The sequence below is a fragment of the Lolium perenne genome, chromosome 6 (assembly GCF_019359855.2).
Source record: "Lolium perenne isolate Kyuss_39 chromosome 6, Kyuss_2.0, whole genome shotgun sequence".
NCBI classification, from domain to species: domain Eukaryota; kingdom Viridiplantae; phylum Streptophyta; class Magnoliopsida; order Poales; family Poaceae; genus Lolium; species Lolium perenne.
Window position 1 is genome coordinate 26,703,427 of NC_067249.2, and position 71,179 is coordinate 26,774,605.

A 71,179-nucleotide genomic window follows, 5' to 3' on the forward strand; every position below is an offset into this window, starting at 1 on the left:
CCTCCGTTGTTGAGAAATGATGTGAATTGAGGTGAATTGTACGGCCAAGCCCTGTGCAGTTCCCGGGTTAACAGTTGGTTTTCACCGGGAGGCCAAGCTCATGGGGAGAGGTGCCTATACTAGGGTGTGTAAGTGAAAGGTTAACGGTTGATGATCCGCGTCGAGTTACGATTATTCGGGGTTTTATCCCTGACGGATGTAATCAAATGTTGTGGCACAAGTGTGCAACCTCTGCAGAGTGTAGAACTATTCGAATAGCCGCGTCCGCGGATATGGACAATTGGAAAGGCCATTCTGTTTCCGTCATCAGAATTTATATCTATGTGACTGGTGTTTTTGACTGGAACTTGAACGGTGACTTTGAATTTGAATCACAACCGAGTTGTGGGAATGACACTAATGTTCCCACTTGAGTTAGTTAGCACATGAGGAGTTGTTTACTAAAATGCTTATCAAATAAAATTGGCTTTATGCAAATAAACTTAGAGCTTAGAACACCATTAATAGCAATGTTAGTACTTACTTTAGTATTAGATTGCGAGTACTTAAAGTACTCACGGCTTTGTCCCTGGCTATTCAAATGGCCAGAATATGAAGCCGAGCAGCGATCTGAGGATGACGATCAGCAGGACGTCTACCACAACTAGGAGCTTCTAACGTCAAGCGTTGGCCTGTGGACTAGAGAGTCCTTGTATCTTACGCTTCCGCTATGAACTTGTGTTTGTTCGTTGATCATTAGATCAACTATTTGTGTAATATGGATCATGTGATTCCAAGTTGTAAGACATTATGGTTTGTAATGAATGATGACTGTGATACTTAACTATTATGCCTCGCAACAACAATTTCCTGGGATTGCGATGTATGACATAATAGGCATCCGGACTTAAAAATCCGGGTGTTGACACTAAGATTGCTAAGATTGTTTGTGTCCCTCGGCAGCCCCTCTCCTGGCCTTTATATAGGAGGCCAGGTCTCAAGAGATCTAACCGAGTACGACTAGATTTATAGTAGTTCTATCTCTAAACTTTCCTTGTTCGGCTCCTTCCTTGTCTTGCCCGCCAAGGGATCTTCCGCTGCGCCATCCAAGTGGCCCATCTTGTCTTCGAATACCTTCATGGGCCTCCATCTAGGTCGTATAGGGTAGGGTAATGTCGGTTACCCGAAGGGTAATGCCCACGTCAGTAGCCCCCGAGTGTCTAGCCGAAGATATTTCGGGTAGAGACTAAAGCATGCCTCCACCTAACGTTCTCCTCCTTGACTGTTTTTGTCCATCTTGAACCAGCATCATCTTCTTCTATCGGGTGCACGTCCAGCGCTCCCGATGGGAGTAGCCCCCGAGTCTAGGTACGGATACTTGCAATCCGTGCGTAGACTCAAGTTGTGCCACTCAAACGTTTTCCTCTGCCGAAGTTTTGCTGCAAGTCTTTATGGGTCATCCGATACATTTGTACCAAGGCCTGTTTTCTTCGGTAAGTTTTCCATGCGTAAAGGATAATGAGTAACGTGCCCAACTTTTGCTGGTTAACTGCCGATGGCAAAACAACGTCACTCTACACAGAATCAAGTCCCCGGGCATGATCCTGGATTGTAAAAAACTTCTGTCGGGTGCGCTTTCAGCGCTCCCGATGGGAGTAGCCCCCGAGTCTGGACACGGGTGCTTGCAACTGGGTGCAGACTCGAGCTGAGCTTTCCATCCTTTTCTCCAAATATTTCTTCAAAAACATACCTTCGAGTGCTCATTTTATCGGGTGCGCGTCCAGCGCTCCCGATGGGAGTAGCCCCCGAGTCTAGGTGCGGATGTTCACGATCCGTACATAGACTCAAGATTACCATCCGATACCTTTTACATTTCTTCGAATGCTCCGAGCGTTCCTTACGACGTCACTGATGACGTTATTGTTACTGTGATTTTGACTGACAAGACGCGACCCGCTGGGCCCATCCTTCCTCTGCCTAGCTCTGTTTTTAAGCAATATCTGCCTTCCTCGTACAGTTACCAAGGTGCCTCCTCGATTTCTGCAATTAATGATGGAGAAAAGGTCCTCTTAATGAACTGGCAGCAACGGCACGTGCCCACGCAATCCTCAAGTTTTCCCCTTCTTAAAATCTCTTGGAAAAAATCCTTAGCATTCTCTCATATTCATCGTAGCATCCTCTGTCCTTCTTCTTCCTTTCTCAACCGCTGCGCCGCCGCCACCGTTTTCAGATCTTGTCCAGATCTTGCGATGATGAAGAAGAAGAACGTCGGCGCCGCCGCCAGCTCCACGAGCGGTGCCGCCGCCGCCAAGGCTCCCTCGAACCTTCCGAAGAGAAGCGCGCCAGATGCTCCTCCCCCAGCTCCGACACCGTCGGCGCCACCAAGTTCGGTAGCCGCGGCCAGACCCGGGGACTGGCTAGCGTCCTCCATCACAAAGCGTGATAAGAAGATGGCCCGGAGCCTTGGGCTAATCTCCTCCGATGAGGAGGATGTTATTCTCCCAGGTGCGATCTCTCGGCCCAATCCTCCTGCTGGTTTTACCGTGATGTTCCTGTCATTCTTGTACCGGGATCTCTCGCTTCCTGTTCACGAGTTCCTTCATCGTCTTCTGCGCACTTATGAAATCCAACTATGGCAACTCACCCCTAACTCAATCCTCCACGTTGTTGTGTTCATCACCTTCTGTGAAGCGTTCTTGGGCATCGAGCCTCACTTTGGGTTGTGGAAAAAAAATTTCTTCGTAAAGAGATACAGTAGTAGCAATGGACCCTTTGTCATTGGGGGAGTGGGATTTGTCGCTTGTTCAGAGGTCAACTATTTCAGTTTCCCAATGAGAGAATCCGTGCAAGGATGGAGACTGAAATGGTTTTATGTTAAGGACTCCCCAACAACCGAGTCCCAGCTTCCTTGCTTTGCCGACGTCCTTGAAGCCAAGCCGAAGCATTCTTGGAAGAACATTCTTTCTCCCGACGAAAAGACAACAGCCGACGAATTATTTGCCAAATTCCTTCGGATCAGAGAAACCGACGGCCAAACCATGATTGGTACAGAGGTGGCTGCGGTGTTCTTGAAACGTCGAGTCCAGCCAATCATGGCCAGGGTCCATCCGATGTGGTTGTATTCAGGTCCAAAAGATGAAACCAGGATAAACATCGCTGAACTATCAGAAAAGGAGCTGCTTGATGAAGTTCGTCGCCTCACCCTCTTTAGCCAGGAAGACTCGATCCCGTTGATATCTTCTTATACTCCCCTTGATGCCGATCATCCGTTGACAGAGGTAAATTTTTCTTCCCATGTCCATATTACCCTGTTCCACTCTGCTGATACAACTATTGTTGTTCTCATTTACTCCTTTATTTGACAGATTCCCATAGTTTCTGAAAACTTGCATGATTTACCAAACGACGCTTCCGAAGGAAGAGGTTCCTCATCTCCTGTCGATTTTCATACTGCCGAACATGATGATCCGATAGATTCTGAAGCTGTCTTTGCCGATCCTCCTCCCCCAGTCAACGATACTTGTGACACAGCGGAATCAGTGCGTGATGACGACACTGATCATGATGCCTTTATTAATGCAGCTGTGGAGGAGGTCAGAGCTCCGCCTGTGAAGAGGTCAACCAGCGGCTTTGCCGATGAAAACGATCTCTTCGACCTGTAAATGCCTTTTTCCTAGAGCTCGTATTTTACTTTCATCATTCGTATTTCTCTCATAATTTTTGCTAACCATTTCCTTTCGCAGTGACGAAGGTCTCATCGAGCCCCCGCCTAAAAAGGCCAAATCTGACGCTGCTCTGCCAAACATCGCAGATTCCGAAGCTTCGGCTCCTACTGCAACCCCCGCGGCTCAAATATAGACTGCCTCCTCCCTTTCTAAGGGGAAGGACATTCCTTCGACTGTCGCCGCCGCAACTCCTCCTTCAGGAAAAACTGTAAGTCTTTCTCGATCGTACCGCTATCTTTCTTGAATGTGCTTTGATTAACGATTCTTCGTCAAACGTCTATTTTCCCCTTTCCTTAAGGATCTGCGAGGCGTTATATCTTCCTTGGAGGCCTTCGCCTCCCAATTTACTTCTCTGGAAGCGGACAAGGCTCGGCTGCAAAAGGAAGTTAACTCCTCTTCCTTGATGTTGGAAGGTGCAAACAAAATAGCCGCTGCTGCTCGCCAAGAAGTCGACTCCCTGAAGGAGGAGCTCAGCAAGCTGAAGGAGAGGCTGAAGGGAGAGGAGGCGTCCAGGCTGGTTGCCGAAGCTCGGGTGACTGAAAAGGATGAACTTCTTCGCCAGTCTTCCTTAGCTTTGCTTGGTAATTATTTTTATGCTTCCCTGTCGATTATTACACTGGAAATTCGAGCCTCTGATAGTGACTTTCCCCATTTCATTCCCTTGCAGAAGCTGCTGATATCCCTGCCAATGCCTTGGATAAAGTCCCGAACAACTCTCCGGTAAACAGTGTGTCAATGACTCTTGCCGCACACCAGCTTACACGGGAGCTTCTTGATAAGGGTAAAGGTGCCATGGCGCGGATGCACTCGATGATCTTTCCCAAGATCAATCAAGATAAGACTCTGGGGCAGCTGATCGATGCCTTCGCAGTCGACACCAAGGAAGTTATAGAGGTATTCAAACGTACTTCACGTACTTATGGTGCACTCCTAGCCTTCCAACTTATGATGGGTCATGGCTTCAAGGCCGACATTGAGAAGATGTCTAGGGAGCTTCCGAAAGATCAAGATGGGCAGTTCATTGATTTAAGTACCTTCAAAATGTCAGCTCTTACATGTGCACATCAGCTCCTTGAACTGGTTTCGTCAAAGAGAACATCGGCTGGCCCAAGTTTATCGACCCAGACTCAAGCCCCTTGATTGTTGTAACAAACTTCATTTTGAATTGATGCGAAACATTGTTCTGTCACAAACCTTGTGATTGTAATAAATTCCGTACTAGCAATGTTTGCTAGTGCACCCTTGCTATGACTTTTATGCTTGCATTCTCCCGATGGGAGGTTATTTCTGATGCTGAAGCGATGCAACCCGTCATACCTTTGACGCTGTTCTTTGCAGATTTTCCCAGTGCCTGCGTTTGTCGATGATTCTTCGGGTGCTCTTTCTGAAGGGGATCGGATCCAATGTATGAAGGATCGGATTGCGCAGATGGAAAAGGATCTGTGCAGTACCTATGCCTTGGCTGCCATTGTCAGGAAGAAGGGCGAAATTGCAGCCGACGTAGAGCGCTATGCTCTTACTGAACTGCATAAGGCCACTGAAAGTTTGAACTGTAAGTTTTCTTGGTCCTTGTGTTTATTATTCTTTGTCGAACATATTGTATGATCTTTCCATTAATTCATTTGCTAGTCATAGCCCTGAACCGTGCTGAAGAGAACAAGTGAATTCACGAGCGCGTGAACGCATTGACTCAACTGTCATCAGCCAAAGAAATTTTCTGGAGGGAGCACTCGAAAGCTTCGGCTGTCGTGCAATTCCAAGATCGGGTCCAGCAGGTCCATCATTTCTTCGACAAGTGCTACAAAGCCCTGAGTGTAATTTGGAAGACAATGTTCCCCTTGAACGCAGTCCCTCCTACGTTGTTGACTCTGATGTCTGAATTTGGGAACACCAAGAAAATTCGAGACTTGGTGCGAGCTCAGGTTTTTGCAGGGGCCAGGTTTACACTTTCCCTTGTCCTTGCACGGTATCCTTCGGCGAATCTGCTGTCTATCGCCAACGCAGTTGGTGATTTGAAGACGCTGTACCCGAAGGTAGTGCTGCCCGCCAATATAATTGTTGACAAGCTTGAACAGGATTCGAAGGTACCTGAAGAAAGAGAAACTCCGCAAGAGTAATTCAGGGTTAAGTTCTTATTGTAAATAGGCTACTTCATCCAAGCGTTTGGATTGCATAGTTGAAACTGTAAGTTCGGTAGATACATGTGTATGTACTTTTACCGTATCGATGTCGTTGGCAAAAAAAAAATTTAAGGAGCAAATCTTAATTGCCCGTTTAAACGTATGTGTACTTGTTGGTCAGCAAATTGTTTGAGTGATCAGCTCGTGTTGCAGGTTTTGCTAAACCCGTTGTATGCGCAACTTTGCTTTCAACCGATGTATGTTCTGACAGCAGCTCCCGAACATATCGGGAGCATTAACTCTGCCGATGAGCCCGTTGTCCTTTGATATTTCCATAAGTAAAATATCGAACGTGGGTTGTATGATATATAATTCCAGACTCTTGCTATTTATGGCACTCGTAGAGGCATCTATAGCAGAGGGAAAGATCATCATCCTTGTTTATTTTTGCATCCTTTAGCACTCGTAGAGGCTTTTTCGGAGCACAATCTTTTGCCGCGTACTACATTGCACCATCATTCACCGAGGGGTGTAAGCAAAGGTTACGATGATGCGGATTAGGTGCTCCGAATTACTGCAATGCTTATCAAGGAATCAAAACTGAAGTTCTCATTAATAAGGTAAACACGGGACTAAAGGGCGAAAAAAGGGGGAGCCCTGTTGAAAATAAAAGGGAGAGCTAAACATTATTCGATCTTCTGGCTTGTCTACCATGTTAGCGGTTTTCGAAGCATCGTTGATTGCAGTGGCGGTCTCGACAGCGATTGCCAATATCTTGTTGTCTCCTAAGACTGCTGTGCCATCATCTGCCGAAATTTTTGCTGCCGAAGCTTCTGGAGCAAGGTCGGCTGGCTTCTTCTTGGTTTCCCTGACATGTTTCTCCTCCTTAATTTCACGTATCGATAACTTGGGCGGAGGAGCGACAATTTCTTGTTTTAACCCAAACATCGCAGCAATCCTCTGAAAGTCGCGATCGCAATTGTCCAAGCGTGAAAAACTTCCATAGACTGTGATGTTTGTCCCGTTGTTCCCAGGCATTTTCAGCTTGAGGTATGCGTAGTGCGGTACAACCATGAACTTGGCATAAGCTGGTCTCCCGAGTATAGCGTGATACTGTGATTCCCAGTTCACTACTTCAAACTCGATCTTTTCCTTCCTGAAGTTGTCGGTTTTGCCAAAGACGACGTTCAGGTAAACTTTGCCAAGAGAGTACGCCGGTGAAGTTGGGAGAATCCCATGGAAGCAAGTGTCTGTTTCTTCTAGCATCCTCATGGTGATCCCCATACTTTTGATTGTGTCGACGAATATCAGGTTTAGCCCGATTCCACCATCCATGAAGACTTTGCTCATCTTGAACCCCCCGATTTGTGCCTCGACTACTAAGGCAGCGTGTCCTGGTTTTGGTATGGTCATCGGGTGATCTGCTCGACTGAACGTAATGTTCTGAGACGACCACTCGACATACTCAGGGATGTTCACCATGATACTTTCTGCCAGATTAATTTCTCGGGTGAGCTTCTTCATTTCTCTTCTTGAGACACCTGTCCTGTGGATCATGCTCATCTGCCCACGTGGTGGTGGAAATGCTTCATTGGGTTGATGAGGCTGAGCCTGCTGGACCTGGTGCTGGGGTGGTGGTGGTGGTGGAGGTGGTGGTTGCTGTTGCTTCTGCCGGATGAGTTTCTCCATGTCAAGGAACTGCCTACAATCTCTGAGCAGGTGGCTTGACTTTATTTTGTTGTCCTTGGAATCAATGTACGAGTGCAAGTAGCAAGGAGTGTTGATCTGCTCGGCGAAGGGTAGCTCGGGAGTCCTCTGTGGTCGCGGTTTGTAGTTGCCGCGGTTCCCAGAATTATTCCGGTTACCATCCTGCCGATCGTCTCGTCTGTCGTCATCTCGATCGTCCTGCTGATCAGAGTATCCTGCGGCTACCAGGTTACTATCGTTGTAGCTACGGTTTTTTCCTTTTCTTGTGACGATCCCTTCGTCCACCCGAATCATGCTTCGGCTGGTCGTCATCTTCGTCATCACTGCGCTGTCGTGGCCTTCGTACGTTGTCCTCGCCATCAGCCCAGCTGTTGGCGATTTCCATTAACTTGGTTATTGTTTTTGGTTTTTTGCGCCCGAGTTCCTCTATGTAGCTTTCTCGTCGGATGCCGTCGCTGAAGGCATCGATTGCTCTGTCGACAGAAACGTCTTCGGTAGCGTTTAAGAGCTTGGTGAATCTCCCGATGTATGCACGCATCGATTCCTTCTGCTTTTGTTGGCAATGCCGTAATTCCTCAATCCCGACGGGCCTTTTGTATGTTGCTTGGAAATTGGCAACAAAAGCGTCTACTATGTCGTCCCATGATTTGATGGAACCCTTCGGCAGACCTCTTAACCAAGCTCGTGCTGAGTCCTTTAGGTAAAGCTGCAAGCATTGCATTGCTGCTATCTAATTTCCTTTGTGCAGAATCACAGTCTGCAAGTAGTCGTCTATCCAGGACCTCGGCTCCTGCTGTCCGTCGTATTTGGCGGCGTCAGTAGGAGTAGGTTTGAACTTTCTAGGGGGCATCGCCTCGCGGATTTTGTAGCTTAAAAAATCGGCCCCCCCTTAGCTCGCCATCGTTCTCCTGGCTTTCATCCGAAGAATCACTGTCATATTCCTCCCTAGCGGCGCGTCGTCGCCTTGCTTTGTCGATTCTGCTCTGAGTGATTTCGTCTCGGGCGTCTGTCGCATGATGCTTTGAGCCACTGGCCTGTAGCGTGGTCTTTTCCTTCCGCGGGACCAGGTTGTCCCCCAGTATCGCGAGACTTTCTAGGGCACCTCGATGGGCTTGGGCCATAGAACCTTCAGGGCGCTGATTGATGAGGTATGCCGCGAGATTCGCAGTTGCTCCTGCGACGGTTTTTAGCCGTGGCATGCCCGCGGTGTCCGTGGTCATAAAAGACTTGGTCAGGTTCGATGTTATTTCCCTGGCGTCATCTTCCGAGATTCTGGATAATCTTGATCGGTGCTTGCCCGCCCCTTGAGTACTTCGAGAGGCGCTTCCTCGCGAACCTCTCCTAGATTGTTCTGCAGCAGTTAAGCGTCTCTCGAGGGCGGCTTGTTCCTTCGATAGGTGCTCCCGGTTTTTCTCTAGTATAGAGCGATAAGCGTTGAGGGTTCCAACCGAGGTTCCTGCGGGGAGCAGCGTGTTGTTAAGTACGGCTGCCTTGGCTGCTGCCCACTCCTCGTCCGCGATGGTGTAATCGCTGTTGTTGTTGCTGGCGCTGTTTTCGAAACTTGCTCGTCTGCTGGAACGAGGGGTGTGATCTCCGTCTCCCCTGTGCCTTGTGTTTCCCGTGTTATTGGCGACATAGACCTGGTGGTGTGCCGTTCTCCGGGTGGTACCTTGGACGATGCTGTCGACACTGTCCTCTCCCGACGAATACTGGGCATTGCAGATGAACGGTGTGTCGCTTGAACCTAGCCCGTGCGTGGTATCGCAGTGCAAGCAGTAGTATGAGGTTATCTCCGAAGATGCTGGATTGTCAGATCCAACTGACATGGAAGACGTTGAACGAGAAGTCGATGACGCAGGCGAGTTCGTTGAGTCCATCAGGCCAGCCGAAAGGTCGATTAACGACGTGCTTGGACCTGTCGATCCGGAGGCGAGTGGCTCCAGCAGTCGAAGAATTCCTTCCGCGTTGACGTTGTAGTGGACGCTGCCGAAGGTCATCTCCATGTTTCCTTGTAGATCTAAGAAGGTCGAGCGAGATGAGTCGCTGTGCGGGGTGAATTCATAGGAGCCGAATCGAATCGGGCTTCCTAGACTTGGCGATGACGGTGTCGATGAAGTTGCTGATGACATGACTGGATCTGTCGATGACCGATCTTGCGCCGACAGGGTTCCCACAGACGGCGCCAATTGTCGAGGGTGCTCCTCGACAATGCCCTCCGATAGGGGCTTAGGGTTGATGGAATCCTGTAAGCTGACACGAGACATCGGTTCACAGACAAGCGGGGAGAGCGATTTACCCAGGTTTGGGGCCCTCGATGAGGTAAAACCCTTACGTCCTGCCTATCTGATCTTGATTATGAGAATATTGGGTTACAATGGGGTGCCGAAGGGTTCGGCTGAGATCTCGTCGAGAGGCTAAGTGCTGCGGCGACCTAGCTCTAGACTTTTGGTGGCTAAGATTGCTAAGATTGTCCGTGTCCCTCGGCAGCCCCTCTCCTGGCCTTTATATAGGAGGCCAGGTCTCAAGAGATCTAACCGAGTACGACTAGATTTACAGTAGTTCTATCTCTAAACTTTCCTTGTTCGGCTCCTTCCTTGTCTTGCCCGCCAATGGATCTTCCGCTGCGCCATCCAAGTGGCCCATCTTGTCTTCGAATACCTTCATGGGCCTCCAGCGAGGTCGTATAGGGTAGGGTAATGTCGGTTACCTGAAGGGTAATGCCCACGTCAATGACATTTAGTAACCATAGGAGTGGCTACACCCTTCATCTCGGTCATCTTGAACCTTTTGAGCATGTCTTGGAGATATTTTGCTTGGTTGATGAAAGTCTCTTCACTTGATTGCTTGATCTCAAAACCAAGAAAGAACTTCATCTCTCCCATCATAGACATCTCGAACCTATCGGTCATAAGCTTTGAAAATTCATCATTGAAAGCTTGGTTAGTAGAGCCAAAGATAATATCATCAACATATAATTGGCAAACGAAAAGCTCCCCATTAACTCTCTTATTAAAAAGAGTGGGATCGATTAGCCCAACACCAAACCCACGGTCTACCAACAATTCCTTAAGGTGCTCATACTAAGCTCTAGGAGCTTGTTTGAGACCATAAAGTGCTTTATCAAGCTTGTAGACATGGTTAGGAAAGTTGAGATCCTCAAACCCCGGGGGTTGCTTAACATAAACCTCTTCATGCAAAGGACCATTAAGAAATGCACTTTTCACATCCATTTGTTGTAACTTAAAGTTTTGATGCGATGCATAAGCAAGAAGGATACATATGGACTCAAGGCGAGCCACGGGAGCATAAGTTTCTCCAAAGTCAATTCCTTCAACTTGAGAGAAACCTTGAGCCACCAATCTTGCCTTGTTCCTCACAACATTTCCAAACTCATCTTGCTTGTTCTTGAATATCCATTTAGTGCCTATAACATTGCGGCACTCCTTTGGCTTCTCAACTAAGGTCCACACTTTGTTGCGCTTGAAGTTGTTGAGTTCCTCGTGCATAGCTTCCAACCAATCCGAATCTTCAAGAGCTTCAAATACTTTCTTGGGTTCCACTAAGGAGATATAAGCATGATGATTGCTAAAGTTAGCCAATTGCCTTCTTGTGGAAACCTTTGCTCGAATATCACCAAGGACCTTGTCATGTGTGTGTTCACGAATTTCAAGGTTCCTTTTTCTTCTTGCTAGACGACGGGCCTCGATCTCCTCCTTCGTCCTTCTTGGCCTTGGAGGTATCACTTGATCAACTTGATCATTTGGGTCCTGATGTCTACGGGTGCTTCTATTCTTGTAGACAGTGTTGGGCCTCCAAGAGCAGAGGTTTGTAGAACAGCAGCAAGTTTCCCTTAAGTGGATCACCCAAGGTTTATCGAACTCAGGGAGGAAGAGGTCAAAGATATCCCTCTCATGCAACCCTGAAACCACAAAGCAAGAAGTCTCTTGTGTCCCCAACACACCTAATAGGTGCACTAGTTCGGCGAAGAGATAGTGAAATACAAGTGGTATGAATGAATATGAGCAGTAGTACGGCGCCAGAAAAGTGCTTGCTGGCGTGCAGTTGATGGTAGTAATATTGCAGGCAGTATAAATGCAGTAAAACAGTAAACAAGCAGCGATAGCAGTATTTAGGAACAAGGCCTAGGGATCATACTTTCGCTAGTGGACACTCTCAACATTGATCACATAACAGAATAAATAGATAGATGCTAGACTCTACACCCTCTTGTTGGATGATGAACACCACTAACTGTGTAGGATTACACGAACCCTCAATGCCGGAGTTAACAAGCTCCACAATATTCAATGTTCATATTTAAATAACCTTAGAGTGCATGACAGATCAACATAACCAAACCAAGTACTAACATAGCATGCACACTGTCACCTTCACACTACGAAAGGAGGAATAGATCACATCAATACTATCATAACAATAGTTAACTTCATAATCTACAAGAGATCACAATCATAGCCTACGCCAAGTACTACACGATGCACACACTGTCACCATTACGTCGTGCAGGAGGAATAAACTACTTTAATAACATCACTAGAGTAGCACACAGATAAATTGTGATACAAAACACATTGCAATCATAAAGGGATATAAATAAGCACTTCACTATGCCATTCATAACAGTGAATAAGTGATTCAGAAATATAGCCTAAGAGACCCACACGGTGCACACACTGTCACCTTTACACACGTGGGACAAGGAGTCTCCGGAGATCACATAAGTAAAACCCACTTGACTAGCATAATGACATCTAGATTACAAGCATCATCATATGAATCTCAATCATGTAAGGCAGCTCATGAGATTATTGTATTGAAGCACATAGGAGATAGATGAACCACATAGCTACCGGTACGGCCCCGAGCCTCGATGGAGAACTACTCCCTCCTCATGGGAGACAGCAGCGTTGATGAAGATGGCGGTGGTGTCGATGGAGAAGCCTTCCGGGGGCACTTCCCCGTCCCGGTGGCGTGCCGGAACAGAGACTCCTGTCCCCCAGATCTTGGCTTCGCGATGGCGGCGGCTCTGGAAGGTTTCTCGTACCGTGGCTTTTCCGTCTCGTGTTTTAGGTCAGGGACCTTTATATAGGCGAAGAGGCGGCGTCAGAAGGTCAATGAGGCGACGACACAACAGGGGGGCGCGGGCCCCCCCTTGGCCGCGCCAGGGTAGTGTCTGGTGGGCCTGTGGCCCCCCTCTGGTGGCTCTCGGGTGTTCTGGAAGCTTCATGCAATCCTAAGATGATGGGCGTTGATTTCGTCCGATTCCGAGAATATTTCCTTACTAGGATTTCTGAAACCAAAAACAAGCAGAAACAAGCTGGCCCTTCGGCATCTCGTCAATAGGTTAGTTCCGGAAAACGCATAAATATGACATAAAGTATGCATAAAACATGTAGATATCATCAATAATGTGGCATGGAACATAAGAAATTATCGATACGTCGGAGACGTATCAGCATCCCCAAGCTTAGTTCCTGCTCGTCCCGAGCAGGTAAACGATAACAAAGATAATTTCTTAAGTGACATGCTACCAACATAATCTTGATCAACATTATTGTAAAGCATATGAGATGAATGCAGCGATTCAAAGCAATGGTAAAGACAATGAGTAAACAACTGAACCATATAGCAAAGACTTTTCATGAATAGTACTTTCAAGACAAGCATCAATAAGTCTTGCATAAGAGTTAACTCATAAATAATAAATTCTTAGTAGAAGACATTGAAGCAACACAAAGGATGATTAAGTTTCAGCAATTGCTTTCAACTTGTAACATGTATATCTCATGGATAGTTGTCAACATAAAGCAATATAACAAGTGCAATAGGTAAACATGTAAGAATCAATGGACACAGTTTACACAAGTGTTTGCTTCTAAGATAGAAAGAAATGGGTAAACTGACTCAACATAAAGTAAAAGAATGGCCCTTCGCAGAGGGAAGCATGGATTACTATTTTTGTGCTAGAGCTTTTCATTTTGAAAACAAGAAACATTTTTGTCAATCGTAGTAATAAAGAATATGTGTTATGTATAAGATATCCCATAAGTTGCAAGCCTCATCCATAGTATACTAATAGTGCCCGCACCTTGTCCTAATTAGCTTGGATTAACACGAATTATCATTGCATAACATATGTTTCAACCAAGTGTCACAAAGGGGTACCTCTATGCCGCCTGTAAAAGAGTCTAAGGAGAAGGTTCGCATTGGATTTCTCGCTTTTGATCATTCTCAACTTAGACACCCATACCGGGACAACATAGACAACAGATAATGGACTCCTCATTTAATGCTTAAGCATTCAACAACAGATAATATTCTCATAAGAGATTGAGGTTTTGTGTCCAAACTGAAACTTCCACCATGATTCATGGCTTTAGTTAGCGGCCCAATGTTCTTCTCTAACAATATGCATACTCAAACCATTTGATCATGAAAATCTCCCTTACTTCAGACAAGACGAACATGCATAGCAACTCACATGATATTCAACAAAGGTAAAAGTTGATGGCGTCCCCAGAAACATGGTTACCGCTCAACAAGCAACTTATTAAGAAATAAGATACATAGCTACATATTCAATACCACAATAGTTTTTAAGGCTATTTTCCCATGAGCTATATATTGCAAAGGCAAAGAATATAATTTTTAAAGGTAGCACTCAAGTAATGTACTTTGGAATGGCAGAGAAATACCATGTAGTAGGTAGGTATGGTGGACACAAATGGCATAGTTTTTGGCTCAAGGATTTGGATGCACGAGAAGAATTCCTCTCAATACAAGGCTAGGCTAGCAAGGTTGTTTGAAGCAAACTCAAGTATAAAACGGTGCAGCAAGACTCACATATGAACATATTGTAAGCATTATAAGACTTTACATCGTCTTCCTTGTTGTTCAAACACCTTAACCAGAAAATATCTAGACTTAGAGAGACCAATCATGCAAACCAAATTTTAACAAGCTCTATGTAGTTCTTCATTAATGGGTGCAAAGTACATGATGCAAGATCTTAAACATGATCCATATGAGCACAACAATTGCCAAGTATCAAATTATTCAAGACATTATACCAATTACCACATGCAGCATTTTCTTTTTCCAACCATATAGCAACGAACGAAGCAGTTTCAACCTTCGCCATGAACATTAAGAGTAAAGCTAAGAACACATGTGTTCATATGCAACAGCAGAGCGTGTCTCTCTCCCACACAAGCATGAATTTATTCAAACATAAACAAAAACAAACAGACGCTCCAAGTAAAGTACATGATGTGACCGAATAAAAATATAGTTTCAAGAGAAGAAACCTGATAAGTTGTCGATGAAGAAGGGGATGCCTTGGGCATCCCCAAGCTTAGATGCTTGAGTCTTCTTGAAATATGCAGGGATGAACCACCGGGGCATCCCCAAGCTTAGACTTTTCACTCTTCTTGATCATAGTGTATCATCCTCCTCTCTTGACCCTTGAAAACTTCCTCCACACCAAACTTAAAACAAACTCATTAGAGGGTTAGTGCATAATCAAAAATTCTCATGTTCAGAGGTGACACAATAATTCTTAACACTTCTGGACATTGCCCAAAGCTACTGGAAGTCAATGGAACAAAGAAATCCATCCAACACAGCAAAAGAGGCAATGCGAAATAAAATGCAGAATCTGTCAAAACAGAACAGTCCGTAAAGACGAATTTTCCAGGGGCACTTAACTTGCTCAGATGAAAATGCTCAAATTGAATGAAAGTTGCGTACATATCTGAGGATCACGCACATAAATTGGCAGATTTTTCTGAGTTACCTACAGAGAACCCTGCCCAAATTCGTGACAGACAGAAATCTGTTTCTGCGCAGTAATCCAAATCTAGTATCAACCTTGCTATCAAAGACTTTACTTGGCACAACAATGCAATAAAATAAGATAAGGAGAGGTTGCTACAGTAGTAACATCTTCCAAGACTCAAATATAAAACAAAAGTACTGTAGTAAAATAAACACATGGGTTATCTCCCAAGAAGTTCTTTCTTTATAGCCATTAAGATGGGCTCAGCAATTTTAATGATGCACTCGCAAGAAATAAGAGTTGAAGCAAAAGAGAGCATCAAAAAGCAAATTCAAAACACATTTAAGTCTAACATGCTTCCTATGCATAGGAATCTTGTAAATAAACAAATTCATGCAGCATAATGCAACAAGCATAGGAAGATAAAACACGAGTAACTTCAAAAATTTCAGCATATAGAGAGGTGTTTTAGTAACATGAAAATTTCTACAACCATATTCTCCTCTCTCATAATAACTTTCAGAGGCATCATGAACAAACTCAACAATATAAGTATCACATAAAGCATTCTTATTCACATGCATAAAAGTATCATTACTCTCCACATAAGCATAATCAATTTTATTAGTTGTAGTGGGAGCAAATTCAACAAAGTAGCTATCATTATTATTCTCATCAAGTGTAGGAGGCATAGTATAATCATAATAAAATTTACTCTCCATAGTAGGCGGAACCAAAAGACCACTATCATTATAATCATCATATATGGGAGGCATATCATAATCAACATAAACTTTCTCCTCAATACCCGGAGGGCTAAAGAGATCATTTTCATCAAAACCGACCTCCCCAAGCTTAAATTCTTCCATAGCATTAGCAACAATGGTGTTCAAAGCATTCATACTAATAACATTCCCATTAGCATGCATAAGTTCCATGGGTTTTTTAATTTTCTCTTCAAACACATCATGTCCTAATTCAAGATAAAGTTCATAAAGATCTCTCATTTTGTTGTTGTCTTCCATTTAGCCTTACTAGTGTAAAACAAGAGACAAAAAGATGCAATTGCAGGATCTAAAGGAAATAGCTTCGAACACTCACACAATGGCAACAGAAAAGTACTTAGTTACCTGGGACCGGAGTATGAGTGCCTTTTACCTTTCCTCCCTGGCAACGGCGCCAGAAAAGTGCTTGATGTCTACGGGTGCTTCTATTCTTGTAGACAGTGTTGGGCCTCCAAGAGCAGAGGTTTGTAGAACAGCAGAAAGTTTCCCTTAAGTGGATCACCCAAGGTTTATCGAACTCAGGGAGGAAGAGGTCAAAGATATCCCTCTCATGCAACCCTGCAACCACAAAGCAAGAAGTCTCTTGTGTCCCCAACACACCTAATAGGTGCACTAGTTCGGCGAAGAGATAGTGAAATACAAGTGGTATGAATGAATATGAGCAGAGTACGAGCGCCAGAAAAAGTGCTTGCTGGCGTGCAGTTGATGGTAGTAATATTGCAGGTAGTATAAATGCAGTAAAACAGTAAACAAGCAGCGATAGCAGTATTTAGGAACAAGGCCTAGGGATCATACTTTCACTAGTGGACACTCTCAACATTGATCACATAACAGAATAAATAGATAGATGCTAGACTCTACACCCTCTTGTTGGATGATGAACACCACTAACTGTGTAGGATTACACGAACCCTCAATGCCAGAGTTAACAAGCTCCACAATATTCAATGTTCATATTTAAATAACCTTAGAGTGCATGACAGATCAACATAACCAAACCAAGTACTAACATAGCATGCACACTGTCACCTTCACACTACGAAAGGAGGAATAGATCACATCAATACTATCATAACAATAGTTAACTTCATAATCTACAAGAGATCACAATCATAGCCTACGCCAAGTACTACACGATGCACACACTGTCACCATTACATCGTGCAGGAGGAATAAACTACTTTAATAACATCACTAGAGTAGCACACAGATAAATTGTGATACAAAACACATTGCAATCATAAAGGGATATAAATAAGCACTTCACTATGCCATTCATAACAGTGAATAAGTATTCTATGAAATATAGCCTAAGAGACCCACACGGTGCACACACTGTCACCTTTACACACGTGGGACAAGGAGTCTCCGGAGATCACATAAGTAAAACCCACTTGACTAGCATAATGACATCTAGATTACAAGCATCATCATATAAATCTCAATCATGTAAGGCAGCTCATGAGATTATTGTATTGAAGCACATAGGAGAGAGATGAACCACATAGCTACCGGTACAGCCCCGAGCCTCGATGGAGAACTACTCCCTCCTCATGGGAGACAGCAGCGTTGATGAAGATGGCGCTGGTGTCGATGGAGAAGCCTTCCGGGGGCACTTCCCCGTCCCGGCGGCGTGCCGGAACAGAGACTCCTATCCCCCAGATCTTGGCTTCGCGATGGCGGCGGCTCTGGAAGGTTTCTCGTACCGTGGCTTTTCCGTCTCGTGTTTTAGGTCAGGGACCTTTATATAGGCGAAGAGGCGGCGTCAGAAGGTCAACGAGGCGACGACACAACAGGGGGGCGCGGGCCCCCCCTTGGCCGCGCCAGGGTAGTGTCTGGTGGGCCTGTGGCCCCCCTCTGGCGGCTCTCGGGTGTTCTGGAAGCTTCATGCAATCCTAAGATGCTGGGCATTGATTTCGTCCGATTCCGAGAATATTTCCTTACTAGGATTTCTGAAACCAAAAACAGCAGAAAACAGCAACTGGCCCTTCGGCATTTCGTCAATAGGTTAGTTCCGGAAAATGCATAAATATGACATAAAGTATGCATAAAACATGTAGATATCATCAATAATGTGGCATGGAACATAAGAAATTCTCGATACGTCAGAGACGTATCAGGTCCCCATCTTGACCTTCAATTTGAGCTTCCTCAATTTCTTGAGAGTGCTCAACCTCATGTGCTTGATCTTGGACAACATTTGGTGAAGTGCAAACATCGAATGGAAACTCATCGGAGCCATCATGAATTCTTGATTGATCTTGTCCTTGATCTTGTACATGAGAAGGAGGGTCTTCTTCTTGTTCTTGGGTTGGTGCATCATTAGCTTCAAGAGATGGGGTTTGTTGATGTTGAGAAGATGAGGGCTCAACCATGGTAGAGCATAGTCCTTCCCGAGACGCCACACCGTGTCCCTCAATGGGGCGGAAAAATCCCACACCCATTCTTACTATGGCATCTTGAGGTATTTCATCACCTGCACATACATCAACTTGCCCCACTTGGGAGCCATCATTTTCTTCGAACTTCACACTACAAGATTCGATGATAATCTTGGAAGATATATCAAAGACTCTATAAGTGTGAGATTCGGCACCGTAACCAACAAATATACCCTCCAAAGCTTTAGGAGCAAATTTAGACAAACGAACTCCTTTGATTTTATAGAAACACTTACACCCGAACACCTTGAAGTATGAGATATTAGGCTTGTTGCGGTGAGTATTTCATATGGAGTCTTGTTCAAGCCCTTACGGAGATAGAGCCGGTTAGATGAATGGCAAGCGGTGGAGATAGCTTCGGCCCAAAAATTATAGCGGGATTTGTATTCCGCCATCATAGACCTTGCCATATCCATAAGAGTCTGGTTCTTCCTCTCTGCAACACCATTTTGTTGAGGGGTGTATGCAGCGGAATATTGATGTCTTATCCCCTCATCACTAAGAAAATCATTGAGTGTGTAGTTCTTGAACTCGGAGCCGTTGTCACTTCTTATTGCCATAATAAGAAGGTTGTGTTGGCGTTGCACCTCGGTGGCAAAGTCAATGAAGATTTGTTGAGTCTCATCTTTCATTTTGAGAAAGTAGACCCAAGTGTATCTTCAATAGTCATCAACAATTACCAAGCAATATTTCTTCCCACCAAAACTTGCATGAGTGGTAGGACCAAAGAGATCCACATGAAGGAGCTCCAAGATACTCTTGGAAGAGATGATAGTCTTGCTTGGGTGCGGAGAGTCATGCATTTTGCCTTCAACACAAGCCCTACAAACACGATCTTTGGCAAAAGAAACATTTTCCATTAGTCCCACAATATGGTTCCCCTTGTGAAGACTTTGCAAAGTTCTCATGTTGACATGGGCCAAGCGGCGATGCCACAACCAACCCACATCCGCCTTTCCGAATAGGCACATCGCACTTGAAGTGGTGGTCCCCGAAAAGTCCACCACATACAAGTTATGTTCGCGATACCCAACGAAAGTGACTTTTAGAGTCTTGCTCCACAAGAGGACCACAATATCATTATCAATAAAGACGGAGAAACCCATCTTGCCAAGGGCGGAAACAGAAAGAAAATTGTAACCAAGGGTTTTGACAAGCATGACATCCACAAGAGTAACGTTGTGTGCAACCACAACCTTGCCAAAACCCATTACCTCGGATGTCGAATTATCGCCAAAGGAGATGGTGATATTATTTATGTTGGGCCTCAACTCCTTGACGAGGTTCTTGCCGCCGGTCATATGACTTGTACATCCACTATCAAGTACCCATTTTGAACCTCCGGCGGCATAGTCCTACATGAGATCAATTCTTGGATTTAGGTACCCATTTCTCAATGGGTCCTCTTTTGTTAGCAACAAGGGTCTTTGGGACCCAAATAGACCAAGCAACATAACCATCATATGGGCCAACATATTTAGCATAAACATCACCATAATAATCTTTAAATAGAACATAGTGAGGGTTAGCATTCCCCGCATCATCATCATTCATGGTTTTGCCCTTAGGGGCTTCACCACTAGTGATATCTTTGTTCTTCTCTTGTGCGGGCTTGGCCTTTTGCTTGTTTGCCTTCTTTGCCTTGGCCTTATAACCAAGGCCCTCCTTCCCATTGTTTGATCTTTGCTTACTCAAAAGATCATCCAAAGAAAGTTTACTTTGGGGAGAGGAGGCCCTAGCAAGTTCATCCTTCAACCTAGCATTTTCCTCAATAATATTTGCATGATCACATGAAGGGGTATAGGAACTAGGCACATCATATGAAGAAAGCCTAATTTGAGTTGCTCATTTGACTTGGATAGGAGAGTGTATTCACTCTTCAAAGCTTTGTGAGCTTTGTCTAGTTCATCTAGATCCTTCACAAGTTTCTCATGATCAACACCAAATTGGGCCTTTCCCTTTTTAACCATTTTAGTCTTAGCCCTAGCAAGATCTCTAGCTTTGATGAGTTTGTTAATTTTATATTGAGGCCCTTCAAGATTTTCTAGCCTCTCCTCAAGAGAAGCTATAGTTTCTTGACTTTCCTCAAGAGCATTTTTAAGAGCATGAATTTCAAGAGAGTCTTCTCTCTCTATTTGACATTTTTTCTCAAGAGTATCATTTAGAGGTTGCATCTTCTTCATCATCAACATCATCATCTCCGGAGGTATATTCTTCTTGAGTTGATAGCACAATAGATGTGTCCAAGGTGGACCTTGCCATGAAGCAATGTGCATTCTTGATATGAGGATTCTCATTGGGGGATTCAAAGAGAGATGAAGAGGGAATGTTGGTAGTGACAATGGCAGCCACTTCCTTTGAGCTATCTTCTTCTTCATCATCACTAGAACTTTCAACTTCATCGGAAGAATATTCTTCCCTAGTCACTAGCACAACTCTTGAGGGCCTCTTGCCCTTCTTGCTCTTGTTGTTGTAGAATTTCTTGTTGGGGGCCTTTGAATCTTTGCCCTTTGAATCTTTGCTCTTGTCCTTGGGAATGAGCCTTCCACCATGAGTTTCCCTATGCGCATAGGGGCATGAAGCGATGAAATGGCGCTTGTCACCACAATTGTAGCATGATCTTGTTCTTGGGCCCAAGCTTGTGGATCCACTTGAGTTGTTTCTCTTGATGTTGTCTTCCTTGGCCTTGGACGGGTCAACCCAAAAAGATTTTGCATGAAAGGCCATGTGATCATTGTAGTGGAGTTCCAAGTCTTCCGGATAGGACATACTCCAAGATGCCCTATATTGTTCTTGAGGGTACACTTCTTCTACGGAGTTGACCGTCAAGGCAAGATTATTGTTCCCTCTTGACATACCAATGGCACGGTTGCGAGAATCATGAGAGTTTTGCTCGAGCACCTTGAGGGCTTGCATCTCGTGCATGGCTTGTTGAGAAATGAGAGAGGAATAGCATTCTCTCCCAACAAGAGTCTTGACATCAATGGGTTCAAACGGCATCATGCAATCGATATACTTATCTTTGATCCAAGAGTCATTGATGTGGGTGGCACCCACATTCCGAAAAGCATCGGCAACGGTGAGAAGCCTTCCATACATGGCTTCATGATCTTCATCCGGTAGCCTCATGAATCCTTCGGCTTGATTCCGAAGAAAATTGTACTTGTTCCTTCTCATGCTATCACTTCCAATGAAACTAGTCGCCAAACCATCCCAAGCTTCCTTGGCGGTGGTATAATTCCGAACACGAGACAATTCTTTTGTCCCCACACTAGTTTGAATCATGTGCAAGGTGGTATCATTGAGTTGACTATCAACCGCTTCTCTTCTAGTCAACTTGTCGGGGTTGTATGGCTTGAAGCCTTCCACGATGATTCTCCAAAGTTCATTGGAGGCACTGCGAACATGAGAACGAAACTCAAATTGCCATGTATCATAATCTTTAACATTAAACTTAGGTGGGTCGCCCCTAATGTTTATATGAGGATGGGGAACCGGGATATCGGGAGATAGGAAAGGCGGAGCCACTTGATTGTAGCTCACACCTCCACTAGTTCCCATGGGAGAAGTACCGGGGGTATAATAGTGTTTAAGTTATCACCATTCAAGGGCTTGGTAGAGAGGGGTGACGTCGAAGCATCTCCCCCTTCTATTGCACCCTTGTCCCTTTCCTCTATGACGGGAGCTACGGGGGGAACCGGAGTAAAAAGCTCGGAAATCATTTTTCTCATGCTTTCCATTTGAGCATCCATGGAGGACCTCAAGGATGTTTCCATTGCCTTGAATTCATCCATGGTGACCATCTTTGCGGCCCCTTCTGAGCCCTCGTCATTCGGCATACTCTTAGGCGGTTAAGCCCGAAATAAGAGCCGACGCTCTGATACCAATTGAAAGGATCGTATGCCGCACCTAGAGGGGGGGGGTGAATAGGTGCTAACCAATTTTTAGTTCTTTTTCAATTTAGGCTTGACACAAAGGTAAATTCTCTAGATATGCAACTATGTGAATTTACCTATATGACAAGGTCAACGACTAAGCAAGATATAGCAATGCAATAGAGAGGAGATAAAGGATAGAGGTAACCGAGAGTGGAGCACACGGAGACACGGAGTTGATTCCCGTAGTTCCCTTCCTTTGCAAGAAGGTACGTCTACGTTAGGAGGAGTGTGGTCGCTACGAAAGCCAGACCAACAGTCACGAAGACTTCACTCAGGTCTCCTGTGAGCAACGCCACGAAGGCCTAGCCCACTTCCACTAAGGGATTTCCTCGAGGCGGAAACCGGGCCTTTACAAAGTTCTTGGGGCACACATCCACAACCAAATTGGAGGCTCCCAAATCTGTAACAACACAACAATCAACAACAATACATCAACAACAAACAACTAGGGATCCAAAGAGGAACACTAGCAAGAGGGCCCTCAAGCATATGAGGGAGAAATGTAAATCGCTTCGGTGAGGATGTAGATCGGTGTCTTCTCTTTCGAATCTCCAAAGATCAAGAGCTTTGGTTGGGTGAGGGAGGAGATCTTGCGAATCTTGAGTTCTTGAGGTGGCTCTAATGGTGGTGAGGCTTGGCAGATTTTTGTGCAATGATTGAGCAAGGAGGAAGGTAGAAGAAGGGGGGTATAAATACACCCCCCCCCCCCAAAAATCCAGCCGTTGGAGTCTTCGAGGGCCGGATAATCCGGCCTAAGTTGGGGCCGGATAATCCGCCCCCCACCAAAAATCCGGTCCAGTGAAAAATCCGGGCAAATGTTCGGCCAAAAGTCCGGCCCATGTCCAGGGCCTTACTGAGCCGCGTCGCCTCTGGTCCTTAGCCATTTTTTGGGGGGCCGGATATTTCGAAAATATCCTGCCCGGATTATCCGGCCTAGTGGAATTTCCGGCCAAAAGTTCGACCAATAATCCGGCCCTTGTACTGAGCCACATTGCCTCGAGTCCTTAGCCAAAAATTGGGGGCCGGATATTTTGCAAATATCCGGCCCGGATTATCCGGTCTGGTGAATCTGTTTCAGCTTTCTTTTGACTCGTTTTTCCACACAAGTCACTCATATACATGTATCTATATAAATCCTGCACCACTTCATCAAACATTAGTGTATCACATATATTGACATCAAACACACAAAACATATTGTGAGAGATGTTCTTTCAGCGTGTTTGCATCACTTTCTTCTAAGTGAATAACCAAGAAAATTGTTTTGTTTGGCTCCATTTGGGCAGCTTGCTCAACTCGAGATTTTTCAGCGCCTTGTAATAAGAAAACTTGGTGTTTTCATCATACGATGCTAAGGTCAAGATAGTTCCATCCGCGATTATCTAACAAAAAAGAATGCCAAGTGTTTATCACCACGATTATTGACCGGAAAAACTGTACGCTTCATGCCAATTATTTTTTATGGCCCTACAGCAATCAACATGTGCATATAACTCAACTCGAAGACAACATATTTCAGAATCAATCGCGCATGCCCCTATCCTTTGAATGAGACACGCGGGGATCAAAAACTCCTAGAGGGAGCTCAAGATTTTGTCACAAAATGGATAGTCAAAATTGACCAAGATTCCCATTGCATATACATGAAAGATCCAGATAGCTTATTTGTTAAGATTCGGGATGCGCCAAAGTGCATGCATGATGAAACTTAAAAGCAACTAAATCTAGTGTTGGGCACACTGAAAATGGGCCCTCCATGCATGGGGACCCAGCACAAATGATATGGTCTGATGCTCTTTATATATTTTTCTATTTATTTTGTTTGCCTAAAAGTAATATATTTTGTGGCTTCCTTTTGCCCCTTCTTTTAATGTCTTGAAACCCAAAAAAGGGGCAGAAAGATCTGCCCATGCAGCGATGCTGTCTCTTTTCCTAGGCCATGGCTGCTGGTTCATCAGGGTTTCAGTACAGCCTCCATGCTGCTATGTTGGAGATCAGATGGCCAAAAGCGTGTATCATATTCATCTACCGCCATCATCTCCTGTAGGTGTAGCTGGCCATATGTACGTCAAAAATTTCAGGGCGTTGTGGGCCGTTGGTATCTTGCAAAGAAAAGGCTGTCCTGGCTGCTCGAGCATCAACTTAAATATGCAGCTGGCATTTTGTCTTCTGATGAAGGGAGAGAGATAAGAGCTTGAGTTTTCGGTGCTAAGAGCAACTCTAGAAGATTTCGTAAATCGTGACATGTAAAAATACGAGTAAAAGTCACGGTAAATGTGATTTCTGCCCTCGCCTAGGCCGTTATAATATTTTATTTTACAGTTTCGGTTAAACCACCACGAACTTCAAACCAAAGCCGTAAACATAAAATTTGACAATATGACAGTGAATTCGACAATACGATATTGTTTGACAGCAATGTTCACATTAAAACCATTCAAAATATGCGCAAAACACCATATTCACGCAATCCACCACCATGATGAAGAAGGCACGCTCAAGCCACACAATCGTCCGGCAACACCACCACTCGCCCTAGCCGAAGCACCATCTTCTCCGCCGAGAGTAGCATTCTCGGCCGCCGCCGAGGTGAGGGGAGGAAGGTCGCTCCGATGCACGGGCTGCTTCTTCTTCGTGGTGTCCCATGCCTTCTTTGCACCGCCCATTGGCTTGTTTCGCATCACACCCATCTCCGATCGAGAACGCACGGCGACGGCCGGAGAAGCAGAAGCAGCAGCGACCGCGTCAACATGAGGGGCGATGGCGTGCCAGCCCGCGCTCTTCCTCTTCTTGACGGCGAAGGCGGCGTCGGCCGAGGCACCCGCGCAGCGGGAGGTGGTGATTGAGGCCGCACGACAGGCCAGCGGTGGACGGGAGATCGGAGAGGTCCGTGGAATTGATTCCGGTTGGGGGCAGCGGCCAAGAGCTCGTGGGGAGGTAGATCGCCGACGGCGACGCCGCGGAATCGGGAAAGAAGGGAAAGGAAACTTCGGTCCCGCCAAAACAAAATGAGTAGTGTGGGTCGCACTTGAGTTGGCCGCCAAGACGATGTATGTAAGGGTTGGAGGGAGATTTTTCCGACCCTATACTTTTTTTACGGGCCACGGGCCTTTATGAGATCTGATCAGCGTTATTTAAAAAAAAAAAAACTGAAAACTAACGGTTATTTTACAGTTTAGCCACATTTACGAGAACTGCTAGAGTTATGATAATACTGGCCACCAGTCGAAATTTTCGCTAGAGATCTGCGGTCTGATCGGTGCATCGTCTTCTTCCTTCGTACGGTCCTTGCCAAGACAAGTGCTTGCTATCCGGCCGACATCAATCACACACCACCACCACTACCACCAGTCCACCACCACCGCTCATGAAACTAGGAGCTTCGAGAGATTGTTAGGCCTGGCCAAAGCGTGGCGAGACAGAGAGGAGGAAAAGGGTTGTACATAGATCTACTGGATGGCTGGTAGTTAATTTTCCAAGATCTGCAGTTCATATTTCCTCCTCTTTTTACTAGTTTTAGATGCGGTTGAGAATTAAGTTAGTTTTAGGTCGATTTTAAAATCGTTAGATTTGTTCTGTAATTCGGCATATGAGAATTACGAACATGCAATTGCACACATATTTCTCAGTTGCACAAGAATTACACATGAGCTTGTGTGACTGAAAATTAAGTTAGTTCTAAATGGATCAAGAACTGCCGTGTTTCACTATTCTCTTTTCTTACAATGCATTGTTATATATCGTTACAGAAAAATACGTTCCAATGCAAAATCTTTTGGTTCTAGCTAGCTTTTGATTGTGAGGTCGGTTCTAAAAGCCCATCAACTTTGCTCTAAAGAAAAAAAGAATCAGATGAATATACTACTTTAAGCTGTGAGACGTATAGTAGGACAGTTAAAAGAGACGAGCTTGTTCAAAAAAAAAAGAGAGACGAGGAACACGTCCTTGCATGCATGCGTGACACGTAGCTGGCGATGGTGTCCTCTTTCGCGCCGACGGAGCACATGACATGATGCATCTATGCATGCATCTATGCACGAGCGCCCTCGTGTGCTCATGCAAAATTGTCTGCCACAAATCGGCTTTTCTCGATCTGGTCCTAAACTAAGTAAATAAACTCAGGCAAAAGTAATTTGAATCCAATCTACCGTCCATCTACACAGCTGCTAACTTCTTAATAATTACAGTTAGAATTTGTCCCTGTAAAAGAAAATACTACTAGCACTTATATAATTACTGTGGAGGGGTGTATCTTTCATGGAGTTTTAAGTTATGCACCGCAAGTAAAACCCAGAAGCAAGTGCCCGTTTCGTTTATCCATCTGTCTACCTGGGACATTACTTGACATGTGGGTAAATAGTTTCAACGTACACGAGTTTCAGCTAAAGGACCCCATGTTCAAGGAAGTTTGATTGAGCAACAATAGTAAATGTCGGAGCTATAGTTTAAATTTAAACTAGCCTGAACTAAAATCCTGACATGAAGTAGTAGATTCCTTGTGCCACCCGTGTGAGATAATGTGTATATAAATTATAAGGTGTTTATAAATTCTAATGTTCGTGCGTTGCTAGCGCGCGTCTGATTTAGCACCAACATGACATCCACGGTTTTCGGTGTCATTCTTGAGAAGACAGCGGTGGTGGTTGGTGTTCTTGATGGTGAGTTTTGTTTGTTGTCCATCGAGCTAGGTGTGTGTTTGTGTATGCGTGTGTATCAACTGTATCGATATTTGTTTGATTTTCTGCCTAACTGGAAAATTGTATTCACCTAACGCGCAGGCTTGAAAAGGTTTTATTTTACCATTGAAAATGAATCCAGGTTTGAATGTACTTCTCCTCCACGAATAAATGTACGACTATTAATTTGTGGACAAAATACTCCAGTGTACCGATTTGTTTAGCGCCAATAAACGATGAGACTCAACAAGCTAAGGTTACTCTTTAGCTTCGCACGTATTTATTTCTTGGTCAATTTAACAGTCTCAAACCAAGTACAAGTATAGCATCTCAAGCTCTACATATATACATTCTCGAATGTTCTATGACAAATCAAAGTCTTTTTTCTTTTGAAAAAGACAAATTAAACTGTTGGTTACGTTGAACCTGGCTGCCTGGCTGGAGTGTTGCCGGACCACCGATGCAGGCTGGCCGGCCGGCCGGGGTCAATCGTGTGCGGTTCCTGATGGACAACATGGGCGATAGCGACCCTGGATAATGCACCCAACCCACACCACTCTCCGGATATATTCATTCACTCGCTTTTCTCCTTTTTTTCCCCTCTCTCCAGCAGGATAATAAAAGGAGAGAAAGATCAGCGTAATGTATATACATATCGAGATTCACACATATCTTGTGGTGCGAAAAAGGTGGATTAAAAAGACGGCACACAACACGACATGAGTTCTCGACAAATCTTGCCCCGTCATTGCATTGGAGCCACCGTCAGTGTCCGGACATATATATACTCGCTTTTTCCTCCCTTTTCTTTCTTCTTTACGATGGAGAAACGGAGATATATCGACATAATGTGTATGTAGATTCATTGATATTTTCAGTAGCACCAAAAGGCTGGTCAAGAATTGGCATGGAAGACGCCACGATGTTCTTTCGTATGCAGCGCTGTCGTGGTAAACAACAAGAGTTGTCGTCGCCGTCACCCTTTCCCTGGATCACGCGACTTTATGTTGCAACCAAACCTTTCGTATCAACAGATCAGAAAGATTTGACAATGAGTGAAAAGAACTTAGGCTACATTTTTTCAATCTAAGGTTACACAAAATCGATCAATTAAACACTCAAGTTAGCCAATCCTCATCTTTTGGAGAAACCATAAACGGGGCTGAATAAAACGATGTGGCTACATATATACATCCAACTTGTTGGCAACATCGGTCCTCGTACATCGCGCGGTCTCTCAAAGGAGGCCAAATTGCACTACACACTACACCTAACAATGAAAACTCTCTCTCAAAATACAGAGGTGTGCACCGAGGAGAAAGATGTATCTTGTCTACCTACCTAGAAGGCGCCTAAGGCTGGCCAGGAAGAAGAGATCTGCGAGATTTGATATCTCCTCATGCTTTGGGAGGGGTGGCCGTTGATGTGTGTGAGCTACTCTATCCTGATATGTGCCGTGACCACAGGCGCAGCAATTCATTCAGTGTGGCGAGGTGAGGTGACACCACTAGCTAGGGAATGCTACACAACATGAGAAGGCTAAGGTAACCAAACAGCATGTGTCAAACAGCGGTTGATGTGTTTGCTAACCAATCTGCGCTCCTTTCTTAGTACCCAAGGCATAATTGCGCAGCAAGAAAAAGCAAAGCAGAGGAAAGAGCTTACTTAGCTGTGTGGCTGTGGTTGCATGCATGCGTGCTCCCATGGGACATGACAACTGCGATGCATGCCCCTTGAGCAGGATTAGCAGTAGCCCTAGTCCATGCATATGCATGGATGTGGACCTACACCGCACCCAAATGAACTTTTGCAAAGCTTGTTACTACTATGTTCTACATGGGTCACGTAATGTCGTTGCGCTGTGATTATCCATTGACCCTACACCCTAAGTGCTCCGAAGCCGAATGAAGTACGACGGACTGTCGTTTTGTTCGGAACACGTGAATTTCACTGTAGTTTACATGAATTTACCGAAAACGGTTCATGATTCCGGGGGAAATCATAGGTTTCAAATGACACATGGTAAAGTTGCTACCCCCACCACATAATCCGTCTGTTCCTGGTCTCAAAACTGGTAATAGAAAAGATTTTGAAAGTACAAGTACTCAAGGAAAAGGCGAAAGAAAAACCAGGTAGGGGCAGCAGGGGACCAAATTTTGAGACGTCTCCAAAACCATTTTTCCAAGCCCCTTGTTTGATCCAGACCCCCCTTCCTCCACCCCACACCTGATCATCAACTTGGTTGTGTGTTTGTGGGGAATACATCTAAGCAGGTGCAAGTTGGATACAGGGGTATCATGGCAAAAGAAGAACCTCGTGTCTCCTCTTCTCCTGCCACACACACACCACATTACATACATCAGATATGATATCAGATGAGATTCAAGAGGGTAAAAAGGGGGTTTGCGTGTGTGGTATGTGCGACTTTGCGGCTTGCGAGTGAAGTGGCGTGGCACATTGCGTTCTGACAATCTTGGTTGTAGCGTGCATGCTGGTAGTTAGTTATTAGTGGCTGCCTTGCATGCTTGAATCCTGGCTGCTGGTTTTGCACCTAACGTATACGGTATACCGCCATCTAAGTGGTTTCACTCTTTTACTTGTCCCTCCTCTCACCTTTTCCCTTCTTTTTTGGGCTGGGGTGTATATAGTGGTACATAAAAGTTACTTGTAACAGTGTACCCACTAAGTTCGTGATTTGATCACGTGCATGTGTATGTATGTACAGCTAAAATGCACCAATGTCAATTACATACAAATCGGATAAACCATTCACAAATCGGATAAACCATCTGGGCAACCATAGATTTCGACCTGCATTTATGTGCAGCACTCTACCTCCGGTCCAGTTTAATCGACGCGGAGTGTAGCGTGATCAACATGTATCTAGGCAGCCTGCTGCGTCGATTAATTAAGACCGGAGGGAGTAACTTTATTTTAGCAAAATCACCGAATTGCTGGGTTTAGGCTGGTAAGACAGCTCAACTAGTGTACACCCTGTTCTGTTCTACATATATTCATTATTCTGCAACCTTTAATAACGCAAAAAATGGAAGGGAAAAATGACTATGAACACGAAAGCACTTTTTTATGGAGACCGAGAGTACAAATAGGCTAGTACATGCCAAACTGTCTTGCATCGTAAGCTTGTTGGTTCATTATTCTTTTTAACCTGGGACATAAATGAGCCTCTCATTTTCAGCATATCTGAGCTCCCATGGCAATTAGGCAGTGTATGGCTGTACCAATCATAAAGCATATCCTAGAACATCACAGGCATGCATTTGTTTCGACCATTCATCTTATCTGGTGTGCTCCTTTCTTTCTTTCTCTAGGTCCAGCGTACAATTTTCTTAAACATTGCCATGTTAGGTTCCTGTCAGAACCATAAAAGGTATGCCATGTTAGGAAAAGAAAAGAGAGAAAATGCAAGCTTGGTTTCTTCCTCTTCAGGTTTTGAGTTTATCCAAACTTGTATGCACGTTTTTAAGGCAATGCTAGAGTCCAGACCATTGGTGAAATGAAGGAATTGATGAGACATTCAGCCATGCATCCCATCTATAACCAGATGCTTTAGTCCTCTTGAAATTTGCATAAAATGGAATCAGCAAATGATCCATTGTAATCCAACTAAAGGAGCCCCATCCGGTAGTTAAGGAACATGAAAACCAAAGCTCGAACAGCAGCAAATGTAGTGGTTGCTTGATACCGATGATTTGACACAATGAAATCTCCGCGTTGCAGTCCTAATTGTACATGTTCTACCCCCAAATCCAAACTGATCATCAAATCATTTTCTCTTGTTGGTGAGGCTGCGTAGGGAGCAAGTGACTATTTCACAGTGAACAAACTCTTGTGGTCACACGTTGGCCATTAAGACAAGTGGGGCACACAGTGCAGGAGTGGGTGGTGAGTGGTCACACCAAAGGGGCTCAAATGTGGCAGTGGTCTCATGATCTTTTGGCAATGGCTCCCATGGGAGATTGCCAGTTTCAAGCTAGAAGATGTAGCTCCTTCAAGTGGCGCAGGTAATTCTGGGTACAAAACGATAGGACATGTTCAGAAAAGTCTATAATGAAAGTCTTTTGGCTGTTTGGCTTCAATATGAAACCCCGTCTCATGCAGTTTCTTTAAATGTCCGTCCATGTTTCTACCAGGTTCATGAGTAGCCAAAAAATGATTTCAAAGAAATGGTAGACAGACTGTCAGTAAAGAATGAGACTGCAAGACTGCATTGAGGGAGTAATTTGGCTCCATTTCATATTCGAGTATTTCATTGTAAAAGAAGTGGCAAGGTCTCTTATACCTTAGCAGCAGCTTTTTTCCTGGACTAGGCCCAATTGACAGTGATTAAGGTTCTCACCGAGTCCATCTTCGCCACTGGTGCTTTGGTCTCATCATATTCTATCTCCCGTCTTCCTAGAAGATTTTTTACGGCCCTGTTTATATGTCGTTCTGCAAGAATGTACTATGAAACGTACATGAGGATCATCCTTTGGTACTGTGTTCAATAACTTCCGAGCAGCCTGCCGTTGCCCGGATGAAAGAAGAGCCTGGTACATCCTGCATGGACAAATGTCATGTTTCTAATGGATATCACGGGAAAAACAATTGGGCAAAGTATCGAAGAGAGCACACCAATCATGATATCAAATTGCCCAAAAACAAGCTTTGCACAGCTCCCAGAGAAACATCAAGCCACCATTATACAGTATAATGATATCTCAGCTTATTTCCCTCTCAGGTAAAAGAAACCAACCTCAAGGAAGTCAGCACGTTGTGTGGAAGGCCAGAAGATTCGTATTCTGTCCAGATCTGCTGAGCATGTTCTGAATCCTTTGCCTTTACACAAGTGCTGAGAAGAAAATCAAGGCTTGTCCGAGAAACATTAAGCCCGAGTTCTTTGACAGCACGGAGAAGCTCCATTCCAAGATCCAAATTTACAGGCTCCATTTCCCATATTTGGCAAAAGACCTTCGAACCAGTTCATGCGAGTAAACAAAAGTTACAGTTTAAAAAATCTCGAAAGGTTATGGTTCATGAATAGAAGGTCTTCTGAAACAATTAATGCACCTTTTTATGGGAATTCATTCACAGGCATTTCAACCAGCAGCAAATTATATTTAAGCAATTTGATAGATAATTACATCAAGGTTTGGTATTCAAGACACCCTAGTTACTCGCACATGAATCTCTGAATTAAGCAGCAGAAAATAAACAAGTGAGATCACATCAAACTCTCATCCGCAGAGGAAAAAAAACAAACCCAATAGTAAAAAATCAGCATAAAACATAAATCAACCAAATATCCAATGGCCCAACATGAACTGAACTGAACAAATGGCATTTTCAACACACAGCAAACAGTCATGCAATAAAAAAACAAAACATAGCTCACCCCTGATTAACCATATAAAACAAAATGTACTATTGAATACAGTCCATGGTAAAATTGTATTTGGTTAAAAAAAATGTGAAAATTGCAAGCAGTGAACTACTATTGCATCTGGATCCGTAACCTATGGATAACCCCCAGATCCTATTATCATGCAAAAATCTTCAATAAATTAAAGATGGTGTGTACAATTGCAAAAGAGGCCACATCTACTTATAAGATGAAACAGTAACGCTTTTGATCACACGTAAAAAAATGCTTTTGATCAAACTAAGAGATATCAGAAGACCATCAGGTATCCCTTTAAAGAAAGTTCAGATAAATACCTGATCAACAACCATGTACGTACTCATTTCACTTCTTTCCTTGAGCTGCCTAAGTAAATCAACAGCGGCACTGGAAAAATATATCAAGCAAATAGTGAGTGAAAAGTTAACTAAATAGCAGTAGAAATATAACTTCTTAAATATCAATTAGCATACTCAGAGTGATTGTGCTGAACACAGTATTGAAGCACTCTGCTGCACCCATCAAACCACATGTTTGGCTCGCTCAGCTCCTCCAGAAGTTGATACAGTCTATCTAACTCCCCTTCTGTTTGAGTATGCTCCTGCAGAAGCAAATATGATACTATAAGCAGTGGAAACAAAACACAGTGATTACGGAACAAGCAGGTATCACTTGTTTCAAGTTTTAACAGGAAAGATGTATCACAAATTAACTTACAATCAGGGCTACTGCAGCCTTTGGTTCGAGGCAGCCTCCGGATTGCTTAATTTCATCAAATATGTTAAGTCCATCTGATACCTTCCCATTTGATGCAAGCGCACCTACAAGCGCGCTTTTCACTTCACTGAGGTACTTAGGTGATATCTCGTTATCCAGGACAACCTAATGAGAAAATCATAATTTTGAACACACACAAAATATTCTTAGTTAGTTAAAACTACGTTGCCACAAACAATAACCTATCTAATCTAATTAAGAAAAGAAGCAGTGCATCATGTGTGAGGAGAATTGAAACATGAAAGGACTGAATGTGCAGCAAAATGAATGAAAATTCTAATCAGCGATCATAATTTACCTGTTTGGCCATGTCAAAATTCCCAAGTCTTGAATATGCATTAACGAGTGCCATATATGCATGCTTGGTCATTTGAATACCATCTTGTCGTAGTTCATCAAGATACTGTCAATAATTCAATAGCCAACAGTTAACGAGTGCCATATATAGCAATGGATTTGGAACATCGAAACTTGAAAGAACATTATAGATCATGCAGCAGGATCTGACACGCTGCATGATAAGAAATTAATTGATGTGGGATAAATACATGTATAGGTGAGGTCAGCAGGAAGGAAGAGCCCATAGTTGGCACTACACTCATGGAGTCGGTAGAATGTTAGATAAACGGGTCTTGTGTCTATATATGTTTTGCAGAACTAGACTTTCGTCTCTCTATTTGAACAAGAATACAAACACACTGGCAAGTGGCAACAACAAATGATCATGACTAACCTTTGATACTTTCTCTTCAGAATCGCAGTTCAAAATCAAATAACTGAATGTTTCAGAGTCTGGTTTTACTCCAGCACTCTGCATTTGTGCAATGACCCTTTGTGCTCCATTGTGATTTTTCTGCAGAACAATATACCAAGTTAGAAGTTACTAGAAAATGCTGCGAAACCATAAACATGTTGGATGGAATCTGTACATTATATACTGCAGCATGCCATGTTATGTTACTAGACTTCGTAACTTTATGCATCTTTTCATGCTGAATACCGATGTATGCTAAATGATGTACTTTAGTGGCCGTTTTGCCATACTGTCAACAAACAACTCTAATGCTGGAAAGGAGTCTGTACATTATATACTACAGCATGTCAAGTTGTGTTACTAGACTTCACAACTTTATGCATCTCTTCATACTGAATACCGATGTATACTAAATGATGTACTTGGGTGGCGGTTTTGCCATACTGTCATCTCATGGGGGTTATGCATTGCACAAACTAATCAAATTGAACACTTGTTCAGAAAAAAAAGCAGATTGAACAAGTAAGCTGACGATAGTCCATAGGTGGTCACTTTCAGTATCAGGTATGTGAGGTAAACAAAATGAAAGAATGGCAATAAAGAATTTACCTCCCTAAAATATCCAGCCATAATAATGTTATACAGGGTTACGGTAGATGTCTCCCCAGATTCTTCTGCATCTGTGAGTATATCGTAAGCACCTTGAAACTGGAAACAGAACAGATCAATAAACAACAGTATCCTTGATGTCTAAGAATAGCAGGTGACCTCCATCCTGACTTACATCTTTCATCTTTACACGTAAACTTATCATGCTCCTGAATGTTTCGTTTTTCAATTTCAACTTGTGGCGACTCATCAGATCATATAAGGACCGAGCCTGCAAAATAAGCATACATATCGCTTGGGAACAACTAAAATGATGGTTTAATCCACACAAAAAGATGATTTAAAGACAATTGCTGCCAGTCAGGCAGACAAAGTCAGACTACCAACGGTTGTTCATCCATGGTTGTAGAATGTTCCAGACAATCATTTCATGCATTAACAGCTTGGACAAATGTGGCATAACAGTTGATTAAGAGCACTAGTTAGTCATTCTAATACAATAGTAAGGGCACCAACAGTGTTTTAATAGGTAGGTCGTGTTTGTACTTTGTGCAAGAAAAATGTTCTAATAGGCTGTGTTTGTACTTTGTGCTGTGTGTGTGCTTGTTATTAAAAGTATATGCAGTTATGTACAGAGTAGTGCCCATTAAAATGATAAATTCATGTAACCTATAAGACATATCCTGGTAATTAATTTAAACATAAGGAACACCACTCCAGCATGGCACACCTATATATACAACGACTTACCAAATGAAGCTCAAAGCTTTCCTCACAGGCTTGTATTATTGGATTAAGCAATTCAATGGGCACACTGGGATTGGATTTACAAAGGCACTCAGCCACGTCAAGAGCTAAGCTAATCTGCATACAAAATTAGGCAACAGCTCAGTTACAAGATAGTTCTGAGAAATCCAGAAATACAAAATCCAAAGCTCAGCACTAAAATGTAACTATTAACCATACTTAGGCATAGCATACGCGATATCAAGTGGCACAATTAATAGAGGTAACAATGCTGCTTAGTTCATTCATCACTTATACAATACTTCATGTCTTTCAAGTGTAGGGACTTAAGATCACAGGTAATTGGTTTGATACCAAACAACGCCTAAGGAGACAGTCACAGAAGCTTAAATTGATCAAATATGTAAGGAAGGTTGTTACACTAGTAGGGAAAACATATGGACCAAAGCTTGCCATGTCATACCCAAGGCAGCAGCAAGCCTGAAGTACTAAAAACAAAAATTATTTATAGACGGTGCATACAAATTAAAACAAACTATGATGTAACTATGCTCACAAAACACATTAGTTAAATTATTTTCACCAGTGATAAAATATATCAATGACATGTGGATCAAGCTATTCCAATCATATAAAATGGAAATGGAGCTTTGAGTGACTTCGGCCATTACCTTTGATGAACTGCAACAGAAGGAAATGATCCTGTCATATGCACCAACAGAAGGTGCTAGCTCATACTTCTCTTGCCATTTGTTAAATGTTGATATCACATCTTCAGCCTTCATGAAAAGTACATTGCCAACAGGTGTTATATCGGGAAGTTTAGCTGAAAGGGCTTAGCTAACGTGATAACTAATTGCATTCGCTCAAGTAACGTTTTCCTGATTAGATTGAGAAAAATGGGGCAGCAAAAGAAATTTCATAATGAAGTCCTAATGTGAGAACCAATCATTCCCAGTCAAAAAACATGATAACCAATCATGGTCGACATAGTATATAGGTAACAGATAAATAAACGTGTGCTTGCTTCCATGATATCAAATAACATGTTAGTAACAAGGATCCAACAAAAAAATGGTTCGGGTGGAGATCACATATGAAAATTAATTCATCTTTCCAACAAAAAATAGGTTACGTTGACTGATCTTTTGAATCACACGATACAATAATCTGCACTTCAGCAGGTATGCAATGTGCACCGTGGAAATAAAGCATATACCACTACATATAACGAAAAGGAAAGATTGATTTCTGCCACTCCAAAGAATAACATATGGGTTTTTTGAGACTACAGGTTCTTTGGAGCAGTGAATATCTTGTTAGAGAGATACTTGTATTTTGTATTTTCCCCAGTAGTTAGGGGTTTCCCTGCATATTTGTCACATGTACATGTACTATATATTGTGGCCTTTGGCCCCCGTGGAATACAAGTTGCATATTCCCTAACATGGTATCAGAGCCAGGTTAGAGCTCCGCACACGCAATTCGTGCGTACATATCCTCCTCAATTTTTCTGGCCGTGCTGACCCGTTCCCGGCCTCTCCCCGCCGCCGGCCGTCCTCTCCAAGACCGCTGCCGGCCGCCGGCCTCTCCCGTCCCTGCCCCGCCGCCGGCCGCCCTCAGACCGCAGCCGGCCGTCCTCTCCAAGTCCGCCGCCGGCCGCCCTCTCCCTCGACCGCCGCCGCCCGCTCTCTCCCCGGACCGCTGCCGGCCGCTCTCTCAGTCCCTCCACGGTCCGCCGCCTCAGCCCCCGTCTCCGGCCGCCATGTCCGGTCATCCTCTCCGGCCGCCGCCCGCCTTGGTTCCCCTCTGGCTGCTGCCCTTGGCCGCACACGCCTCTGGCCGCTGCCTGTTCGAGCGCTCCGCTCGATTCCTTTTGGATCGGGAGTTGGCCCAATCTGAGTAAAGCAAAAAGAAAATGTCTGCATCCTCGGGCATGATCTTCTGCTCTCCTTGTCTGCTGACTCTTAATGGTGTTTCTTCCGCCGCTCCCGTCCTGCACGTGCGCCCTCCATCTGTTCATGGTGCTCGTTCGTCGACTCCGTCTTCGTCCGCTTGTCGCTCTTCATCGACTATCGTGGCTTCTTCATGGGGTTGTGGCCGCTTTCCGCCGCCTCAGTCTACGTCGGCTTGTCACTCTACGTTGGCTTGCCCCGATTTTTGTCGTGGTGGTCATTTTTCATCGTCCATGCACCTTCCGTCGTTGAAGTGCTCCTCCGCAGTCCTTGTTGGCTTTTTCGTCGTCTTTGAAGGCCTCCGCATGCCGCTCTACATCGCCTCTTGCGACCTCTGTGCATTGTTGCGGCCATTCTCTCTCGCCTTCGGCTATGGCGCCTCGCCGCTCTACATCGACGCCTCTCGCGGCTTCTACACGTGATTGTGGCCGCTCTCTGTCGACTTTGTCTGCGTCGCCTCGCCGCTCTATGCCGACTTCTGCGGCTTCTCCACACGGTTGCGGCTGCCTTACGTCGACTCCATTTATGTCTAGTTGCCGCTCTACGTCGACTCTCACGGCTTCTGCCCGCGGTTGTGGCCACTTTACAAACAAGTCCGTAATTAAAAAAGGGAATACCGATAACATTTGTGCTTTCTGAAGTTATTTAGTTATGATGGTATAGTAAATGAGTAATAATTGCAATGTCATAAGTTACACAATTTATTATGTACATAATTATAGATTCTTCCAAATTTGATTTAGAATATATGTGAAGAGATCTGTTATGGTGCTGCTAGAAGGATGGCGCGAGAGGGCCGGCCGGGGGCCTTGCCCTCGGCCGGTGGCAAGAGGGAAGGGATTTCCTTCTACGTCTCCTCTCCTTATATAGAGAGGTTTACTTGACCCCTAAGCAAACGACCCTTATCTCTAATTAACCCTAAGACTAACGGGCTATACCGCCAGCCCAAGCCCATTACGTACTCTAACAAGACCATTTAGCACAAGATTGAAGAACACTAGACAAATAGTACATTCTATATTAGAAGCTATAGGTAGTGCTGGCAGTTATCATAAAAGTTTCCTCACCGCTATATTTGGTACATTTGCAGCATAGTCAAAAGTTAAGGATGAAACTTTTCCATCAGCACACTCTGAAACAGAAAAATGCATAAAATTAGCAGCTAACAGATGAACAGTGGAGAAACAGAAAATAGAAAATGCACCGTATCCTCCAAGTGTCGCGAAAATAATATTGCTATTCAAGAACAGTACTAGTTAAATGTAATCTTATTGCCATCAAAATGAGTTGATTAAATTTGGCAAAACATGCATACAGTTTATCACCTTTTGACGTCATTTCCTGAAGAAGTTTGTCAGCATAGTTCTCCAGTTCGAACCTACCCATATACTTGAATATACTAGATATGTACTTTGAGCCTGAAAGTTTTCTTTGGTCAAGTAACTCCAAGAACCTGACAAAGTCCACCCTTCTGTTGCTTTCAGCAAAGGCGAGCATATAGCTTTCTGTAAAACAATGAGTTGAGTAAGGTACTGTTGGGAAAATGGTATGCAAGACTGACGAATTTAACAAGCTGTGCAAGATGAAACAACACAGTCTCGTTAACATGAATACTCAAATAGAAGATTTTATATGATTTTGGGTAATTACCTGCAATGCCATAATGAGCTTCCTCATTGCAGTCTTCAACAGAGCGACAAAGTTCCTGAATGCTTTCTTCATCCTGAGCTCTAATCAAAAGCAACATCTCATAATAAGCTATCCTGGAGTAGGACCGTGGATTCGCATCCTTAAAAAATGCACTGAACATCTCAAATTCCTCCAACAACTCCACATCCACCAGATACAACAAGAATGGCCCATAACTATCTTCCTCAATCTGAAACCCCCTATCTTTCATCAACTCAAAAAGGCGATATGCGCGGAAAATATGTTCCACCGCTGAGTCAATATCCTCGCAATCCCTCGCCTTGTCCAAGCACACCCTAATCAATGCATTGAACTCCTTGATCCCGGTTTCCCTACCCAGCCTCCCGAAGAACTCGAGCGCAGACTCCGTGCCAAGCTTGTCGGCACACATGCGCATCAGCCTCGTGAAGCGGCGGGTCTCAGTGTTCTTGAAGATGTAGCGCTTCTTCTTCTCCCTCGCAACCTCCTTCCGATATTGCGTCGTAGTGTTACTCGGCTGTGACCCCTCAAACCACTCCATCTCCAGTATCTTGTTGCTGATAACATCCTCGGCGTCTTCAGACTCCTCTGGCGCCCCCTCCGTGTCCCCCGACTCTTCCGTGTCTTCTGGCCCTGAACATCAATCACATAGATCGTAGTGGTAAATACAATTACAGTTACAATTACAGCCACGATTGAAAGACCTGCATTTGGGTTTTGGGTGTTGTAACAGCTAGGAGATTGCACTCGAGATTGGGTCTGAAGGTTACCGTTTAAGATGGACAGAATCTCCGTGGTGAAATCGCGCGAGTTGTCCTCGTCCTCCCCATCTGAGCAAGAGAAGGGAGACGAGTGAGAGGGGAAGCATATGGCGAGACAGGATGGGGGAGGGGGAGGTTCCGGTTACCGTTGGCGAGGGCGTGGGGGAGGGCGGAGGGTAAGGTGGTCTTCTTGGATACGGTGGCCTGCTCGAGGCGGAGGAGGGCTTCGGGGGTGACCTTGGTGGCCGGAGAGACGTCGGAGCGGCGGGTGCACGAGGGGCGCTTCCGTGTGGCCAGCTTCGGCGCCGCGGGGGCTAACTTGGGCACGGCCGAGACCACCTTCTTGGTCGTCTCCAGGAGGCGCTTCCACATCGGTGGCGCGGGCCCGAGGGTGGAAGGCGGAGCAGCCGCCGACGCCGCCGGTGAATCGCGCGGCGGAGGCGCGCCGGCGCGATGAGCGTGCTATTCCTGTTGTTGCGTTTGGACCGGGCCCGAACCACCTTAAACCGCACGGAATAATAGGGCCCAGGTCCTCTGAAGAGAAAAACATGGGCCGGATTTTTTTTAAAAAAAAAGTAAAATATGTCCATGAATTTGCATTCACATATTTATCATTCCATTTCAAATTACTCAGAATTTTAAAGTCAAGCTTTCTAAAGTTTGACCAAGTAATAGAAAAATATATCACCATTTCTCTATATATATATATATATCTACACTACTTAAAAAGAACGAAGGTGTTCCTTATTCTGCCCAGCATGTCAATACGTCAAACGTTTTCGTCGTCCTCGTCGTCGCCCCGCACGCTTGGAAATGGGCCAAGCCCATATCCCACGTAACCCTCTATGCCTTCGGCTCAGTCCACCAACATCAATCACCATCATTGTTTCCTCCGCCATCATCGCGGCTGGAATGTGGCTGCCGCAGGTCGGCGTACTCTCTTCTCGCGCTCTCTTTCTTCATCCGGCCGATCTGTGATGAGTGATGACGAAGGCTGCCGCCTCCACCTTGCCACGATCTCGCCGTGCTCCGCCAGTGTGTTGCTGGCCTTCGCCGGCGTACCGCACGCGGTCGCCCTCCGTCGCCGTGCCCCCTGCCCACCATCTCTCCTTCATGGATCACCCATCCCGCGCCGACCTCCTCAAGGTGAGTAGACGAGGGGGCGAGTCGGCAACGTCGCTCCGCGATTGAGGCTATCGACATGGGCAGAGGGACGGTTGTGGAGATGGAGATGGCTCTGTGGTGGTGGCCCTGGTGAGAGCATTGGCAGCCGGCTCAATACTATGAATTTACTGCTTGGGCTCCAATTTGGAGGTGCCACCTTCTTTTCCGATCTTATTTTCAAGACGTTAATTTCCCTTTTTATGGCTTTCGTTATTCCTTGAACCTAGAGTATTATTTATTGATCGGCAGTTGATTGATGAAGTTTATGTTTGAACAATATGCTGCAGAGTGCAGCTTCGTAATTGTCATCAGCATCGTAAGGGAGACAAAGGACAGTAATCATGTGAAGCTATGGACTACTATGGATATTGGTCACTTACCAGGAATCAGCTTTTCTTTATGATGAGAAATTATCATCAGCATCTAACAAACAATAGGTTAGACTGTGTTTTTTGCGTAGGTAGCTATAAAAAGGGATACTGTTTTATATTTTCTGTAGGTAGCAATCACCGTTGCGCATGAATTGGCTCACCAGTGATTAGGCAATCGTGTACGCATGGAATGGTGGAGTCACTGCTTGTTGAGAACGATCTGTAGAAGTCACAGAGCTCATTTTTGTCCAATTTAATTTATAGTCTACTCAATCCATGGCATCCAAGCTCTGCTTCTAATGTTCATGTGTATCTACTTCTTGTATGCAGGACGGGAACAAAATAATCATCAGTTTAGAAGAAATAATTGAAGTAGTGCCGAGGAAAACACAAATAAGAAATAATTGGAATATTGGAAAGGAAATCACGAAGGTATGTATTTATTTGTCCTGTACTGTTGAGTTCTCACACATGTGTGTTAGTTAGTTGATATTTGTTCAGGACCATGAAGACTCCAATGTTGTAGTTAATCAACGCAATGGCAAATGCCAATTGCAGGGGTTAGCAAGCAACCAATATATGCTCTCAGTAATATGCTTTCAGCTCAAGTATCATTTTTCCTGGATTTGTTACATCTGCTTTCAGCTTCAGAGTAATTTGGATAATCGACACAACCATGTATTTTTCTTTGTCTCACGGGACTTCAAAATGCTAGCAGGTGTTATACGAAGCAAGCTGCTGCGATAAAGAAGCTGACCTCACAATCAAAGGTGTGTGCTTCTTGTTGTGCTATGCCGCTAATTTTTCTCGTGTGGTGATAAGATATATTCTTTTAATACTTCAATGGCTAATTGCTTCCAGCGCTATGGTGTTGTTCCCTGTTATCTTTTATTGTCCCAAGAACCATCATGCAAGTTGTTTCGTGCAGGCAAGATCGATGTGTATATTTCCTTTGGGAACATGGAGCTGCCCATAACAAAGTGGGTGGAATCACTCGCCTCAAGGAAACAATATGAGGTATTGATTATATGCCGCTATCTGTTGATTATTAGATTCTCATTATTTACTATCTAGGCCAGTGTAGCCTTGTCTTGACTTGGATGAATGACAATAGAAGGAGTACCAGTTAGGACCAATCATTTACACATAGATCTCGCCGTGCAGATGTAAAGAACGAAGGTGTTCCTTATTCTGCCCAGCATGTCAATACGTCAAACGTTTTCGTCGTCCTCGTCGTCGCCCCGCACGCTTGGAAATGGGCCAAGCCCATATCCCACGTAACCCTCTATGCCTTCGGCTCAGTCCACCAACATCAATCACCATCATTGTTTCCTCCGCCATCATCGCGCTGGAACAGGGGCTGCCGCAGGTCGGCGTACTCTCTTCTCGCGCTCTCTTTCTTCATCCGGCCGATCTGTGATGAGTGATGACGAAGGCTGCCGCCTCCACCTTGCCACGATCTCGCCGTGCTCCGCCAGTGTGTTGCTGGCCTTCGCCGGCGTACCGCACGCGGTCGCCCTCCGTCGCCGTGCCCCCTGCCCACCATCTCTCCTTCATGGATCACCCAAGGAAACAATATGAGGTATTGATTATATGCCGCTATCTGTTGATTATTAGATTCTCATTATTTACTATCTAGGCCAGTGTAGCCTTGTCTTGACTTGGATGAATGACAATAGAAGGAGTACCAGTTAGGACCAATCATTTACACATAGATGTATGTGTACATGGGTGTAATAGCTGAATTAATATGCCTTTTCTGAATTGTGGATGCAGTAGTTCACGCCAATGAATATTGCATTGCAGTTCTATTCACTTCTAATGCATCTATTATTCCTAGAAAAAAAATCTAGACCAATTTCGTTGTCCTAAAATAACTAGATCACTATAACAAGAAACGTCTGTATTTATTTGTTAAACTGAAATTCGCCTTTGCGAATGGCGGATACATTTTCTCATTTGCCAATGTTCCATCTAGATTTTTTTGGAGTTTCAAAGATCACAGTTGGCCATATGGACTACTAAGGATGCCCAACTGGTGTTAGATAATGTTTCAGTGGGATATATGTTTACGGTCAATAGCACTGCTACATTATAGGTTGGTTATATGAAAGGTAATTTTGTATTTAGATCACAAACATATTGCTAGAACAACTTTCATGCGTGAAAAACTTGTCTATTCATTTATCTTTTGTAGATTGAAGCTGCTTGCAACACACACCCAACTGTTGATGTATTATAAATTTTGTATCCTTCTGGAGGTCATGTGTTAAGTCTTCCTTTTTTGCTTCTCAGGTCATGTGTTAAGCTACTTTTTATATTTTGGTTCCAATAAGCTTGCGCCCAGTCATGGTTGATCCACTAAATCATATCAGATGTGAGATGCCAATTACTAATAATTATGAACTTCAGTGTTTAGATAGGACACAGATTTAGTATTGTCGAAACTGCTTCTTTTTTTCTTCTTGTGACAGAATACATGTCGAGTGTTGGCTTTAAAAGTATTTGACCATGAGATACTTGTTTTTTCTGGAACAACATTCAGTCATCTACTCTGCAAATATACTTCTTTCACTTGTAAATGACCTTTTCTTTTTGTAGAAAAATGATTTGATTACAGAGTAGGACTTATATTCTTGCGTACCTGAACTGCGCATTTTAGCCCTCACATACAATATCTCCATTTTATTGCACTGTAAACTGAAGTGCATGTATTGCATTTTAAATTACTTGATTCATTCACAAAATATGAAAGTCGGATCTGTGTTGCACAGTTTATTCAGCAGCTAGAAAGTATGAAAGTCTCTGATATCTGTTGCACACTTCATTCAGCATCTCATGGCAATAGTCTCATCTCTTTGATCTTTGTGAACTAAGTCACTACCTGAAGATTCCGAAGTTGAGATTATGTGCATCAACATATAATCATGTATCTTTTTTGTTCCAGATTTCTTGGTTAGGAGTGCAGATTCTTACTATTTAGGACATTACATTTATGTCCTATATTTAGAGGATGAAAACTCTTCAGTTATTGACAGAGCTATACTTGAGTGACACGCCTGGAGTCTGGAGATGCCACAATCAGTGTTTCTTTCCATAGACAAGTGAGGGCCGTATCATTTGCCTTACAGGTATCTTATAGAGTTATGTGGCAATGGATATCTTCATTTTGTTTAGTAACTATAAAGAGCTTTTAGTGTGTGCCAGCAGACTCGTAAAACCATTTTAATTTTTCTACATATTTATGGTTATATGACCATGAATACTTTCTTTCCTATATTTATAGTCTGAAGAGTTGCAGCCATCAACTTGATTAGTAGTATGTGTATTTTAACAGTGCATATATACTTAAGTAATAGTTTATTGGAGCCTTGCATGATTTCATACAGGTTTCTAAAACCTTGTATTTTAACAGTGCATATATACTTAAGTAATAGTAATACCTACTCTGTTTATCAAATATGTACAAGCTTTTCACATAAAACAAGCATGAGAGCTGAAGTCACTAGGATCATTAGAGGTCAACAACTTCCTAGGATATGCAGCACATGTAAGTATGTGCATGTTAGTGTTCACATCTGAAGAACTCATATCAGGATTTCGTGTCTGACTTCTAAGCTGAATCATAGAGCCTGTTATATGGTTGTTTAAAGTGACCTTAGATAGACAATGATGTACAACTTACTCCTGTGAATAGCTTCATTATTTTATCTAAATATCTGAATATGCTTCTAAGCTAGATACTTAATTCACTTTGTGCTACCATTTCCTTTCCAATGCATTACCCGAACAACATTTAGCACAAAACTTGTTTCATAGCTTACAGATATAAATACTTTCTACGTACCGTGATATAACTTATATGTGATATGGTTAGTGTAGTTCAATCAAATAGTGCCTGCAATAATATATAGCAAGACAGTTAGAATGTCAGAATGGTATCTTTATCCGAAGTCTCAATCATATTTGGAATTTGCAAACAAATCCAATCAGCTATCCTCAGTATTTTACACAACCTTTTTGAGTATCTTCTCTTTCTAAATAGGTAGCCCCATTTTCCTATCCTCACAGGAGGCCACGTCACCCCATATTCCCCCACTCTGATTTTGCACACTCTCGCTATGCAGTCTCTCTCGGCTAAGACCGACGTGGGCTTTAAATAGATTGTTTGTGGGCTCAACCAGATGGTTAGGGCGGATTTGGGCCAGAACAGGTGATTCTAAACGACATGGGCTGGGTACATTGACGATACTTCTGGGTAGATGTCCTCCACGTTCGTCTTAACAAAAGCCTGCTCTGTTCCTCTTCCTGAGCTATCACCTCCTCCTCACGACGACTGCTCCTTCCTGCGACTCCCCGGGGATAAATCCGAGCATTCAACCTAATAAATCGGACCTTTAAGGGAGTAGAAACTGCTCTACGAAGTTCATCCGCCTCCGCCGTTTTATCAACCTTAAAAGGCACGGGATGGTGCTGTCCGCCTCCACACCCATCAGAGCAACCTACTCTCGCCGTCAGCACGGGCAGCAGCTTCGACGCCGGTAACTGCCCGCTCACCATCGTACCTCCTCCTTCCTTTTCTAGAATCCCTGAATCCCTCAGTCCACCTTACCAACCTGGCAGGTTCATCCCTGGCTACGGATTTTGTCGCGCCTTCGGATTTCCGCTACTACCACATGCCGTGGATTTCTTGGGATTTATTTTGGATTCTGTGTGATTGATCGATCACCCGCTGGATGTTGATCTGTTGATTGATTTCTCGGCATGTTCATCATCCACAAAGTCCACCGCATTCTTCCATTGGTACATGTACTGTAATCTCCTCCTCTTAATTTATAATATACATTACTTGAGGGCAAATTTATTGGTTATCTTCCGTCTAATGCATGTGTTCAAGTAAATATTGGCTAACAGACTGGGTATCCATGTCCCTGCTTTAGAGCCGCCGTTGAAGCCCCTTGCCTGTTGGTATTGCCACACGAATTTACCATCGCCACGCTGGAGAGGGCGAATTTGGAGGAAGAGTCGGCAGTCGGCACGAATCTTCCTGAGTACCAACACGATTCAGCAGACCATAGATATTCTTTTCTTTTTCATGGTCGCAGCCTCGGCTTCTCCAGGAAATCATGCAGCATCTACCTCAGCAAAGGTGCTTCCCGACAACACACAGCCGTCGATGTTGCTTTTTCTGTCCTTTTGTAGATTGATTTTACTTGGCCTTTCTCAGATGTCTCTATTGGCGTGGGGAGTATTAGCGTGATTCCTTTCTTCTGATGAGCACCAAATAGTCTGATTTGATATATGGACCATCCGTCATCTTGCTTCTTGACCTTACCCTGTAATGGGTTTCCTTTTTTTTCAGATGGGAGTTCAGTTGAGCTGTCTCATGGGTCCTACTTAAGCTTGCTATGCCACTTTTTCGTTGATTCCGAGACTATTTCTTTGTCGAGATAACGGTAGCTACCTTTTTACACAATACAAGTTAGCACTTTTAGTTTGCTTTCGTACCATGTAAAATCCTTCATGTAGTGTTCATTTGAAAATGGTTATCGATATTTGTAACACCATGTTTGTCCCTGCAAAAATGAATTTGCAAGGAGATGTCAAAGAATAATCTGCTGGTCAGGATCTCATCCGGGTTTGCCTGCCAATCTGCCATGGCCTGGCGTTCAATATTGATCTTCATTTGGGGTACTTCGACCACATTGTGGACTGTGGCACTGCCGACAAGGTTGTGACGTAGCTGCACTGGAGACAACAGTGGGACTTACTCCTAATTAACGAGGTGATCAATTATCCGAGCGTGATACTTCTATACGGTTGCTTTGTATTCAGACTGATTACATGTTAATAGTTAGTTATTGCCTCCAGATTGTTAAATTTGACTGGACTTTGTGTTATCAGTGTCGATGATTTTTCTATAACATTTTGGGAGTATCTTTCGCCAAAGAAAGAATCAAACTGACAAGCCAACTGACAACTATGTTAATGAATTGAATATATTGTATGATGTTAATGGTTTTATGGATGTAACATTCACGTCATATATAGGAATAATCAAGGCAACACAAAAGATACTTCTCGATTTTATCTTATGTTGCACACAACACCAATTACATTGCTGCATTTCTCTACAAATATACTTACACATTCCCGCTGCAACGCGCGGGGTATCATCTAGTTACTATAGTTCCCATGGCATGGTTGTTTATGTGAACCTTGCTTCTAAACAAGAATACTGCAGATTGCATGGACCATTAAATTGTTTATGGATCTCTTATTACAGAAGCACCCTGGAAGAGCTAATATGCAAGGTAGGTTTCCCAAATTGATTCACATCCTTTTGAATAAAATCATTGCGGAGAACTACCACATAAAGTGCATATTGGATCTCCAGTGATATTACGCTTATAGAGGTTAGTCTGAACTCCCAGAGATTGTGTGGCCACCTTCCAGGAGAAAACATTTATCTTCTTCCGGATGTTTGCCTTTCTAAAAATGTGAAAATTGCTTGGCAGTTTGATGAAACCTCTGAAATTGTTTACCTTTTGATATCCTTAAATTACACATGCTTTTTCTTGTGCATGAAGATAAATCTTTTTCCCTTCACTATTTATGGGGTTTTTTGCCTTAGTGCCACCTTTTTATAGTTTAAAACAGATATATATATATATATATATATATATATATATATATGAGCCATACTTTTTTTTATTTAAATCAGCTCTGATATTTTCCTTGCTTGCGTTGATTCCTTCATATGGTTGAGCATGTTAAATTATCATGACAAGGATACCTTTCTACTGTGCCGCTTTCTTCTACATTAGGCTTCGCCTATCATTCTCAATGCCAAATATGTATAGTTTGTTAGAAATTTTCAACCATTTTGTATTGAAGGGCACCCGCAGTACACATGTTATTTCACCATGAAACGGATAGTCAATCTTGTAGTGGCTAACCATGTGTAAAATAAATTCTTATGTTAAGAATTGCTCATAAAGTGGAATTGTAACCCTACTAGAGCCCACTATTTTTGCAATTTTTATGTCATTTATAAGTTAATACCTGGTCTCTCCACTCTTAAACAAGTTCAGATGTTCAGTTCACGATGCAAAATCTTTTGTTACCATTATTTAATCATCAAGCTCTACTCTAAACTTTACAGTAGTCTAGATACAATTCACTTTATTGTGTCTACTAATTTTTGCATATTGTCCTTTAGGTCCTGGTGAAATACTGGATAGAGGCGGGAGCGAGTACCAGATCCATTGTCTCGGATGGAGGATGGCCACAGGCCTATTAGATGTGGTATCCGAAGGCCGTCGAACGCGGAATTGCAGTGGTCCTTGCATCGGTGATGGAGAGGCAGGGGAGCGACTGGTCTCCGCTCGGGGCTTCTCGAGAGAGGGGTGGAGCTCGGTAAAGTCGGTGATATCGAGATAGCAAGGAGGCGGTTGGCTTACATCGTTCATGTTCCTTTTCTGCAAAGGGTTTCTGGAAACAAAGTGTTAGGAGAGTGAGGAGCCCCTTTTGTATGTTTGACAGAAGGCTACGATTTAGGGTTGTCTCTAGATATTTATGAATATCAAAGTATTTTTTAGATTAATTAGAAAAGTAGTATTCCTTTAGTTGTACATGTGTTTGCAACATCTATATTTTGCGAGACAATAATACATCTAAAAGAAAAGAGGTTGTTGACGGCCCAGAACGTAGGCGTGGGACTCACCGCGGAAGAGTAACAAGAAGATCTAGAACTTGAAACCACCTAGATGCTCTATAGTATTATGTTGTAGTGCAATATGATATCGAAATTTGTTTTTAATTTTACAAATTATATATATGCTTTGGGAAATAAAATTTGAAGACCCGTGACAACGCACGGGCATTTTTACTAGTATATATATATATATATATATATATACTACTTAAAAAGACTAAACTGGTTCCTTATTCTGCCATCTACCATACGTCTGCCTTCGTCGTTTCTTTCGTCGTCGCACTTCCTCGTCCGTCCGTCGTCCACATGGGCCACGCCCAATGAAACCTTCCCAGCACAATTTCTGCCCAGCAGCACTACGACAAAATCTTCGCCCTACCTTCGTAGCTCCACCTCTCCCGAACGCGCCGACAATTCTCTCGTGCGCCGCTCTCGTGCGTGGAGGGTTCCGCCTCCGCTCCCTTGCACCACCGTGTTGCTGGTCATGGAGGCCCCATCACCTCAAGATCGAGCTCCGCATCTTCGTGCCCGACTTCTCCGGCTGCCATATCCACCCACCTCAACATGCCCCACGGCTCCCGCCACAGTGGATCTGCAACCGCTGGGCCTTCATCGTCGGCGCCGCCGCGCCGCCCTCCACGCAGGGTGCGGTCGATGGCCGCCGCCTGGACGCTCCACGCGCACACACAATAGTCAGCAGGCGGGCGACACAGCGGCAGCCGTAGGGGAGCCGCGGCAACGAGCCGGCGACCAGCGGGAAGCGGCGGAGCAGCGGCCACCAGCCATCGGCAGCGGAGCAGGCAGGCGACCGCGACATCAACGGCCAGCAGCCAGGTGCTCTCTTGATCCCTAATTCTGGACTGATCGGTGTGTGATTCCCCTGATCCCTAAGTTTTTATTCCCCTCGGATTTCGCATGCCTACCTATTTGCAGGTGCTCAGATTTCAGCCAGGACGCCTGCTAGCATATTAGCACCTAGCAATAGCAGTACCATTCTATTAGTTGTTTGCAATCAACGTGTGTCGCTGGTGCAGTGAACTATCTAGGTAAGTATTGACGAGTATACGTGTGTCCTGGTTTCTGTGATTGCAAGATGTGTGGTTTTTTAGGGGGAATTGCAGGAGATAGTTTGGTTCGTGTGATTGTAGGATCCTAATTTTACAGGAAAGACTTGAAGGACCAAATTGTCGACTGTGGTTGTCATTGCTATAGTCAGATTACTTGTATTAGAAAATATGAGGTAGTTTGAATCGATTATTAGTTGTACTGATCTACCGTTTTTTGTACATTATGCCCAACTTGACACCAATAAGCCAACATAAGCCCCCTGTAGGCACAGTATTAAATTTCAACTTATTTCTACAACTTTAACACCAATAAGCCTCTATTTTCCATCTGGTAAAGGATGTGTACCTTCCAAGGAATTATAGATGGTCTTAAGTTTTCTTTACATTTGAGCACTAGCCCATGTCATACACATGGTAAATGTGTGATCCGTTGGACAATGCGAAACAAGTATATGAGATGCTGAATAATATATATTCTATGCAGCTTGATTGATAATTTATAAAGTGTATTCCCAGATTTCCTTGTTGTGACTCAGGTGGATATGAGGGACACATGTAATCTAGACGGACATCAGTTTTAAAAAGCAATAATTCCCTGGGCAAGTTCTTTGCTATGTAAAATGGCATATCATGAATTTGTAACCTGATATTCACTTCCATTTTCATAAGTTAGCAGTTAATTTCCTGATTTTAGTCAATTGTGGATCATGTATCTCTTCTGAACAGTACTCGTGGTTAGAATACTCTCTTTTTTGCGTACTATTCCTTTTTACGTTTAGTGCGTACAATTGTGAATTTTAAAATGTTGTTAGAATAGCAACTGTTGGCACATGCCTTTCTATTAGTTCTGATTTTTTTGGCACATGCCTACAATTGTGAATTTTAAAACTAATATGTATTTTCAAGGTACTGCAAGTTTTTTTGTTGAGTAACAACTTGTAGTTTCATGATCATTGATCAAAATGATGTGTACTTACAGGGAACTAGGTGGTTTCGGGTTTGTTAAATTCTGCCACCTTGAGAGTGCCGCATATGACAAGCAAGAAATTAATCATCAAATTATACGTGGTCGAGATATTACAATAGTCTTTCCGAGGAGAACAGAAAAATCCCACAAGAACTGCGCTTTAGAACAAGATCAAGGTAAGTACAGTATACTCTTTGTTTTATTTACTTAAGCATAAGGAATAGGTACGCATATGGATGGAAACTTCAGGAGAAGGAAGTCCCTATCAAGATCCCTGAGGTCTTGTCACCCCTATAAGAATATAACAGTTTGTTTAATCAATATATTATAGTCCCTTTCAAGAAAATCTTACCTCATTGGTAGTCGAGCTGAGGTATTGAGTTCACCAGTAAACTCTTGAAGTATTTTTACATAGTTAGTGTAGATTCTTGAAGTTTTTTCACATAGTTAGTATAGATAGACTCTTGAAGTATTTTAAAATAGTTAGTATATACAAAAGTTTATCTTACAGTGTTCATTTGCTCTATTTTTCTCCAGGGAACAGGTTTAGAAGATGTACTTTATGACATGTGAAAGAGGTCAAAGAGCCTTTGTTGAACCATGCCAAAGGATGTCTACACAAGATGATGCAACTAAAAATCGCAGGAAACCAGTTTCTTCCTTTTTGGCCATTTACCACATATCCAGTTATTTGTCATGTACATCAAAAGAGATTGCATTTAAACTTTTTTGTGCACATTTTTCGTTTGCGTAGACGATGCGTTTGATAGAGTTCTCAGGTTAAAATAAATCCATGGAAGATGTATCCATCACTCAAACCAGTTATCCAAAACCAGCAAATTGGGTTCACTTGCCATTAGTTCGTGAGGCCAAAGCCATCAGAGGAAATGTATCTGCATGTGCTTCTCTTGAATAAATGGGCTATACCTATGGTGCACTAAAGAGCAATGCACCAGAGATGGTTGAACTTCCCCTTGACTATGTGAGAAATCCATCATTTTTAAAATTGTAGGTCAAAGAGCAGGTATTTGGTCATTTTCAGTAGAACATAGAAACTTTTCCTGACATTTTACTTATCATGTGCTGTTTTTTCTTCTTGTAAAGCTCTAGAAAATAAAGCCTGAAATCTCTGATATTAATGGTAATCCAGAAGGTTTACTTTTGGAGGCACTTCATTCGGTTGGTTGTTTGTGTGCTTTGTATGCCCTTGTAGCACCCCTCAGTGTTGTTTAAATCAGTTATATTGTTTTACAAAGGGCCTACCCTTGGGATAATCACTATAGTTGAACATACTGGTTTGAGTGACAGAATCATATTGGGCCATTATTCCGTCGGTTATTTCTGAAATGCATGAACTAATTTCCCTTGTACATGACCCTAATTATTTGATGACAGTTAGAACTCGGTCTGGTTACTGAAGTAATCACGAATACATGATGCAAATTATTTCATCACAGTTGACCACTCTATCTATTTAGAAGGAAGTAACCATGAAGCAAGTGTTAGTTTCTATCTTGTACGGTGTGTGGGTTTCAGTGGGTTATATTAGTCTATATAACGCTCATTTGCCAATGCAGGAAGCATCAAGTTTGCAGGAGGAGCAATGCAATGGCCAGGGTCATGCTAGCATTGTAGAGAATGCTGATTTTATGCCTGTACTTGAAGGCGCTGATGGTGGTAGTGTGCAGAATACCAATATTATTAGTGATCAGGGGAATGCAGAGCATGGAAGCCCAAGATCAGGAGATGGCGAAGATTCAAAAGTGCAGACTACCAGTTCAGATGTTGGTGATGATCCTGTAGGACCTCTGCCATAGAGGTGGATGGCGAGGAACTGCCAAATTGCCTTTCGAAGGAAAGCACTGAATGGCAGATGTCTTCCCAAGAACCACCTCCCTTACAACCAGCGCGCCAAACATAGAGGGAGAGGAGGGCTTGGCAGAGAAAATCTCCTCCCGCTCCGCTCGATATGGACGGGAACTCGCGGGCGGAGGGAGCAGAGGAGACGGCCGTAGGGGAAAGGGGGAGCATGGTCACCTGGGAGAGGTGAATTGGATGGACAGAGGTGGTGGGACTATGCAGCTGCGGCAGCAGCAGATGGAATTACAGTGAATCGGCCGCCGTGACCTAGCGGTGCTAAGTCGGGTGGGAGTAGTGGATTTCGGGTGCGGGGCAGCACGTGGCGGCATAGCTTGGAGCTCGGAATTCTCCGTCGGCGGCGTCGCTACAAGTAATTAGACACGGCTGTTCATTGGCGGTGCTAGGGGTATTCCCCTATAGTGAAATAGCACATACCCCATACATAAGCCCAACAGGGAATGCTCCTCCGTAGCTCGCACGAAGACCAAGCCACAAAGGCACGAACCGGTCGAACCCACTCACACTCACGGTCGCTGCACGCGCACACACAGCAGTCAGCAGGCGGGTGACACAGCGGCAGCCGTAGGCGAGCGGCGGCGACGAGCTGGCGACCAGCAGGAAGCGGCGGCACAGTGGCCACCACGACATCAACGGCCAGCAGCCAGGTGCTCTCTTGATCCGTAATTCTGGACTGATTGGTGTGTGATTCCCCTGATCCCTAATTTTCTATTCCCCTCAGATTTCGCATTCGCATATTCGCATGCCTACCTATTTGCAAGTGCTTAACCAGATTTCAGCCAGGACGCCTGCTAGCATATTAGCACCTAGCAATAGCAGTACCATTCTATTAGTTGTTTGCAATCTTTGTATACTCGTATATATCCACCCAATTTCTTTGTAATTGGCAATTTTCCTTTGAACGCCCAGATTATACTAGCAGATATAATTTATATAATTTGTTAGATGCAAGCTTTTAATTGACTATTTTTGATGTCATGTAGAGTTTCACTACTTGACTTATGTCGTGTTATTTACCTTTGCATTGTTTACAGTAATTTCTGGATGTGTTAGGACCAAGCATTTATACATAGCTGTTCAACTACTTTTGCTGAATTAATAGCCTTTTTCTGAACTGCGGATGGAGCTCTGGCCCTAGAAATAGTTCACAACAATAAATATTGCAATGCTGTTTTATAAATTCCTAATGCATCTATTTTCCTAGAAAAAAAATCTAAACCAGTTTTGGTGTCCTAATTATAAAAGAACTAGATCAGTCGAAAGAGAAATGTTTATATTTATTCATCCTTGCCAATGGCGGATACAGTTCTCACATGCCAATCTTCCACGCAGATGTAGGAAATAGGCCATGATCTACATGTATTGATGCCTTGATAATGGCAGGTCTTGCGAGTACTTCAATATATGTTAATTGGAGGTTAGAGCTATGAAGTTATACCTCAGAACTTGGGGTAATGGCATGTGAATTGCAGTGGTTTGAGTACTGCTAAGAGCATCCATTTCATCCATCTGGAATGCATCTTTATTTAATTTAATTCATAATGAGGAAGTGAAACACGAACCGTGTTGGCGATTTTTTTGGAGCTTCAAAGATAACAGCGAAAAGAGTAGAAGGAATGAGGATGACGATAAATCATAAGGGTGTCGTTTGGATGGAGGAGCAAACCAGGAGGCAATTTGTAGATGCCATTAGATGCAGCACCTGGCGTTTTCAGGTAGGTGACTTACATAATTTTACATGAACCTCTTTATTTCAAATAAGATCTCTCTATTTCACAAATATAATTGTGGCACTGGTATCTGCATGAAGAGCTGCAAGCTCATTATCTCTATTTAGCTTCTGAATAGTTCTTCAATTGAGAGTTATAATTTTAGACTAGGTGACAATCAAGATGCAATTGTAAAAAGGAAGTGCATTTGTTTACAATACGCCAAATTATACAGGCACAGTCCTGTTATGGAATCTTATGTGATTCGATAATTGTAATTTTGGTAATGCGCTAGATCTGAAATTTACCTAATAAATAAATAAATGAGATGATTCAAATTAAATCATCTTCAATTTGATGTGATCTTTTTTCCTTTTTGTTAAAAAATATACTTGCCTTCCTTTATTCACTAAGGTATCATTTATGGATGTGTTAGGACCAAACATTTATACTCGCTGAAAGTCCAATTATGGTTCCAACAAATGTATCTAAAGGACAGCCTCCGTTCCTAGATATAAGGTGTATAATTTTTTCCACGGAAATTAAGAAACGCATGTGGAGGCAAAATTACACAAGGTTTTGATGGGATTGATCCGCAATATACCTTACATTGTGGATTTTTTCTCAAAAAACTATACACCTTATATCTAGACTAGAAACGGAGGGAGTATATTTTCCAGGATACATTCACTGACCACAAGTGCATACATGAATGTTTGAATCCTTTTCATGAAAAAACGGATTTGCGTCAAAGATGTAGCTGATCCTCTTATCGCTCGTGAATGTTTGAATACTTTTAATGAAAGTTATAGCGGATCTTCTTGTCGTTAATGAATGACCTAAACTGTCATGATCTGAAGATTTGTTTAACAAATCAATGAATGGTTAAAAATAAACTCCTTGAATAATTGTTATGTTTTACTATTTACAGAGACTACACGGTGCTACTTTTAACTTAGAATACAATTTGACAGATTGCAGAACATGGTGGTGGGATGATGCTGGCAGGAGGAAAAGAGGGATGCAATTTCTGAAGGTTTATATTTACTGCTTTAAGGATGACAGGTATGGAATTTCGCAATGGTACTATGTGTCGTATACTTATAGTTTAGGCTTTCGACTACGGCCTGCTCAGGTAGTACGCGTTGCAACAGGTGTATCGGGTGACACAGGGGATGAGAGTTGGACGGCTTTAAGGTCCGTGACCAATGATCTCCTCCCACCTTCAGGTGTATAGTACTCTTGCAAATCTGGTTAGCTTTAAAAGATAAAAAACAAGACAAAGTGCACTCCATATAATCTGGTTAATTGACATTATCTATTCAATTTAGGACGTTGTCAGTCTTTAATTGTCAGCTATGTAGTGATATAGACGTGAAAAGAAATATGAAGGCTGATAGATTGCCTCATGTATTAACTGTGCTAGCTGCTAGCTATTGGATTTGGAATGCATGTCTGGTTGATTCAACATAAGAATTAGTGAATAATTTCAGATTGTTGGGCATCATAAGTTGTCAAAGTTTTTCCTTTGTTGGTATGATATTTAAGGTAACAAGGAGTAGTCAAAACTTCTCTCAAGAGAAACGAAAATGTTGGTGCTTTTCTTTGCTAATAATAAGAGGATATTGAAATTTCAACAAACGAAAATAGGTGTATTTTATGAATAGTGGAATTTTAATATTATAGTTGAGGCTTGGCATTATAGAAAAATGCGGACTAACTATGCATGTATTTTCAATTGGTTCAGCTGTTAGTTGCCTTATCTGATACTGCCTTTTGAACGTCATATGTTGTCCATCTCGGTCCTAACTGCTATTTTAACATTATTCATATTCCTCCTATTATATGAATGCATGTGCTTCACTGGAATTATCATGAAAATGGTAGCTGTGTGAGAAATATTATGAATACATCTGGCACTGTACCTTGGCACTTTAAAGAAGTAGCAACTATATAGTAGGATAAAAATAAGAATTATGCTTGAGATTGTTCATAAAATATTACACAAGAAGGTTTGTTTACGCACTAAGGACCATTTTTCTTCTTTGTGAAAAAAGCATTTAGATAGCATATACTGTAGTTATTTTGAAGGAAATGATAGCTGTGTGAGAATATTATTCATAAGAAACTATCCAGTATCAAATTTATTGTTGTAGCACTTTTCTATCAACAACGGTCTTTTGTCTTGCATTAGCTTGGTTAAGAATTCCGAATCTGAATTACTTTAGGTTTCATATAGCAAAAAAAACAGTGTTGTTTTCTCTTTGAACTACGTTTCGAAAGGGAGAAGCATCCGAACTGTAGGCATGCTGCTATCAATTGATTACAATTTTCATGCATTGCTTCCTTTGCTGAATATGTTACTAATTTAGTCTGTTTTTTCTTAGAAAAACTGTTCTCGCATGGAAACATGGTTCTGAAAGATCACACCTGTTGTAATCTCAAATGAAATAAGCATACAGCCAGCTGTTGGTGCACATGGAAATGGAAGATCTTTGGTCAATTCAATCTTCTCTTTACCTTTGATGGGAACTCACTGAATAATATGGACGTGCTTACTTGGATAGAGAAGATGGTAAGTTAGATCAATCATCTTGGGAGAGGTTTCTTATCCGACAAAATCCGACTAGACTAATGATTCTCATTATATTTAACTGATGTGGCAAATATGAAAAGTGCAAAAGAAAAGTGTGGCAAATGTGCAGCCCCCTTTAAGTAACATGAGTCTTTGTCTGAATATTATATTATATTAAATGTAACTTGGAAAAGAAATTGAGGATCTATTATATTAAATGTGTGGCGGAAAAAAGAGAGTAACAATAATGGTGTCTTGTTATTGTGTTCGGTATTATCATGCTATAGTACATTATGATATCCTTGATTTATTTTGAATTTTTATAGTGAGTTGTGATACATATATGTGCATTGAGAAATGAAATTTGAGGACCCGTAGCAACGCACGGGCATTTGTACTAGTTTAAAATATAAAACCAATATTATTAGACCTATCATGAATTCATATTGCATGCACTTGGTCTTACCGATGTTATTATATTTTCCTATACTTGGTCAAACTTTGACTTTGGCCAAAACTAGAACACGGGATTATTTAGAACAGAGGGAGTATCTTCAGATCGATGCTTGGCCCTTCACCTTCAACGGAACGCGTGTGAAGAAGGAAGAAGAAAATAGAGAATATATCTCGTGAACTCAGGCTTGTGCTGGTTCACTCATTTAGAAGATGTCAAGAAAACATTCGGGCTCGAGCAGATAGCCTCCTCCATTTGGTCGCATTTGCTACAACTATTTCGATAGAGGGACGACCTGCCAGGGGAGGTATCCGGCTGATTGAGGGACAAGCAGACAGAACCTGGTGTGGAAAAAATGGAAACAAATGATGGTGGCATCTGAATGATAGTTTCTGGTCTTTCCCTGTTTTACCTGGAGTAGTTTGCTTCGATCTGGGAAAAAGTCTGTTTCGATGTGTGCTCTTTTTCCGCTTTAAGTTGATCATGTTCCTGTAATAGGGTTTAAAACCTCCTGAACGCTAGCAGTAGGGGGGGATCCCCCCCCCCCCCCCCCCCACCCCTTTCTTTTTATTTCTGCTACCAAACCCTGTGTTTTCGTTATCGCGATGGTAATGAAAATCGATCCCATGTTGGATCGCTTTGAAAAATTCTGGTGTACACAAAATATCGATCTACCATGCTACAAATTTTTTGTTCAAACTTCAAGCCCAACTATGGGAAGAGAAATCTAACCAATATTATTAGACCTATCATGAATTCATATTGCACGCACTTGGTCTTACCAATCTTATTATATTTTCCTATACTTGGTCGAACTTTAGTAATTTGACTTTGGCCAAAAATAGAACACGGGATTATTTAGAACAAGGGAGTATCTTCAGATCGATGTTTGGCCCCTCACCTTCAACGTGACGCGTGTGAAGAAGGAAGAAGAAAAGAGAGAATATATCTGGTGAACTCGGGCTTTTGGTGGTTCACTCATTTAGAAGATGTCAAGAATTCCAAACCAAATTTGGGTGTACACAAAATATCGATCTACCATGCTACACACATTTAGTTCAAACTTCAAGCCCAACTATGGGAAGAGAAATCTAAATTTAGCGGGAATTTGTCACTATTTCTCGAGTTACATTTTTTATTTAAATTTGAAATGCTTAAGAATGTTATATACACCTTTCTATGCACTCAACGTTTTTAGATTTTCTTCAAATTTCCAAATATGTTATTCAAGGTTGGTCCACCACAAACCCTAGATACGTTCTCATAAGGGGGAGAGAAGGAGGGTGACCCTCGGCTAAGTACGATCTATGTCGCGACACACCAATGTTGAATGTGTAATAAGCACCAAGGGCTGAGATATGGGCCTAATCAGGACCATATGGTGCCCTAACAACGGCTACGGATTGCTTGTCCGATAGGGGAGATGGGTTGTCCAAGGTGGAGGGGAAAATGACACTAGGGGCATGAAGGAAAAAAGTAGGGGAGGGTGTCATGTGTAAGGTTAGGGGCCAAATGGTCTAAAAGCGTTAAAGAGAGCCCAGGCTACATGTAGCCTGGTTTAAAAAATGAAATCTTTACTTGTTTTTAATTCAAAAATATCTAAAAAATTATACAAGTACATATAGATGTCTACCACGTACATACAAAGTTTGAAATAATTTATTTTTCATTTGTGGCCAACACACAAAAAAGACTGCGAAGACCAAAAATGAATTCTCTTTAAGAATGTATTTATTTGTTTGTAGAAATAATCTTCATGTATCCGTATGGGAAAAGAATTCATTATTTCATTTATTGAAAATTCTGGCTACATGTAGCCTGGTCTCCTCCATTCATCCGCTCTACCGAATGGTGCACGATAGTTGTTTTTTTGTTGGCAACTTGTTTTTGCTTTGTACATGTTTACATGACTTTCTTTTCCTTTTAGAAGCACTGAGTACAACATCTATGTTTTCATGATTTTCAAGAAAAATAATCCAAGCTGATTATAAATATCCAAGAAAAGTTTAGTATATCTTCATATATTTATTTTTCCGACATATAGCGTTGCCGATAATTTGAATAATTTCTTCATGACAATGTAGCAATAAAAAGCATAGATGTTTTACTCTTCAGGATAAACTCAAGCTGGCCGACATTTTTCCATAGTCATTCGCAAGGCATCGCAACAAAATTCATTATATACACGCTAACAAGTTACATGTGCAAGTTATGTTTGTACAGGAAAGAATGATTCCTAGGCTAAATTAGATAAATAGATGCCTTCATGCATACATCAAATTTACACAGCATTCTCGGCTATCACCTCTATTTCATCTCAGTTTCCTAGGCTGAATGACAAAACAGATGCCTTCATATACATACATAAATTTACACAACAATGTCGGTTTTCATCACAAGTCCTAGGTTTCCTAGGCTAGATTAGACAACAGATCTTTCATGCCTACATCAATTTACACAGCAATGGCGGATTTCATCTCCATTCCTTCTCGGCGCGAATCAAACGCCTCCAAACATACAAAACTCGGCAGCAACATTCTGCCCACTGCCCAGAGTCAAGGGTTTTCATCTCTATTCCTTTTCAACAAAGCCAACAACCAGTTTACAAGGCATCTATATCTTATCACCATTCACAATAATTTATCATCTCTGCGAGCAACCATTGTCTTAATAGCAGTACCAATGGATCTTTACAGAACAGTAATTTAAACTCTGACTAGATCTTCTGTTTCTTCAAGGACGGCGGGGCAACAATCACACTTCTAATCTGCGGCCCCGTCCAAGCATCTCCGTCAGGTTTATTAACCAGAGCTGGATGCTCTGCAGCCTCCTGAATCTTTCTCTTGTTGACAAAGTTTGCCACCCTCGCCATATTTACATCTTTCGGTCCGCTGCGAACATGGTAGACATGATCAGCTCTTAGAGCTTCCCGGAGAGTTAGCACCTCTGGCCTACCATCCTTGGTAGTTTTATTCAAGCTATGATCCACATGCATTCTCTGTGGCATGCTACCTTCATTCCTTCCAGAGCTGGCGGTGGAATCTCGATGAACTGAACTGTCCACACGCATATGCCTGGAAGCATGTCTATCAAAGTTATTGCTTTTTAGGCCTCTGTGTGAAGGATTTGTATGACTCAGAAGAGAGTCTGGGGTGCTTATTATCTGCTCTTTCCTCACCGGAGATCTAGCTAGAGCTGTAGCAGACCTTCTTTCACCTCCAGCCGAAGGGTGAGTATGCGGTTTCCTCTCCGGACTTCCAGCTCGAGCTCGAGCTGTAGTGGGCTGTCTTTTGCCTCCGACTGAAGGATTTGTATCCCTCAGAACAGAGTCTGGGGTGCTTATTATCTGCTCTTTCCTCACCGGAGATCTAGCTAGAGCTGTAGCAGACCTTCTTTCACCTCCAGCCGAAGGGTGAGTATGCGGTTTCCTCTCCGGACTTCCAGCTCGAGCTCGAACTGGAGCTGTAGTGGGCTGTCTTTTGCCTCCGACTGAAGGATTTGTATCCCTCAGAACAGAGTCTGGGGTGCTTATTATCTGCTCTTTCCTCACCGGAGATCTAGCTAGAGCTGTAGCAGACCTTCTTTCACCTCCAGCCGAAGGGTGAGTATGCAGTTTCCTCTCCGGACTTCCAGCTCGAGCTGGAGCTGGAGCTGTAGTGGGCTGTCTTTCGCCTCCGACTGAAGGATTTGTATCCCTCAGAACAGAGTCTGGGGTGCTTATTATCTGCTCTTTCCTCACTGGAGATCTAGCTGGAGCTGCAGAAGACCTTCTTTCGCCTCCAGCTGAAGGGTGAGTATGTGATTTCCTCACCGGACTTCTAGCTCGAGCTGGGGCTGGAGCAGCAGTGGGCTTTCTTACGCCTCCGACTGAAGGATTTGTATGCCTCAGATCAAAGTCTGGGGTGCTTATTGTCTGCTGTTTCCTCACCGGAGATCTAGCTAGAGCGGTCGTGGACCTTCTTTCACCTCCAACTGAAGGTTGAGGATGCCTCAGAACAGGGACTTGGATACTTATTATCTGCTGTTTCCTCACCGGAGTTCTAGCTCGAGCTGGAACTGGAACAGGACTTCTTTCGCCTCCATCTGAAGGGCGAGTGTGCCTCGGAACAGAGCCTTGCGTTCCTATTTTCTGTTTCCTCACCGGTGTTCTAGCTCTAACTGGAGCTCTAGTGGGCATTGTGCCTCCAACAGAGTCTGGGGTGCTTCCTATCTTCTGTTTCTTCACCGGAGCTGGAGTTGTAGTTGCAGCTAAAGTTGGCCTATTTAGGCCTCCACTGGTAGAGAGCTCCTGCCCCAAAACAGGACCCACTGTGTTTTTCATCTGCTGTTTCTCCACCGGAGATGGAACTGGATCTGGAGCAGGCCTTTTTAGGCCTCTCCTTGAGTATGTATACTTCAGAACAGGCTTCGGGAAGCTTATCTGCTGCTTCTCCACCAGAGGCTGAGCTGAAGGGGACTGGATAGCAGGAGTCGTGCTTATTATTTGCTGCTTCTCCACCCACGTATGAGCTGGAACAGGCCGGATAGCAGGAGTCGTGCTTACTATCTGCTGTTTCTCCACCGGAGGCTGAGCTGAAGTGGGCTGGATAGCAGGAGTCGCGCTCATTATCTGCTGTTTCTCCACCGGGGTCTGAGCTGGAAAAGACCGGATAGCAGGAGACATACTTATTGTCTGTTGTTTCTCCACCGGGGTCTGAGCTGGAATGGGCCGGATAGCAGGAGTCTTGCTTCTTATCTGCTGTTTCTCCATCGGATCCTGAGGTGGAACGTACCGGATAGCAGGAGTTTTGCTTCTTATCTGCTGTTTCTCCATCGGATCCTGAGGTGGAACGTACCGGATAGCAGGAGTTTTGCTTCTTGTCTGCTGTTTCTCCACCGGGGTCTGAGCTGGAATGGGCCGGATAGCAGGATTCGTGCTTCTTGTCTGCTGTTTCTCCACCGGGTCCTGAGCTGGAACAGACCGGATAGCAGGAGTTTTGCTTATTGTCTGCTGTTTCTCCACCGGGGTCTGAGCTGGAATGGGCCGGATAGCAGGAGTCATGCTCCTTTTCTGCATTTTCTCCACCCGGTCTTGGTCTGGAATGGGCCGGATAGCAGGAGCTGTGATTATTGTCTGTTGTTCCTCCATCAGGGTCTGAGCTGGAATGGGCCGGATAGCAGGACTGCTGCTTATTGTCGGCTGTTTCTGCACCGGGGTCTGAGCTGGAATGGCCCGGATAGCAGGAGTCGTGCTTCTTATCTGCTGTTTCTCCACCAGAGGCTGAGCTGAAGTGGGCTGGATAGCAGGAGTCGTGCTTGTTATCTGCTGTTTCTCCACCAGAGGCTGAGCTGAAGTGGGCTGGATAGCAGGAGTCGTGCTTACTATCTGCTGTTTCTCCACCGAGGTCTGAGCTGGAGTGGGCTGGATAGCAGGAGTCGTGCTTACTATCTGCTGTTTCTCCACCGAGGTCTGAGCTGGAGTGGGCTGGATAGCAGGACTCTTGGGGAGCTGGTTTCTTTTCATAAATAGCTCTTTCATTTGCTGGATAGCAGCTGCAAATTCAATTAACCGTCAGTTGTGAAAGAAAAATTATGGTATTTGAAGGTAAAAATGACTGTCAATGGATGCAAAAGAAAACTAACTTGATGACCTTGCCATATTTACACCGTACCTTCCAAGAGTTTTGGAGCAATATCGAACTGCTGCCACCATACTTTTCCATTTTCAGTAGGAAGCCTGACATTGTGGAACCTAGCAGCAAGGGAGAGAGATCCAGCAGCAATGTAGTGCGGTTTTAATTGTACTACCAATGTAGTCCGAAGCCTGCATAGGTGGAGAGCCAGGTCAGGAATAACGAGGTCGTCGACTCGGTGAAGGAAGATATGACAGTGTGGCACAAGTAACTTACGTATCATTTATGAGATTAGTTGCAGATTGTTTCACTTCCTTGTGGGAGATCCCGAGTTTCTTGAGAGCGACATTTAGTGGCTCATAAGGATGCTGTATATTGAGATCATATCTAATGGTTGAAAGCAATAGCGCTTCCCCTGCCAAAATTAGGGCCTTCTGTTTCTCAAGAATCACCTATTTTAAATTTAGAGAAGTTAAGCAACGCTACACCTGAAACATCCACAAAGAACAGGGCAGCTGCCAGCACTAGTAGTGGAAAGGGAGCAGTTGCCGGTACCTTCTGATTGATTCTGCGAGCAGCAACAGGGTTTTTCTTGTACATTGTTTCATGGCACCGGATTACCACACTTTCTAATTGGCAAGGCGTGTCTTCAATCTTCGAAGCAAGAAAAATGCAAGCTGTTGCAACAGTCTGGAAGAAACAAAATGTTAGAAACTAACCTTTTTAACTGGTAAGTTGATAATTAGAAACGGTATGAAGATGTGCTGCTGGGCCATATACACAGATCACTCAGCTGTGTACAAAAAAAATCCTTTCTGGGGAAGAAGTACCCACGGCAGCAAGAAGAATAGTACCTTAATCTGATGGAAATTACTGGGAGGAAAGTAAAGAAGGCAGGAAAACCGATTTTTAATACTTACTGTCTAGGGTATTATTAGAAAGTGCCGCTTCGATTTGGACAAAGATGCTCCAACGGAACCAGGACCACAGATGACAGACCTCATCTGTGCAATCTTAGGTGCTCCCGGTAAAATTGCACAAAGCTATAATTGACTTCCAGACCTCTTACTTAAAGGACTCGGTGTGAAATATCTCAAAACTCTACACTTCCCAAACCCATCATATAGTTGTCACACGCACAAAGGCATGACCCCCCCAAAAAAAAACATAGACACATTACATACACGATACTCAACAACCCCAAAATCAAATGTGGCACATAGACAGGTCGACGTTAGGATGGGACGTGCTAAACAGAAAACGGGCAACATTTTCAAGGGTCTACACAGGTAAGAGAAACGATTAGTTGGCACAGTTAAGAAAAAACTATAGTATTAGTTTGGACAGTGCTGACGCAGTTGTACAGAAGCAAGAGAAACGGTTAGTCCAGGCACACTGAAAGTAAAACTGGTGGTGAGTGTTGACATTTTACCCCCACACAAGAGCGTGGACAGCTTCTCAATTTTGGGGCGTGAATTCGACATATCCGACATTTCAAAGGGTTAGTGGTTAATGGTTTTAAAGGCCGTGTAGTGCTGAAACAATTTGCCATTGGTTGGTCCCGTGAACAGGCAGGGAGGGTATGTATACCTGCCACTCGTTCTTGGCGTGGGACTGGTGGAGGTAGAAGCGGTGGCAGAGCAGCATCCCCGTGGCGATTGCGATCTGGGGCCTGCAGACAGAGACCAAACAAAAAAATTCGCAGCTTTCGTCAGGGGAAGCAAGCGAATGCAAGGTGCGGCCAGGAAATCCCTGGCGTGCTGCCGCCTGATCTAGGGCACGGATCGGGCTATTTCGAGCGGAATTCAGAGATTGGGTGAAGGAAAGGAGGGGGGCAGAGGATGCTTACAGGCGGAGCCTGAGGCCGACGTCGCGGATGAAGCAGCAGTAGGTGGCCCGGAGCTGTTCCTCCTTGGCGGCGCCGACGCCGTCCCGCCTGGACGGCGACCCGCGGTCGATCTCGTCCTTGCTGAGGTACCAGGACCGGCCCCGCTCGCCCCCGTCGGCGGCCGCCGCCGCCATGGACGGCGCCCGCTCAGGTCGGGAATTCCAGCGGGGAGGCGGAGGGTGCGGCGGGGACGGGGGGTGGACTCCGGGAGGACGGGCGGCGACTTGGGGGGTTTGGCGGCGCGAGGAGAGAGACGCAGGCACGCGGGTGTGGTTTGGCCGTTTGGGGCAGGTGCGGAGGCCGAGGTAAAGGAACGGGACGGGACGGGTCGCGTCGGAGGTTTCGTCGCGAGCAAGTCGTCAGCCTAGCGTGGGTCCATGACGCGTGGGCCACGCGGAGGGGATCGAGTCGGTTCCGCGCCGCGTTCGGTTTGGCGCGGCTGGGCCGAAAAATGGGAGGGAGATGAGAGTGGTCGCGCTTGTTTGCCGCTATGGACGGGCTGGGCACGGATGACTATGGGCCGGATGTCCTTCCCCTCTGTTTGCTCCCTTCCTCTAAAAAATGAACTTTTTTTTTCTATCCACCTCGGCAAAGACAAACTCGGAAAATAACATGATTTACTCGAAACAACAGCTCAAAATAATTTTCAGTTAATTTGTTTGATTACTAAATCATGTACCTCGCAAGTTTTTCCTACCGCGATGGATAGTAATTTATCTTTTCAGAGGAAGGGATAGCAAGCAATTGCATAAGCACATGGAACACCATTCAGCCCATAACCCGTCCCACCCGATACTTACCCATACTCATACCATCAATAACAGCACACACGCATGACACCCCCCCCCCCCCATTTCCTCCTACCCAGGTACCCAGCCCCAACGAAAACCTACGGGTCATGGAACCAACTCGAACCATTACTCGTTGCCCCACACATCATCGACCCACGGTAGACTCACGACTCGCACGCGACGGAATCTCCTACGTAACCCGTGCTACCCCCTCCAACGTCCAGTCACGTTCCATTTCTTCTTCTGCCCTAGGACCCCAACCACAACGCAAAGTACCTAACCCAGCTAGAGACACCGGCTTATTTGTCCCAAAAACATTAGCGATCTATCCTTTACCTCTACGATAGACATGTGTTTCTTTTGCCGCTCGACGTATCACTCGCTAGGTTAGAACTCGTGGAGAACTGGCGGTAGCTTGAGCTTTTGGTCGCATGAGAAAATTAAGAGGTGCACACAGCTGTGGTTTGGATAGGGAGCGGTGGGGAGGCCAAGTATGGACGGAATGGGACGAGACGCGAGGGGGTATGATGGACTGCTTTGGGGTTTCATCGTGGGCAAGGCGTGAGACTGCGGTGGAATAATGGCGTGAGGGCACACAGAGGGCTTCAAGTCGGTTCAGCGCCCGTGTAGGGATTAGAGGAGAACTGGCTTGAAACCCTCAGCTATGCCCACACGTCATTTACCATGCGCGCGCCTTGGTCATGAGGAAATCTTCTGCGTGACTTGTGCTACCCCCTCTTGTACCGTCTCGTTATGTTTCTTCTTTACCTTAGCCTCCACACCCATCCCCTCCCAAGGATCCCAAACATGACACAAAGTACATCAACATACTAGAGAAGTTATGTTACTTGTCCCAACAACACCAGGGCTTACCTTTGCCTCTACGTAACTTACCTCTTTCTTTATGTAATCTACATCTCGCTCGCTGGGTTAGGGTTTTGATGGTTCCCCGGTGCCTCCACCCTACCCGAGATTAGGGGACATCTACAAGGTATAGAGAATTTGTGGTGTGTCCTTGATTGTGTGGCCAAAGGAGGGAAGATGCGGTGGCGAGAAGGATCTAGATCTGGTGGTGGTGTATGGTTTAATCTGGAAAGTATTACCTGCTAAGAAAAACTTGAAAGTGACGTGATTTGCTCAATAACAACAACAAAAATTATGCATCTTGCGCTAGAGTGAATTTTCTTACCGCTGCAACAATCCAATCTTTTTTCGATCTACATCTGACGAGTTGGGCTACGGTGTCAAGTCCATGGGTATCCTACCCCTTTTTGTGAGATCGGGGAGCGTGTGTGACGGGTTTGAAGAGTTGGTGTAGCTTCCATGATTGCAACGTCGATCTAGGACATGGGTGTAGATGATGTGGTGAGTAGATTCTAGATCTAGTAGAATTGAGTTGTTGAATATGGAAAATAATGGAGAGTAGTGGAAGAGAGTCGTGGAGAAATTACGGGGAGGTAGAGGACGAGAACTTGGGGGCGAATCCCATGCCGACGAGGCGCTGGTGACGCCTACGCCATTGAAGGGGCTTGGGACGAGGTGGGTTCATGTGGGAAGTTGCTTCGTGAGGAGCGGAGGAGGCGGCGGCCTGTGGGCAGAGGTAGGGAAGATAGGTTTTGGTTTGGTGTCGAGTAGGGTTTCGAACATATTTATAGAGAGCCTTAAGCGATCTGAGCCGTTAGATCTAAACCCTAGGATTCTATTAAAACTAAAATATGTAGGGTGTTAAATGTTAATTGTATTTGTTTCCTTTTGTAACACAAGGAAGGAGTGTGTCTCTCGGTCATGGAGTGACGTGTACTTGTATGTACATCGTACGTGGTTTCTGCAAAATTTTATATGGAAAAAAATAATTTTGTTTGAAAGAAACTTTCGATAAAGAAATTTTATCCAAGTATGGGTGATTGTTATCACAAAACATTTGCCATGTAATAAGACCTGGTTTGTCTTTTCAACCCAGGATCCAATCAAACTCATATTTTAATTGAGACGATCAACCTTAAGTGGCAGAGAAGGTTCGGGCCAACCAACATTGCTCTCTGATCTTGGGTAGATATTTTGTTGAAAGGAGGCAAAATATTTTCCTTTTCTTTGATATAGAAGAAGTGAATTGTCCAGTTTATAAAGGGAACTGGCGAAAACCGGTAGATCACAAAGCGCAACATGCCGGTCTCGAGACCACGCTCCACGCGAGTCGACGACTGAGTCAGCTGAGCGACCAAATTCGACACTTGAGCACCTACGGCGGGGCGATAAACCGTAGCTATCGCTTCAACATCTACGCCGACACCGAGGTTGCACACTAGCTAGCCAATGGTGAATAACAAACAACGTTGATAAGAAGAATAAGCCAATCACCGAAAATGGCCAAGGGGCTCCGCAGTGATGCCTCCAAGGTGGGTAGAGACGGCCGAGGGTGCCTCCATCACCGACATCACCTGAGGCCGATGCGGGGTTTTCATCTAGAACTCACAAAACCTGGAGCCGCGTCTGCATAACCACCAGAGGTGAGGCTGCCATGCAGGTCGCCACCACCAACCATCAGCTCACTCCACTAGTCCCTCTAACCAATGGAACATCAAAGGCAAGGCCCCAAGAAGCATGAGCCGCGCCTCGCTATGGTTTTCTCAGTAGTATCTCGGGTGGAGTAACGACAACATCACCACAACAACGCTTTCAAGAAAACGCAACGCCCAAGGGCATTTCCCAAGGTGCAAGGAGGACCAGCCAGCCCACCACCACCAACCCGCACGTTGACCGCAAACCCCACATGCCCGACTATCTGAGGCCAAGAATGGAACTAGGTGCCGGGGCCTAGCTGTGCCTCCCACAGAGCCACCTCCCCGCACTGCACAATAAAAGAGAACCGCCATTCGGACGACACTTCAAGCTGAAGACCAATGGGCAGCCTCCAAGGCTCGGCAGATGATGGCCACGAAGAGATCACGATGTATGCCCTCAAATCCATCGGAACTAGGCAGCCGGGCCCAACATCCCTCGCGCTACCACGCCTGGGCTTCGAATCGCTGCGACAAAATTGCCACTGTTTGGATCATCACCGCTGCTCGGGAGATAGTCACTGAAGCAACTAGAGCGAACGCGAGAAACCGATGCTACGCTCGAGGCCAAAAACCACTGCCACTGCAGTCCTCCACCTCTCCCACCGACCGCATCCGCATAGGACGGAACCACACAGCAAGCAGCCTCGGGAAGCTGCCTACCATGTGTGTCGGCCCATCCTCCCACCATTGCCCATCCAGGCCCCGAACGGGCCACTGATGTCTACGCATGCTTCTATTCTTGTAGATAGTGTTGGACCTCCAAGTGCAGAGGTTTGTAGAACAACTGAAAGGATCGTATGCCGCACCTAGAGGGGGGGTGAATAGGTGCGAACCAATTTTTCGTTCTTTTTCAATTTAGGCTTGACACAAAGGTAAATTCTCTAGATATGCAACTATGTGAATTTACCTATATGACAAGGTTAACAACTAAGAAAGAAATAGCTACGCAATATATAGGAGATAGAATAGGATAGAGGTAACTGAGAGTGGAGCACGCGGAGACACGGAGTTGATTCCCGTAGTTCCCTTCCTTTGCAAGAAGGTACGTCTACGTTTGGAGGAGTGTGGTTGCTACGAAAGCCAAACCAATGCCACGAAGTTCCGGCCAGGAGGGCCGGAAGTTCCGGCTGGATGCTTTCGCATCAGACCAGCTGAGGAACAGAGTGTGGGCGGAACTAGGGGAAACTTCCGGTGACCGGAAGTTCCGGCCAAGTTCCAGCCTACTTCCGGAAAAGCGTGAAATCCATACTGGACATAGTGAGCCACAAATACGCTGTTTTCGGAACTTGACCGGAGGTAGGGCGGAAGTTCCGCTGACCGGAACTTCCGGCCTAATTCCGCCGAGCTTCATCGTGAGCGGAGCTGAGATTTTTTTGCCTGGAGCATCTGGGCGGAAGTTCCGCCAACTGAGGCCGGAACTTCCGGCTGAAGTGAAAAGCCAGCAGAGCCTTCAGAACTGAGATCCCTCTGCCTGGAGCATCTGGGCGGAAGTTCCGCCAGCTGAGGCCGGAACTTCCGGCTGAAGTGAAAAAGCCAGCAGAGCCTTCAGGACTGACATACCATTCCACCAGCCATGTATATAAAATGAGACCATGTACCTGTCTACATCAACACACATAAAAAGATACTTGTTGTTGACATCAAACACACAAAGCCCAAAAGGGTGGGAAATGTTCTTTCAATCTCCCCCTTTTTGGTGTTTGATGACAACACAAGTATTTGCAAGGAATAACCAATGCAATCAACAAGTATGTGAGAGATATAGAGGAGCTTCCCCTAGATAAGAGCATGAACATATATGGATCAAGGCTCCCCCTATATCTTGCATCCATCTTCAATGGGTTAACAATTCAACATAGTGATAAGCATATAGATAGATGGATCATACACACAAAGAAATCCATAGAAGACTCACATACGGAGTTTACCATACACATAGATAAGGTTCACACACCACATAATATCTAGGAACATAGTTTGACACCAAATAGAGAATAAAATGGAATCACAAGCGATAGAAATCAAAGAAAACACGAGCTTGTGACTCCCCCATGCAAATACCCAACGGAGAGCAACCTAATAAGGTCTCACTCTCCCCCTTTGGCACCAAGGCACCAAAAAGGGACAGGAGGAACTACACGTCCCAAGGGTTGGCATTAGCCCAGCTGGGAGGAAGATCCGATGGAGCGTCGGGGTGAGGTGGAGTGTGAGGAGGAGACTCGATCTCAAGACCATCGGGTGGGAGAGGAGCGCCATGCTTAGAGACCCACTCGGCCTCCGGAGTGATGTTCTCCTCGGTACCGGGAGGAGACACTTCAACATTGAGAGCCCTCATGATGCTCTTCTGACGAACCCGAGACTTCTTGGCCTCAACATGCTGCTAATACTGACGGTGATTGACAGCTGAGGTGAGACAAAACATTTGTTGCATGCGGCATGCAAGCTTGGAGGCCCAACTTGGTGGCTTCTCGTGAAAGGGAGGAACATCTTCTATGGGCGAATTGTGACGCTTAACCCGGAGGCTCTTTACTTCACGAGCTGTGATGTTGAGATGAATGGAGTGAACAAGAGGAGTGATACGTCT

General features: G+C 44.1%; 2 protein-coding genes and 2 long non-coding RNA genes across 11 annotated transcripts; 2 read left to right on the forward strand and 2 right to left on the reverse strand.

Annotated features, from left to right (window-relative positions):
- Positions 1 to 29,074: 29,074 nt before the first annotated feature.
- LOC127308526 (pentatricopeptide repeat-containing protein At4g04790, mitochondrial) lies at positions 29,075 to 40,327 on the reverse strand. Of its 4 annotated transcripts, none has more exons than XR_007856632.2 (17): positions 39,988 to 40,327; positions 39,851 to 39,910; positions 39,063 to 39,713; positions 38,738 to 38,917; positions 38,480 to 38,544; positions 36,129 to 36,236; positions 35,461 to 35,574; positions 34,886 to 34,981; positions 34,711 to 34,809; positions 34,081 to 34,200; positions 33,646 to 33,750; positions 33,288 to 33,452; positions 33,044 to 33,171; positions 32,888 to 32,957; positions 31,926 to 32,140; positions 31,473 to 31,729; positions 29,075 to 29,500 (listed from the first exon to the last, which is right to left on the reverse strand). XR_007856632.2 is itself a non-coding variant. In XM_051339375.2 (17 exons), the coding sequence occupies exons 1-16, from the start codon at positions 40,211 to 40,213 to the stop codon at positions 31,564 to 31,566; spliced, it is 2,568 nt and encodes an 855-aa protein (XP_051195335.1). In that variant the 5' UTR covers positions 40,214 to 40,327; the 3' UTR covers positions 30,121 to 30,542; positions 31,530 to 31,563. The 4 variants fall into 4 exon arrangements, 2 of the variants coding, with proteins under 2 accessions (XP_051195335.1, XP_051195334.1); XR_007856631.2 differs by lacking the exon at positions 29,075 to 29,500 and adding an exon at positions 30,121 to 30,542; XM_051339375.2 differs by lacking the exon at positions 29,075 to 29,500 and adding an exon at positions 30,121 to 30,542 and having other exon boundaries at positions 31,530 to 31,729.
- Positions 40,328 to 40,779: 452 nt separating this feature from the next.
- Positions 40,780 to 42,147, forward strand: LOC127308525 (uncharacterized). Of its 2 annotated transcripts, XR_007856630.2 has the most exons (4): positions 40,780 to 41,155; positions 41,293 to 41,442; positions 41,707 to 41,808; positions 42,095 to 42,147. It is a non-coding gene; the product is annotated as an uncharacterized lncRNA (long non-coding RNA). The 2 variants fall into 2 exon arrangements; XR_007856629.2 differs by having other exon boundaries at positions 40,791 to 41,155; positions 41,707 to 42,130.
- Positions 42,148 to 49,687: 7,540 nt separating this feature from the next.
- LOC127308524 (uncharacterized) lies at positions 49,688 to 57,507 on the forward strand. Of its 3 annotated transcripts, none has more exons than XR_011746582.1 (8): positions 49,688 to 49,927; positions 50,027 to 50,139; positions 51,140 to 51,303; positions 51,665 to 53,652; positions 54,338 to 54,720; positions 55,689 to 55,779; positions 55,869 to 55,911; positions 57,102 to 57,507. It is a non-coding gene; the product is annotated as an uncharacterized lncRNA (long non-coding RNA). The 3 variants fall into 3 exon arrangements; XR_011746583.1 differs by having other exon boundaries at positions 54,389 to 54,720; XR_011746584.1 differs by lacking the exon at positions 50,027 to 50,139.
- A 2,400-nt stretch (positions 57,508 to 59,907) lies between these two features.
- On the reverse strand, positions 59,908 to 65,539 carry LOC127308523 (uncharacterized). Of its 2 annotated transcripts, XM_051339368.2 has the most exons (6): positions 65,205 to 65,539; positions 64,946 to 65,027; positions 63,911 to 64,045; positions 63,632 to 63,807; positions 63,395 to 63,546; positions 59,908 to 63,275 (listed from the first exon to the last, which is right to left on the reverse strand). In XM_051339368.2, the coding sequence occupies exons 1-6, from the start codon at positions 65,375 to 65,377 to the stop codon at positions 60,460 to 60,462; spliced, it is 3,534 nt and encodes a 1,177-aa protein (XP_051195328.1). In that variant the 5' UTR covers positions 65,378 to 65,539; the 3' UTR covers positions 59,908 to 60,459. The 2 variants fall into 2 exon arrangements, with proteins under 2 accessions (XP_051195328.1, XP_051195332.1); XM_051339372.2 differs by lacking the exons at positions 64,946 to 65,027; positions 65,205 to 65,539 and adding an exon at positions 64,276 to 64,875.
- Positions 65,540 to 71,179: the final 5,640 nt, after the last annotated feature.

What these genes read in the sequence shown, in the direction of transcription:
- LOC127308523 (XM_051339368.2), bottom strand. Translation starts at nt 65,377, where the DNA reads ATGGCGGCGGCGGCCGCCGACGGGGGCGAGCGGGGCCGGTCCTGGTAC. An exon ending in ACGCCAAGAACGAGTGGCAG is followed by an intron (nt 64,046 to 64,945) that starts GTATACATACCC and finishes TGTTTCTTCCAG; the next exon opens with ACTGTTGCAACAGCTTGCAT. An exon ending in CTCGCAGAATCAATCAGAAG is followed by an intron (nt 63,808 to 63,910) that starts GTACCGGCAACT and finishes AATTTAAAATAG; the next exon opens with GTGATTCTTGAGAAACAGAA.
- LOC127308526 (XM_051339375.2), bottom strand. Translation starts at nt 40,213, where the DNA reads ATGTGGAAGCGCCTCCTGGAGACGACCAAGAAGGTGGTCTCGGCCGTG. An exon ending in AGCTCATTATGGCATTGCAG is followed by an intron (nt 38,918 to 39,062) that starts GTAATTACCCAA and finishes ATTGTTTTACAG; the next exon opens with AAAGCTATATGCTCGCCTTT. An exon ending in TCAGGAAATGACGTCAAAAG is followed by an intron (nt 38,545 to 38,737) that starts GTGATAAACTGT and finishes TTTCTGTTTCAG; the next exon opens with AGTGTGCTGATGGAAAAGTT.